The sequence below is a fragment of the Phyllobates terribilis genome, unplaced genomic scaffold (genome assembly GCF_046119375.1).
Source record: "Phyllobates terribilis strain yellow unplaced genomic scaffold, ASM4611937v1 Scaffold_673__1_contigs__length_839561, whole genome shotgun sequence".
NCBI classification, from domain to species: domain Eukaryota; kingdom Metazoa; phylum Chordata; class Amphibia; order Anura; family Dendrobatidae; genus Phyllobates; species Phyllobates terribilis.
Genome location: NW_027363433.1, coordinates 582286 through 654374, shown reverse-complemented (window position 1 = coordinate 654374; position 72089 = coordinate 582286). Strand labels below are relative to the sequence as shown.

Here is a 72089-nt window from a genome sequence, read left to right as displayed (position 1 = left end):
AGGGAAGCCAGAGAGACATTCTGGACAGGAGATCAAGTGCGCCCTCTTGCACAGTGGGAGATGGACCACCATGCAAGGACGCCGCCAGGTATGTTACAGTACCTCCCCCCTTACGCCCCCTCTTCTTCAGGCCTGCCAGAATCTTCCGCAGGGAATTCGAGGGCCAGTCGTTCACTGGGTTGGAGGGGGACAGAGACTTAAGGGTAATCTCTGCTTCGAGGTACATCTTGTCAAGCTCACAGGAAGAAATAGACGGGTTATCAGGTACATAATGAGGAAAAGTCACTGTCTCTTTGTTATCTGGTGGTATCCCGGAGGATTCAGGAAACAACTGGAGGTCCTCCGCCGGGTCAGAAGAGTGCAGAGGCTCAGAGAAAACAACTGCTTCAGAGTACACTAGGTCGGACTCACTGGAGGAAGCAGGCGAGGTATCGGGTACCGAGTATAGGAAAGTCTCTGTCCATTCACCACCAGGTGGCACCCCGAAGGGTTCTGGAGACAGCTGGTGGTCCTCCGCCTGGTCAGAGGGGTGTAGAGACTCACGGGTAACCTCTGCTTCAGAGTACACTAGGTCGGACTCACTGGACGAAGCAAGCGAGGTATCAGATCCAGGATATAGGAAAGTCTCTGTCCATTCACCACCAGGTGGCACCCCGAAGGATTCTGAACACAACTGGAGGTCCTCCGCCTGGTCGGAGGGGTGTAGAGACTCAGGAGTAACCTCTGCTTCGGAGTACACTAGGTTGGACTCACTGGACGAAGCGAGCGAGGTATCAGGTACAGAGTATAGGAGAGTCTCTGTCCTTTCGCTACCAGGTAGCACCCCGAAGGGTTCAGGAGACAACTGGAGATCCTCCGCCTGGTCGGAGGGGTGTAGAGACTCGGAGGTAACTACCACTTTGGGGTACCCATTGTCAGGCTCACAGGACGAAGCGGACAAAGTATTGAGTACCGGGTGTAGAGAAGTCTCTCTCCATTTGTCATCGAGTGGTATCCCGGAGGGTTCAGGAGGCAACAGGGGATCCTCCGCCAGGTAGTAGAGGTGCACAGACTCTGAGGTAACCACAGCTTTGGAGCATCCTTGGACATGCACACCGGTTAAAGAGAAAGAAGCATCTGATGCCGGGTGCAGGAAGTTCTCCTGTGTGGAGTCTGGATGGGCAGAAGTCTCTTCGGCCAGGAGAACTGGTGCACTACCCACGCACATTACCCATTGGGGTTTCTCCGGGATAAAGGGAGATGAAGCTTCAGTAGGGACTTCAAGGTTGGGGTCAGGAGGTCTCAGGGAGGACAGACCCTGGCGTGACGGCTTGCCTCTAAGTCTAGCACGTCTGGACTGCCTCTTGAGGTTGAGAGAAGTATTCCGGAAAGCGTAGTCACCCTGTGAGGATTCTGGGTCGGCAGTAGTCTCATTGGACTGGAGGACTATTGCGCTACCCACACACATTACCCGTCGGGGCTGCTCCGGGATATTGGGAAGTGAAGCTTCAGCAGGGGCTTCAGAGTTAGGGTCCTCGAAGACCATACGAAAGGCCACCAGGAAGGCCTGCAGGTCAAGGATGACAGGATCCCATGCTTCCCATAGGGGGGTGACCCATTTCAAGGCATCACCCGCTAGGTAGTCAATCATAAAGGCCACTTTAGCCCAATCGGAAGGAAAATAGAGAGGGTAGGCCTTAAAGTGTAGCATGCATTGCTCCACAAATGCACGACACTGTCTTGGATCCCCATAGTAACGTGGCGGATCCGCAGGAACGAGGGCTGATAGATCCATCTGGACGGGTGCGTAACTCGCCTGGAACTCAGCTAAAGGGGGAAAAAAATTTATTTATTTTATTTTAATGCATGTATTCGCTGGAAAAACTTCTCAAAGAGCGAAGGCCGTGGGGCTCAACGGGAACCATGGCCTGAGCATGCTGTTATGCACACGCCCGGGCTAAGCGGCATGTGCGTGTGATTGTAGTGATTCCACTGGACCGTGCCGGAGAGTGAATGCCTGGAGGGGCGTGACTAGGTATTCACCCGATCCGACCAGGGTCGCACGACGGCATACGACGCCAGTGCACCAAGGAGGAACCGAGCAGAGGGACCAGGTGCTACTCCAGGACAGACCCCGGACACGGCTGTTGACCCACACAGGGGAATACAGGAACAGGCTGGTAGGCTGGCACACAGACTGGTGGGTATAGGCAGGCACGACTGGTATGCAGGCAGGCGGGTATGCAGGCAGGGGGGTAAAGGCAAGCACAGCTAGAGTGCAGACAGGGAGGCACTAGCAGGTAGGAACACAGGCGGGATAGGACCCAGTACACACCGGGACACAGGAACAATACAGGCAAAGGGGTACAGGCAAGCACGGCTAGAGTGCAGACAAGGCTGAGCAGGGAGGACAGGGCTCTGTTCACACGGAACAGACAGGAAGGGAAAGGCAGAGCCAGACACCCACAGGGTACTTGCAGTGAAGTAGCGAGTGGACCACAAACTCACAAACGGGAGTACAGAGACAACTGGCAGGAGTTAGGTACGAGTTCAGACTCTGCAGAAAAAGGAAGGGAACTGACATAGAGGCAAAAACAGGTAAAGGATAGGAGAGAGTTCAGACTGGAACTGAGTGTACGGAGGAGACCGACACTGCAGCGGGATACAGGAGCGGGTCTGGGAATACTGCCCCCAGAGAGGCGGGACGAACAGGCAAGGAGCGTGTTCAGACAGGACAGACAAGATACAGGAGCGGGTCTAGGTAATCGGCCCCTAGAAGGCGGGAGGAACAGGCTAGGAGAGTGTTCAGACAGGACAGAACAGACACAGGAGCGGGTCTAGGAAATCGGCCACTAAAAGGCGGAACGAACAGACTAGGAGCGTGTTCAGACAGGACAGACAAGAGAACACAGAAAGGACTCAGTTCAGACACGGGAGCTGATACCGCAAAGCAGGAGACATACAGGACTCAGTTCAGACACGGGAACTGATACAAAAAGCAGGAGACAAGAGACGGGACCTGGCACCTTCAGAGTGCAAGCACACACTGAAGGAAACACTATGCTCAGGCAGGGATAGAAGGGAGCTGCTGAGCTATATACCAAGTGACAGACAGCAATAGGCTGAGGACGCACAAGGGGTGTGACCCACAGCAGGTACAAAAGGCAGGAAGTGATCGGGCGCCGCCCTTAAGCAGCAGAAACAGACACAAACAGACAGCATGGAGGGAAGCCAGAGAGACATTCTGGACAGGAGATCAAGTGCGCCCTCTTGCACAGTGGGAGATGGACCACCATGCAAGGACGCCGCCAGGTATGTTACACTCACATTATTAGGAAGTGGTTCTCCCATACTGGTTGCCTATGCAGTGAAGCAAAGGCTGCCAAAAATTTGGCGGAACTCCAATGCCCTTTGCAAGAGACGTAAAGGTCAGAGAGCCTCCTGAAAACAATGTTCCCATTATTAGGAAGTGGGTCTCCCATACCGTTTGCCTATGCAGTGAAGCAACGGCTGCCCAAAATTTGGAGGAACTACAAATTCCCCTTGCAAGAGACATAGAGGTTGGAGGGCCTCCTGCAAAAAATGCTCCCATTATTAGGAAGTGGGTCTCCCATACTGTTTGCCTATGCAGTGAAACAATGGCTGCCAAAAATTTGCAGAAACTCCAATGCCCCTTGTAAGAGACGTAGATATATTGATATGGTACATATGGTGGTGATATGGTGGTGGAGGATGAAGATGCGGACAAGGAGGAGGACAACAGCAAATAGACAAAATCAGGAAGCGTATACCCATGTCTAGTTGTGAAGACAGAGGTGCATGGGAATAGAGTTAGACCTCCCCAAAAAAAGACACTGTATTTCAGTTTATGTTAAGCTGCTATCATTCGGTGGTATTGAGAAGTCTGGCCCAATCCAGCCCTTGTTCATTTTTATAAGAGTCAGCCTGTCAGCATTTTTAGTTGACTGGCGGATTCGCCTATCGGTTATAATTCGATAAATAGCGTCAGGGCAGGCCAGGACCTTCAAGGCGTAGAGAGCCAGTTCATGCCATGTGTCCAGCTTGGATACCCATTAATTATAAGGCACAGAGGAATCACGGAGGATGCTGGCACGGTCGGCAAGGTACTACCTCACCATCTTCCGAAACTTTTCCCTCCAACGAACTGTGACCTCTGCCGCCAGCGGTTTCAGATGGGAACTTTTTAAATAACTCTGCAACAAGGCCCTTTTTGGACTGCCCCATTTTATTAGGCCTGACCTTGCACGGGAATAAGAGACAGAAAGTTCTCCTTGTAGCGTGGGTCTAGAAGTTTCACCAACCAGTAATGACTGTCACTCAAAATTTGGACAACGCGAGGGTCATGGGAAAGGCAGTGTAACATAAACTCAGCTATGTGTGCCAGACTGCAAAGAGGTAAGACTTCCATCTTCTCATCCTGAACCTCCTCCTCCCTGTCATCAGGCCATCCACGCTGAACAGACGGTATGACAGTTGTGCAGGTAATACTGCGCTGGGCAGTATGTAATCACCCTGTATGGTTCCTTGCTCCATCTCATCGTGTTCCGCCTGCAATGCATCCTCTTTACTTGTGAGCAGAGAGCGTTTCAGAAGACAGAGAAGCGGGATGGTGATGCTAATTATGGCGTCATCACCGCTCACCATCTTGGTGGAGTCCTCAAAGTTTTGGAGGATGGTACATATGCCTTACATCCATGTCCACTCCTGAGGTTTTATGTGTGGAGTCTGACCTGAATACCGACGACCTTGTTGATGCTGGTAGTCAACAACTGCCCTCTTCTGTTCACAAATCCTTCCCAACATCTGCAATGTAGAGTTCCAACGCATGGGGACATTGCAGATCAGTCAGTGAGCTGGAAGCTGCAAACGCTGCTGAAGCACGGCAAAGGTGGTGGAAGCTGTAGCTGACTTTATAAAATGGGCACACAGGTGGCGTACATGGACAAGCAGATCCAGCAGATCTGGGTAGGTTTAGAGAAATCGCTGAACCACGAGGCATGGCATGGTACGTGGCATGGTACGTGTGTGAGCTCGCCTCGCATCAGAGCCGCCACCAGGTTCCAGCCATTGTCACACATGACCATGCCTGGCTGTAAGGTCAGCGGTGTCAGCCACAGATCTGCCTGCTCTTTCAGAGCTGTCCACAACTCTTCAGCATTGTGCGGTTTGTCACCTAAGCATATTAGCTGCAGCACAGCTTGTTGCCGCTTGGCCGAGGCAGTGCTGCAGTGCTTCCAGCTTGCGACTGATGTGGTCACTTCGGAGATGGATGCTGAAGAGGAGGAGTGGCAAGAGCTGTAGAATGTGGGGGCAACCCTGATTGACCCAATGCCCGCAATCCTCGGCGACGGGAGGACGTGTTCCCTCCCAAGGTCCGACTGGGTTTCAGCTTCCACTATATTAATCCAGTGTGCCGTCAGCGAGATGTATCGTCCCTGCCTACAAGCTGGACTTTCCCAGCAACTGCGTTGTTGAGGGCACGGCTAATGTTGTGGGACACATGCTCGTGTAATGTGGGGACAGCGCACAAGGAGAAATACTGGTTGCTGAGGACCGAGTTCCGAGGGAAGGCCACCACCATCAGGTTGTGGAAAGCTTCCGTCTCCACGAGCCTAAAAGGAAACATTTTGAGCGCAAGCATTCGCGAAATGTGTGAATTTAGTAGTGTGGCCTATGGGGTGTTAGCTACGTATTTGCGCTTGCATTCCAAGGACTGGAGTAGGGACAACTGAATGCTGCGCTGGGGCAAGGACGTGGATGTGCTTGCTGATGGTGCTACGAGAGTGTTCAACGACAGGTACGGGGCGGGAGGCATCTTCGCATGCGCCATGGACAGGGGACTAGCATGCACGCACAACAGCGGAAGAAGCAGTGGTGTCACCCGCAGACACTGTTTCTGCACCCGGGGGTTCGTCTCACTTAGTCGGGTATTTTGCAGCCATGTGCCTGATCATGCTAGTAGGGGTCAGGCTGCTAGTTTTGCTACCCATGCTGATGCTGGCCTGGCAGGTCGTGCAAATGGCCATTTTTGGGTTATCTGCAGAGTCTTTAAAAAATAACCAGATTCGGGAAGACCTAATAGTTGTACTGGCAACTTCCGTCGTGTTGGCATTACGAGGAATTTTTTCCCGCCTTGTGTCTGCAGCCACCACACTGCTTCTTCCTGCTTGTTGTGGTGCTACACCTCCCTCCCCCTGTGTGCTGCTGTCCTCCCTCTGTATGTCCCCCCTGCCAGGTTGAATCAGTTGCTATATCATCCACCACCTCGTCTTCCACTTACGCACCCTGGTCCTCCTCCTGACTTTCTGGCAATTGTGTCTCATCATCATCCACCTCTTGCGACAGTAATTGCACTTTACCACTCTTGCATTCGTGTGACCATGGCTGCTCCAATATTTGGGCATCGCTACACGCATTCTCCTCTTGACTCGCTTGAAGCTGGCTGGATGAGAGGCCCGAATCTACAAATGGAAAAGTGAACAGGTCTTCTGAGTGTCCAAGTGTGGGATCAGTTGTCTCCGGGCACTCAGCATGGTGGGAGGAAGGGGGATGAGGGTGAGGAACATGTGGTCCAGACTCATGGCTACTGAGGCTTGACTGTGTGGAAGACAGGGTGGAGGTGGTGGTGGCAAAGTGACTGGAAGCATTATCTGCTATCCAACCAACAACCTTTTGACACTGCTCTGTGTTCAATAGTGGTGTTCTGCAGTCCCCTAGAAATTGGGACAGGAAGGTCAAGCGACAAGATGAGGGTGTTTGTTGTGGCACAATTTCACCTTGCCCATGTCCTCGTCCTCTGCATGCACCATCACCATCACGTCCACTTCCCCATCCCTTGCCACGCACCTTGGCCATTTTAAATGGAGAACAATATTTTCCACGTTAACGAGAAATGGCTAATTTTGGAACGCAGTTATATGTGATACGTCTGACAGAGAACCACGATTTTAAATAGCAGGCCTGTTTCTAATCAAAGAACTTCTTATCTAAATATCTCGAATCAATATCAATAGGGCCATCATTTTAATTGGACTATTAGGCTGTGTGCCCACTATGCATTTTTTAAACGTTTTTGCCGTGGAATTTCCGCAGCGAAAATGCTTGAAAAATGCTTGGTAATACGTGCCCCATGGTCCCCAGTGATAATCCGCATGTGCTGTGCACATGCTGCGGAAATTTCCGCTGTGGATTATCATTGCGGAAAAATCCGCAGCATGTCCATTAATTTTGCGGACATGCAGCGTAATTGCCGGGTTACCTTGCATTGAAACGCTTCATATCCGCATGACTCCATGTGCACACGCGGATATGAAGCGATTCAATGTGCAGATGGTACCCAGGTCTGGAGAAGAGGAGACTCTCATCCAGACCCAGGTACCATAGAAAATGTAAAAAAAAAAAAGAATTTAAAATAAAAAATAAAGATTATACTTACCTTCCGATGTCCCCCGGCCTCCTTAGCGATGCGTGCGGTGTGTTGGGCGGCTTGCGGTGGTGTGGGGACCTGACATGACGTCATTGAGTCATGTGACAGATCACGCGACCGCTGACGTCGGTGGTCGTGTGACCTGTCACATGACTCAATGGCGTCATCGCAGGTCCCCACACCACTGCAAGACACTGGGGAGACCGGACGCATCGGAGAAGGAGACCGGGGGCCATCGGAAGGTAAGTATAATCTTTGTTTTTTATTTTTCACCATTCTTATTCTTTCTTTTTTAACTATTACTTGGTCACACTATATAAATCCTTGCCGGTTGCATGGATTTATATAGTGTGAATAAGTTGTCAAGCACTTTCCAGGTGATGCTAAAATCACTTGGAAAAGCGCTTGATAACCCGCATGCAGAAATGCATGAAAAACCGCTTGACAAACGCTTCTACCTGGCAGGAAAAACGCATGTGAAATCCGCATGTACAATCCGCATGCATTTTTCCTGCCAGGGAGAAGCGGAAAAAATATGCAGCATTTCTGCATTGTGGGCACATAGCCTTACTAAACAATAAGTCTTACACATTTTTGGCTCTCTTTTAACTGTAAACTTCTTAATCATATATTTGGAGCAAACAATAGTATTGTCACTACAATCTATAGATTAATGACAACACCAAGATCATTTTTATCCTCAAATGGAAGTAAATATGTAATAAATACCCTTAAAATAGGAGGACATATTAGGATATAATATACATCAGTTCATACAACCACTGGCACAAAGATGAGACTTAAATATAGCTCGTTCGATAACAAAATTTGGGATCGATTTGTTCCGAAATATACAATGAAGCATGTAATAACTCCATGAAACAGGAAGATCTTGCTGAACTTTGTATCATTGATATAATTAATAATACATAATGCTCATAACGATTAGCTTTCTTTGGAACTCGCCAAATAATAAAAAGAAGAGACATTCTACTGACCGATAACTTCCATATACGTAAGAACTTTAGTAAACGTATGGCAGAAAGTTAACTAGAGTATATCTGTCCCGTGAAAACATAGTGATTGGATAAGACAAGCCCCCTCAGCATGAATTCAGTGAAGGGTGTCTCCACTCTATAATCCTGACCCACCGATTCGATAATGAACGGGTTGGGTGTGTTAAGGGCAGGACTCCCCTCCCCTATAAAACTACGCTGTTTTGGCCGCCAGACGCGGCCGGCAACCCTGCCGATAGGTTTATCTGAAATATATCGCGCTATCACATACACTAAAAATACAATAGACTGCGAGCCCCTGATGATCATGGCAGTTTGACAAATTAATAATGAAACGCGTAGGGCTAATAGATAGTTTATTGGACTGAAAACCAAAGTAAGCCGTGCCATAGCAGGGGGATAAAACCCCAAGAGCAGAGTGCAAAATTAATGCATCTGTGTGAGGCGGCAAACAAGCTTCCTATTATCAGAAACAACATTTATAGGACTGACATAAGAACAGAGATCCATAATTCAAAGACCTAAAGATCACTGAACCTAACGCAATTTATAATAAAAAAGAGATATTATTTATGGCCGTGGGCATTGATGATCCCTTATGGCTAAGGCTAAATAAATTCTAATCAGAAATTATCTAAATCGCGCTGTTGGAGAACAACGCAGTGTATAACATAAATAGAAATAATAAGAATAATAAAGAAAAACTTTGGATTGCAGTCCAAAATAGAGATTTTCAGATTTGATATTTTAAAAACATAAGATTTTAAATAATACTAATAAAAGTAAATTTTTAATATTACTCCAATTGGATTAGTCTGTGAAAACCTTGATATTACCTCGGAGTACAATCAAAAACAGAATTAAGCAATGCAGGCCTGTAATTTACTAATATTATTCTGCACAGAGACCTAGTGTGAATAGCTTGACCGACACACTGCAACGTAATGAAAATGGAAGAAATGTCTGATTTTGGAACAGTCTTATAGGTGATACGTCTGACAGAGAACCATGGTTTTAAATAGCAGGGCTGTAATTTACTTATATTATTCTACACAGAGACCTAGTGTGAATATCTTCACTAACACACTGCCACAGAATGGAAAAGGAGGTCAATATTTTCCACGTTCAGTTCAAATTTCTGGATTTTTATCGCTGAAATATGGAACAGATCTGGCTGTATTCTGCAGTGAGAACAAGCAAATGGGGCAGAAAAATGGTGAGCTCAGGATTGCAAATAACAAGGATTTAGATAAAAAAAATTGCCCTGGCTCCTGATATCTGGGGCTATGTCTAGAAATATCTGTAATTATTACAGCAGCAGCAGACAGGACGTTCAATGGACCCTCTTGTACTGTATCATACACTACAGTCTGCCACATACACTGCCTGCCTGCCTAGCACTGATTATATACAGCTGGATTAGTCCTCAGAAGGACTGTTAGTTTCAGATGGATATATACATATAGTAAAATACCTATACTAACAGGAGGTTCAATGAACCCTCTTGTGCTGTATCATGCACTGCAGTTTGTCACATACCCTGCCTGCCTGCCTAACTCCTGCTATCACCACTGAATATATGCAGCTGGATTAGTCCTCAGAAGGACTGTTAGTTCACTTGTATACATAGCGTACAGACCAAAAGTTTGGACACACCTTCTCATTTAAAGATTTTTCTGTATTTTCATGACTATGAAAATTGTACATTCACACTGAAGGCATCACAACTATGAATTAACACATGTGGAATTATATACTTAACAAAAAAGTGTGAAACAACTGAAAATATGTCTTATATTCTAGGTTCTTCAAAGTAGCCACCTTTTGCCTTGATGACTGCTTTGCACACTCTTGGCATTCTCTTGATGAGCTTCAAGAGTTAGTCACCGGAAATGGTCTTCCAACACTCTTGAAGGAGTTCCCAGAGATGCTTAGCACTAGTTGGCCCTTTTGCCTTCACTCTGCGGTCCAGCTCACCCCAAACCATCTCGATTGGGTTCAGGTCTGGTGACTGTCGAGGCCAGGTCATCTGGTGTAGCACCCCATCACTCTCCTTCTTGGTCAAATAACCCTTACACAGCCTGGAGGTGTGCTTGGGGTCATTGTCCTGTTGAAAAATAAATGATGGTCCAACTAAACGCAAGCCGGATGGAATAGCATGCCACTGCAAGATGCTGTGGTAGCCATGCTGGTTCAGTATGGCTTCAATTTTGAATAAATCCCCAACAGTGTCACCAGCAAAGCACCCCCACACCATCACACCTCCTCCTCCATGCTTCACGGTGGGAACCAGGCATGTAGAGTCCATCCGTTCACCTTTTCTGTGTCGCACAAAGACACGGTGGTTGGAACCAAAGATCTCAAATTTGGACTCATCAGACCAAAGCACAGATTTCCACTGGTCTAATGTCCATTCCTTGTGTTCTTTAGCTCAAACAAGTCTCATCTGCTTGTTGCCTGTCCTTAGCAGTGATTTCCTAGCAGCTATTTTACCATGAAGGCCTGCTGCACATTGTCTCCTCTTAACAGTTGTTGAAGAGATGTGTCTGTTGCTAGAACTCTGTGGCATTGAGCTGGTCTCTAATCTGAGCTGCTGTTAACCTGCGATTTCTGAGGCTGGTGACTCGGATAAACTTATCCTCAGAAGCAGAGGTGACTCTTGGTCTTCCTTTCCTGGGGCGGTCCTCATGTGAGCCAGTTTCATTGTAGCGCTTGATGGTTTTTGCAACTGCACTTGGGGACACTTTCAAAGTTTTCCCAATTTTTCACACTGACTGACCTTCATTTCTTAAAGTTATGATGGCCACTCGTTTTTCTTTATTTAGCTGCTTTTTTCTTGCCATAATACAAATTCTAACAGTCTATTCAGTAGGACTATCAGCTGTGTATCCACCGGACTTCTGCACAACACAACTGATGGTCTTAACCCCATTTATAAGGCAAGAAATCCCACTTATTAAACCTGACAGGGCACACCTGTGAAGTGAAAACCATTTCCAGTGACTACCTCTTGAAGCTCATCAAGAGAATGCCAAGAGTGTGCAAAGCAGTCATCAAAGCAAAAGGTGGCTACTTTGAATAACCTACAATATAAGACATATTTTCAGTTGCTTCACACTAGTTTGTTAAGTATATAATTCCACATGTGGTAATTCATAGTTTTGATGCCTTCAGTGTGAATGTACAATTTTCATAGTCATGAAAATACAGAAAAATCTTTAAATGAGAAGGTGTGTCCAAACTTTTGGTCTGTACTGTATATATATGTTGTGGAATACCTATACTAACTATAAACAAGCAAATCTATCCTTGACTTAGCAGCAGCTCCCTACTCTGCCTGATTCCGGGTTAGACAGTGATGAGCATGGCGGCGCAGGTCTTATATAGAACTGATGATGCTTTGCGGCCAGCCAATCACTGTAATGCCCACAACCAACATGGCTCCGGCATTACAGTGCGTAGTAAGCAATCCCTGCATGTTCATTGGCTCTCTAAAGAGCGCCAAACATGCAGGGAGCGGACCCGAGTTCCTGCCCGATCAACCCTGAAATTTTCATTGAGTGCCGAGCTTGTGAATCACAGTGATGCTCGGGCGAGTACTGAGTAGTGGCAAGCACGTTCGCTCCTCACTAATCAATACCTATAAAAAGCTTGAGTTGGATCCTACTATGAGATTTTATAGAGAACTCAAAATTTAAATCGACAAAAGGAAAAAATATGAATATTTTATCTACGCCAGAATAGAAATATATTAATATTCAAAATCCAGCTCTGGCAATGTTTTATCATGTGCCTAAGATCCATAAGGATAGAAATAATCCCCCAGGAAGACCCATAATATAGGGCATTAACTGCATTACAGCTAATTTATCACAATATCTTGATCATATCTTACAAAAATATGTTCCTACATTACCCACTCATTAAAAATACGAAACATATCTTGCAAATGATAAAAACTATCCAGTGGGAACCCCACTATATTATGGGTACATATCCTCATTCTATAGTGTAATAGATAATGAAAATGGATGTGAAGCGGTCAAATTATATTAAAAGAGGGGCATAGGAGATTTAACAATGGCTGAAAATCAAATTAATTTCATTAATTTCCATAAGAAATTAAAACTGATCGTGGAAAAACATTGGCCACTTTTACGAGGCGACAAAATAATAGGTGATTTGATCCCATCCAAACCGAGCTTTATATACAGAAAAGCCCCCAATTTAGTGAGTAAAATAGCTCCTACAGTTGTAAGAAATCAACACAGGACCAATGGTACAAACAGAGAAAAAGTTTTTTTTCCATCAAAAATTGTGTCATGTGCAGAATGATAAAAAACAGGAAAAAATACACACTATCAAAACTGCTAATAATCAATATACAATAAAATCCCACATCACATGTCATACAAAAAGCGTAATATATTGTATCACATGCCCTTGCCAAAAATTCTACATAGGACAAAACGGGGACTAAAAATCAGAGTGAGGGTATGTGCACACGATGCAGAAATGCTCAGGATTTTTCCCTGAGCGTTTCTGCATCTCTCTGGCAGGAAAAAACGCATGCGGATTGTACATGCGGTTTCCTGCCAGGGACATGCGGAAATGAAGCGGTCTTCACTTTCATTTCCGCATGCGGGTTGACAAGCTCTTCCCAAGCAATTTTAGCATCACTTGGAAAGTGCTTGTCAACTTCACACTATATAAATCCATGCAAACGGCATGGATTTATATAGTGTGTGATGTCAAAAAAAAAAAAATAAATCTATACGTTACCCTCTGATGGCCCCCGGTGTCCTGCTTCATCGGTCCCGGCTGCCGGCAGTGAAGACTGTAGGACCTTCCGACGTCAGCGTCACGTGACCCGTCACATGACTCTGACGTCAGCGAAGGTCCTTCATTCAACCGCGAAGTGCCGGGAAGCCGGCAGGACGCAGCGCGGGCCGTCAGAAGGTGAGAATATATATATTTTTTTATTTTATTCTTTTTTTTTTTAATGGTACCTCTCCTCCACACCCGGGTACCATCCGCACATTAGACCGCATGAAAAGCGCATCAACATATACAGTGATGCGGATTCCATGCGGTCTAATGCAAGTCAATGGCGGCAAAAGAGCAGCGTTTCCGCAAAATTAATTGACATGCTGCGGATTTTTGACCGCAGCGTTTACGCTGCGGAAAAATCCGCATCATGGGCACAGCACATGCGGATTTCCATTGGGGAACATTGCTGCCCTTCTACCATGCGTTTTTCATGCGTTTCCGCGGCGTTTACGCAACTGCAAAAACGCCGCGGAAACGCATGAAAAACGCATCGTGTGAACTCAGCCTAAAAGAACATCATTACAATATTAAGAGACAATTCACAGGGCATCCATTATACAGCACTATATAACTGCACACAATCGCAATATATCTGGTAGCTCACTTTGGGGAATAGAGAAAGTTGAAAACACTGGAGAGGAGGGGAAATAATTACACAAATGTCAAAAATAGAAAGTAGATGGATCTTCACTCACACGGAGACCATTTGGTCTCAATAGTGAGATTAAACTATTCGCTTTCTAATAATAATCTGAATCTAAATCCCAGAGTTCAAACGGGCACCTATATAAACACTGCCATAGGTCACATGCACCTATATAAACACCGCCATAGGTCACAGGCACCTATATAAACACTGCCATAGGTCACATGCACCTATATAAACACCGCCATAGGTCACAGGCACCTATATAAACACCGCCATAGGTCACAGGCACCTATATAAACACCGCCATAGGTAACATGCACCTATATAAACACCGCCATAGGTAACTGGCACCTATATAAACACCACATAGGTCACAGGCACCTATATAAACACCGTCATAGGAAACAGGCACCTATATAAACACCGTCATAGGTAACAGACACCTATATAAACACCACAATAGGTCATAGGCACCTATATAAACACCGTCATAGGTCACATGCACCTATAAAAACACTGCCATAGGTCACAGGCACCTATATAAACACCGCTATAGGTAACAGACACCTATATAAACACTGCCATAGGTAACAAGCACCTATATAAACACTGCCATAGGTAACAGGCACCTATATAAACACTGCCATAGGTAACAGGCACCTATATAAACACCGCCATGTGTAATGGGCACCTATATAAACACCGTCATGTGTAATGGGCACCTATATAAACACTGCCATAGGTAACAGGCACCTATATAAACACCGCCAGCGGTCACATGCACCTATATAAACACCGACATAGGTAACATCACCTATATAAACACCGCCACAGGTCACAGGCACCTATATAAACACCGCCAGAGGTCACAGGCACCTATATAAACACCGCCAGAGGTCACAGGCACCTATATAAACACCGCCAGCGGTCACATGCACCTATATAAACACCGACATAGGTAACATCACCTATATAAACACCTCCATAGGTAACAGGCACCTATATAAACACCGCCAGAGGTCACAGGCACCTATATAAACACTGACATAGGTAACATCACCTATATAAACACCGCCAGAGGTAACAGGCACCTATATAAACACCGCCAGAGGTCACAGGCACCTATATAAACACCGCCAGAGGTCACAGGCACCTATATAAACACCGACATAGGTAACATCACGTATATAAACACCGCCAGAGGTCACAGGCACCTATATAAACACTGCCATAGGTATCAGGCACCTATATAAGCACTGCCATAGGTCTAAGGCACCTATATAAACACCGCCATAGGTAACAGGCACCTATATAAACACCGCCATAGGTAACAGGCACCCATATAAACACCACCATAGGTAACAGGCACCTATATAAACATCGCAATAGGTAAAAGACACCTATATAAACACTGCCATAGGTAACAGGCACCTATATAAACACCGCCATAGGTAACAGGCACCTATATAAACACCGCCAGAGGTCACAGGCACCTATATAAACACCGCCATATGTAACAGGCACCCATATAAACACAGCCATATGTAAAAGGCACCCATATAAACACCACCATAGGTAACAGGCACCTATATAAACACCACCATAGGTCACAGGCACCTATATAAACACCGCCATAGGTAAAATACACCTATATAAACACCGCCATAGGTAAAATACACCTATATAAACACTGCCATAGGTAACCGGCACCTATATCAACACCGCCAGAGGTCACAGGCACCTATATAAACACTGATATATGTCACAGGCGTCTATATAAGCATAGTCATTGCTCACAGGCGCCTATATAAACACCGCCATAGCTCACAGGCGCCTATATAAACACCGCCATAGGTAACAGGTGCCTATAAAAACACCACTATAGGTAATAGGCATCTATATAAACACCGCTGTAGCGTCGGCGTCCCTGCCCTCACCTCTCGGCTCCGTGCCCGGCGGCTTCCTCCCGCTCTGCTGGCAGCGCGCGCTGCTTCCCGGTCCCTGTGCTTAGGGCGCGCGCTTCCCCTCTCTTAAAGGGGAAGCGTGCGCTGTCTTAAGTAGTCCCCGGCCAATGGCCGGAGGACCTCACCATATATAAGGCACCTCCTCCAAAATGGAGGTGCCCGAGCAATGTTGTTGCAAAGCCTTTCAACTCTGCTTCAGCCCTCAGGTCCCGTTACCAGATACCTGCCAGTTACCTGCCAGATTCCTGGTTGATACCTGCCTGATACTTGTCTATCTGCTTGCATTCCTGCAGTCCGACAGTCTGCCTACCAGCCCTGCCAGTCTGTCTATGGATTAGTCTGCCCGCTCACCTGGGAGCGCTCACCTGCTACCTGCCTGCTAGCCTACCTGGAGGCTCTGCTGTCACGTGCTGTGACCACCTGCCTGTCCAGAGACTCCTGCCCGCTCACCTGGGAGAGCCCATCTGCTATCTGCCTGCTAGCCTACCTGGAGGCTCTGCTGTCACTTGCCGTGACCACCTGCCTGTCTAGAGACACTTATCCTGCTGTCACTTGCCGTGACCACCCGCCTGTCAAGAGACTGTCCCCGTCACTTGCCGTGACTTCCTGCTCTTCTACCCAGAGACTGTCCCTGTCACTTGCCGTGACTACCTGCCCGCCTTCCCTGGGAGTCACCCGCTTCCTTACAAGGACTGCCCCTTTGTATAGTTGCTCAGAGGTTCCACCTCCCAGACCCGTTACAGTTTGCTCGGGCCATGGAACCCGGTGGCACCCAAGCTCCCTCGCTCTCGGACCTATGCCATGAACTTTCCCGTCAGAGGTCCCAACAGGACTCCATCCTGGATCACCTGCGTAATGTTAACTCTCGCCTGGGCACATTGACTGCCTCATCGGGAGCGGCCTCCACTCGCACACTTACTACCCCGGCACGGCCGCTGCCCATCAATACCATGGCATCTCTTCCCGGTCCCCGCCTCTCCGCCCCGCCTCGCTTTGGCGGAGATCCCAGCCAGGCACGGGGCTTCATTAACCTGTGCACTCTGCATTTCGAACTGTTGGCACACCAGTTTTCCACCGTCTGAGCCAAAGTAGCCTTCATCATGTCCCATCTCACGGGGGAGGCACTGGCTTGGCTAAATCCTCTATGGGAGAGAGGAGACCCCCTGGTGTCCAACCTGCCAGCCTTTCTCACGGCTTTCCAGAAAGTCTTCGACGAACCAGGACGGAAGACCTCATCCGCATCATCTCTGCTACGCCTCCGTCAAGGAAGTCTCACCGTGGGCCAATATGCCATACGTTTCCGTACCCTTGCTTCGGAGCTGGCCTGGGATAACGACGCTCTGGTGTCTGTCTTTTGGGAGGGTCTGTCCGGCCGTATTAAAGATGAACTCGCCGGTCAGGATATTCCTACCACTCTCGACGACTTAATAACACTTGCCACCCGGATTGACATCCGGTTCCAGGAGCGCGCCAAAGAGGTCACCCGTGAGAGGAGGTTTCCACGTCTAGCCCCTACCTTCCAGAAACCCGTCACTTCCCCCGTTACTCCCCAGGCGCACTCACCCGAGCCTATGCAGGTCGACCAGACCAAGATGGTCAAGACCCGTCAAGAGTTACGCCGTGCCGAGGGGAGCTGCTTCTACTGTGGCAGTAAGGAGCACCGGATCCGTTCCTGCCCGGAGAGGTCGGGAAACGCCTGTGTCTAGGATCGCTCAGAGAGGTCGTCCTAGACAAGAGTAAACCCTCTCCATCTCTGTTGCTGTCGGTCTCTATCATCTGCGGGGAGAACCGTTATTTTGAACTGGCTCAACTTGACTCTGGAGCTGCTGGAAATCTCATTTCTCAGTCCCTGGAAGAGAAATACCGCATTCCCACCAAACCTCTGGCTGTACCCTTATCTGTCGCCGCCGTGGATGGGGGCCTCTTACCACATCCCATCCAACTCATCACCGAATCCATAACTCTGCAGGTGGGAATGCAGCACTCTGCGAGCATCTTTTTTCATGTTCTGCCTGGACTCTCTCACGCCCTCTTGCTAGGCCTACCTTGGCTTCAGAAACATGCACCCGTGCTTGATTGGCAGACCGGAGAAGTCCTTCGCTGGGGACAGGACTGTTTAGTTCCCGTTCATCCTGCCCGTCCTTCTCCTACCCCAGCCAATCTACCTGGTCTACCGGTTCCCTATTGGTCTTATGCGGACGTCTTTAATAAAAAGGAGGCAGAGACATTACCCCCTCATAGACCATACGACTGCCCAATCGACCTGATACCCGGCGCTACTCCTCCCCGTGGGCGTATTTACCCTTTGTCCGCTGCTGAGACCCGGTCCATGTCTGAATATATTGAAGAGACTCTGGCCGGGGGATTTATCCGGAAATCTACCTCCCCGGCGGGAGCAGGCTTCTTCTTCGTCAAAAAGAAGGACGGCTCACTCCGTCCCTGTATAGACTATAGAGGTCTTAACCAGATCACGGTGAAAAATAAATACCCCCTTCCACTCATTCCTGAATTATTTGACCATCTGAGGGGGGCTAGAATCTTCACCAAGCTGGACCTCCGTGGGGCGTATAACCTGGTCCGTATCCGTCAGGGGGATGAATGGAAGACGGTATTCAACACCCGGGACGGCCACTATGAATACCTTGTAATGCCCTTTGGTCTCTGTAACGCTCCCGTCGTCTTTCAAGAATTGATCAATGACATCTTCCGGGACCTTCTCTACTCCTGCGTAGTGGTGTACCTGGACGACATCTTGGTCTTCTCTCCGGATCTTCTCACTCACCGGAGGGATGTTCGTCAGGTCCTGCTCAGGCTCAGGCAGAACCACCTCTACGCTAAATATGAGAAGTGCCTCTTTGAGCAGACCTCGCTTCCGTTTCTGGGCTACATAATCTCTCAGACCGGCCTACGAATGAATCCTGGGAAACTGTCTGCCATCCAGAAATGGCCCCGACCAGAGGGATTGAAGGCTATTCAGCGGTTCCTGGGCTTCGCCAACTACTACCGCCTCTTCATTCCGCACTTCTCTTCCCGGACTGCCCCTATCTCGGCGCTCACCCGTAAGGGCGCTAATCCCAGAGAATGGCCGCCCGAAGCAGAGGAGGCCTTCCTTTCCTTAAAACAAGTTTTCTCCTCCGCCCCTGTGCTGCATCATCCAGACGGAAACAAACAATTCTTCCTAGAAGTCGACGGTTCCTCCTCTGGAGCCGGAGCGGTACTTACCCAAAAGTCGTCTTCTGGAAGAATGGTAACCTGCGCTTCTTCTCCAAACTCTTCTCCTCTTCTGAGCGCAATTATTCGATAGGAGACTGAGAATTATTGGCCATTAAGCTGGCACTGGAGGAGTGGCGTTACCTGCTCGAGGGGGCTCTTCACCCGGTAATCATTTACACGGACCACAAGAACTTGGCTTACCTCCAGAGTGCCCAGAGACTTAACCCACGCCAGGCCCGGTGGTCCTTGTTCTTCGCCCGCTTTAATTTCATTCTTCATTTTCGCCCAGCTGACAAAAACATTAAAGCTGATGCCTTGTCCCGATCCTTTTTGGTCTCTGATCTTGAGGAGGAGCCTAAACACATCATCGACCCCGCCAAAGTAATGCAGGTGGCTTCCGTGAATCTAAATAGTCTTCCACCCGGTAAGACGTTCATAACTGTACCTGATCGTGAGAAGGTCCTACACTGGGGACACTCGTCCAAGCTAGCTGGCCACGCTGGTCAGAAAAAGACCCTCCAGCTTATTACCCGGCATTACTGGTGGCCTACCCTGCACAAGGACGTAATAGACTTTGTTTCAGCCTGTGTGTCCTGCGCCCGCAACAAGGTCCCGAGACACCTGCCAGCTGGCCGTCTCCTTCCTCTTCCTGTACCTGCTGCCCCATGGCAGCATATAGCTATGGACTTTATAACAGACCTCCCTGTCTCTGCCGGTTGTACGGTCATTTGGGTAGTCGCTGACCGCTTTTCCAAGATGGCTCACTTTATTCCCCTGCCGGGTCTCCCGTCTGCATCGGAGTTAGCTAAAGACTTTATCCATCATGTCTTCCGTCTTCATGGTCTTCCTCTCCACATCGTATCCGACCGAGGGGTTCAGTTCACCTCTCGCTTTTGGCGAGCCATGTGTAAATTGCTGGGGGTCACCTTGGACTTTTCTTCTGCTTATCACCTACAGTCCAATGGCCAAGTAGAATGGATCAACCAAATTTTAACCAGCTTTCTCCGGCACTTTGTTAATGCTCACCATTCCGACTGGGTGGACCTTTTACCGTGGGCCGAATTTTCCTACAATAATCACGAGAGCGAATCTTCCTCCAAATCCCCGTTTTTTGTAGTCTTCGGTCAGCATCCTCGGATCCCGTTTCCCGTCTCCACGGTGGACAATCCGGCTGCGGAAGCTCTCGTTAACGAATTTTCCTCCATTTGGGAGAGTACCAGATCCACACTTCTTCGGTCATCCGAGCGGATGAAAAAACAGGCTGACAAAAGACATTTAGATCCACCACAATTCCGTCCTGGAGATAAGGTCTGGCTCTCATCCAAATATGTCCAGCTCAAGATTCCTTCCTACAAGTTAGCGCCTCGGTTCATCGGCCCACTGGAGGTTATCAAACAAATCAACCCGGTGGCCTATAAATTGAAACTTCCGGTCAATTTGCGGATTTCTAACTCCTTCCATGTATCTCTACTCAAACCCGTGGTACTTAACTCTTTTTCCAAGTCTACAGGTACACCTCCTGCTCCGGTTTCTGCTGAAAACGAGTTTGAGGAAGAGAACATTCTGGCCACCAAAAGGGTAAGAGGAAAGTCCTTTTTTCTAGTGGATTGGAAGGGGTTTGGTCCTGAGGAGAGAACGTGGGAGCCCCGGGAGAACATCCATGCCCCTCTCATCCTTGATAAATTTCTCTCTGGCCTAAAAAAAGGGGGGCCTAAAGGGGGGGGGGTACTGTAGCATCGGCGTCCCTGCCTCCTGCTAGGCAGGGACGCCGTTCCCCTCACCTCTCCGCTCCGTGCCCGGCGGCTTCCTCCCGCTCTGCTGGCAGCACGCGCTGCTTCCCGGTCCCTGTGCTTAGGGCGCCCTCCTAAGGAATCCCCGGCCAATGGCCGGAGGACCTCACCATATATAAGGCACCTCCTCCAAAATGGAGGTGCCCGAGCAATGTTGTTGCAAAGACTTTCAACTCTGCTTCAGCCCTCAGGTCCCGTTACCAGATACCTGCCAGATTCCTGCCTGATACTTGTCTATCTGCTTGCATTCCTGCGGTCCGACAGTCTGCCTACCAGCCCTGCCAGTCTGTCTATGGATCAGTCTGCCCGTTCATATGGGAGCGCTCACCTGCTACCTGCCTGCTAGCCTACCTGGAGGCTCTGCTGTCACGTGCCGTGACCACCTGCCTGTCCAGAGACTCTTGCCCGTTCACCTGGGAGCGCTCACCTGCTACCTGCCTGCTAGCCTACCTGGAGGCTCTGCCGTAACGTGCCGTGACCACCTGCCTGTCCAGAGATTCTCGCCCGCTCACCTGGGAGCGCTCATCTGCTACCTGCCTGCTAACCTACCTGGAGGCTCTGCCGTCACGTGTCGTGACCACCTGCCTGTCCAGAGACTCCTGCCCGCTCACCTGGGAGCGCCCATCTGCTATCCACCTGCTAGCCTACCTGGAGGCTCTGCTGTCACTTGCCGTGACCACCTGCCTGTCTAGAGACTCTTATCCTGCTGTCACTTGCCGTGACCACCTGACTGTCTAGAGACTCTTACCCTGCCGTCACTTGCCGTGACCACCCGCCTGTCAAGAGACTGTCCCCGTCACTTGCCGTGACCTCCTGCCCTTCTACCCAGAGACTGTCCCTGTCACTTGCCGTGACTACCTGCCCGCCTTCCCTGGGTGTCACCCGCTTCCTTACAAGGACTGCCCCTTTGTATAGTTGCTCAGAGGTTCCACCTCCCAGACCCGTTACAACCGCCATAGATAACAAGGGCCTATATAAACACCGCCATAGGTCACAGGAGCCTATATAAACACCACCAAATGTATCAGGCACCTATATAAACACCACCATAGATCACAGGCACCTATATAAATACCACCATAAGTAACAGGCACCTATATAACCACCACTACAGGTAAAAGGCACCTATATAAACACTGCCATAGGTAACAGGCACCTATATAAACAATGCCATAGGTAACAGGCACCTATATAAACAACGCCATAGGTAACAGGCACCATCTCTGATGAAGGCGGAAAAGTGTAAGAAAGGTATTCACTCTGGAATTCATTTCCTGACGGAGAGTCCACTTTGCCTGAGTGATGTCACTTAGCGGCAAAGGCGGCAGCCTGTTGGAATCACTGCGCGATATACAGTGACCAGCCGGCACCACATCCATATCGCTCAGCTCCTTATCAATCACGTGGATTGTGGACACATACACCCCATGACAGCACCTAAGATTGGGACACACAGACACATAATCCAGTACCCGGCAAAATGGGACAGACTTTTTTTGGCATTCTTCAGGATCTTGATTGAGCATAGTGCAACGCTCTGCAGGATATTTTCCAGGATCTCTATTGGCCAGAATGCAACGCTCTACAGGACAGTTCATTTGGAGCAAACAAAAGGATCATCATACGGATATATCCATAGGAATTTTCATATGGCACAGATCATTAGTGTCAGAAGATAACAGAAGGTAGGAAACACTGTTTTGGGAACCTTTACCTATATATTCTATTGGTTTATATTCACATGAAATACCGCAATTATTTCTAGATTTTTCAGTTTTGGATTCACTTCTTAGCGCATCTCTAACTTTTTACATTGAAATCACAGATGTGTTCCTTTAATCATTTTTATTAATAATAATCTTTGTTTTTATATAGCGCTATCATATTCCGCAGCGCTTTACATACATAATTATCATCGCTGTCCCCCATGTGGCTCACAATCTACACTCCCTATCAGTATGTCTTTGGAGTGTGGGAGGAAACCGACGCAAACACGGGGAGAACATACTCCCACTTAACAGTTTTTAATTAATCCTTTGATCAACCCCTCCCCCCTTTTTTATTTATCCTATTTTTATCTATATTTATGAACCAATTCATCAAGATATTAACATGATTAATAATATCCCAGGATCAACAAATGACAGATTCTCTTTTAATCAATTATCTATTTATTTTAAAATTGTTTTTTCAATGAGCAGTTATATATACATTTTTGAGATATTTAGCGCGTTTCACAAATCAATACAAAAAGCTCATATTCGATTGGCTGCATATACAACACAATTTTTTGGTATGATTGGATATATTTTAAATATAAATTAAAGATTAGCACTTAGCCCTTCACTTAGTATTTATACTCAATATTGAGCAAAGGGTCTGAATACTTATGACCATGTGATATTTCAGGTTTTTTTTTAATAAATTTGCAAAAATTTCTACATTTCTGTTTTTTTTCAGTCTAGATGGGGTGCAGAGTGTACTCTAATGAGAAAAAAATGAACTTTTTAGAATTTACCAAATGGCTGCAATGAAACAAAGAGTGAAAAATTTAAAGGGGTCTGAATACTTTCCGCACCCACTGTAAACCATTGGGATATCATTCCCCTTTTTTCCCCTTTCATAATGAACTAATTTTGCAGCTCTATTCTGATCAAACTCTTAGGTGGCATACAGCACTGTTAAACCACATTCACACGCCAATAAATCAATTGGGCACCAGTTCGCACCCCATTTAGGAATATACTCATATAACAATTTTTTTTTACACTAATGGTATGAAAATTATTTTTTAGTTTTTATTAATATACAATATTATGTTTTAATGCAATTAATATATTCAATATTTTTCTGTCTTTTAACACTTCAACCGACCTCTTTTTAATGGGTTTACATATGAAATTGACACATCATGTTCTCCTGTTTGGCGTTTTTTCAAAAAGACCGCATATAAAACTGATGAAGTTATACATGGAACCTATTAGGTTATGTCCTGAGGAAGATGTTGCATATGACTTCGAAACACGTTGACTTTTAACCTGTACGAATAATTTCATCTGCGTCCTGGAATCTTCATCAGCAGCGCAGGTTATACACATTTTGCCTGGAACCACAATTGTTTCATGTGAGACTGTCCAATGCCCCTATTTGTATACTAATTTGTGAAATGTCTGCTGATTACGGAGTGCAGCAGCCCCCGGCAGTGTACTATTCTGCATCATTTGGAGGATAATTAGGCAGTCTTATTAAACAATTGAACAATGAGAGAACAGCCATGACCATCTCCCCCAATTTTGTGGGATAATGCACTGAAATGGGATCTGAGGGTTAAAAAAGGGGACTTCAGCCTGGGGACCATGGTTACAGATGGTGGATTACAAAACTGCTTCACTGCCCAATACTGAGCCCATGAATTTGTTAGATAACCCAGGTTGGGAGAATTCGGTCACCTAGCCACATACCTCACTGTGCTTGGTCAGTTTCCTAAGCTTGCCGCTGCCTCCTCTCAGTGGGTGTCTGCCAAAAGAGGGGTGCTGCAGGTTGTAGTAGTTGGCCCAAGATGCCCCAAAGACATGGAGGTTCAAATCCACGGCAAGCCAGTCGAAGGGTGAGACTGTCACTTGCACGATTACTCTGTAATATACAGTGCATTGTGAAAGTATTTGGCCCCCTTGAACTTTTCTACCTTTTGCCACATTTCTGGCTTCAAACAAAGATATAAAATTCTATTTTTTGGGGGAAGAATCAACAAGCGGGACACAATCGTGAAGTGGAACGAAATTTATTGGATATTTTAAACTTTTTAAACAAATTAAAAACTGAAAAGTGGGGCGTGCAATATTATTCGGCCCCTTTACTTTCAGTGCAGCAAACACACTCCAGAAGTTCAGTGAGGATCTCTGAATGATCCAATGCTGTCCTAAATGACTGGTAATGATAAATAGAATCCACCTTGTGTAATCAAGTCTCCGTGTAAATGCACCTGCTCTGTGATAGTCTCAGGGTTCTGTTTCAAGTGCAGAGAGCATCATGAAGACCAAGGAACACACCAGGCAGGTCCGAGATACTGTTGTGGCGAAGTTTAAAGCCGGATTTGGATACAAAAAGATTTCCCAAGTTTTAAACATCTCAAGGAGCACTGTGCACTGTGCAAGCGATCATATTGAAATGGAAGGAGTATCAGACCACTGCAAATCAACCAAGACCCGGACGTCCCTCTAAACTTTCATCTCGAACAAGGAGAAGACTGATCAGAGATGCAGCCAAAAGGCCCATGATCACTCTGGATGAACTGCAGAGATCTACAGCAGAGGTGGGAGAGTCTGTCCATAGGACAACAATCAGTCGTACACTGCACAAATCTGGCCTTTATGGAAGAGTGGCAAGAAGAAAGCCATTTCTCAAAGATATCCATAAAAAGTCTCGTTTGAAGTTTGCCACAAGCCACCTGGGAGACATACCAAACATGTGGAATAAGGTGCTCTGGTCAGATGAAACCAAAATCGAACTTTTTGGCCGCAATGCAAAATTATATGTTTGGCGTAAACACAACACAGCTCATCACCCTCAAAACACCATCCCCACTGTCAAACATGGTGGTGGCAGCATAGAATCATAGAATGGTAGAGTTGGAAGGGACCTCCTGGGTCATCTGGTCCAACCCCCCTGCTCAAAGCAGGATTCACTAAATCACCTCAGACAGATGTCTGTCTAGCCTCTGTTTGAAGACATCCATTGAAGGAGAACTCACCACCTCTCGTGGCAGCATGTTCCACTCATTGATCATTCTAACTGTCAAAAAGTTTTTTCTAATATCTAATCTGTGTCTCCTCCCATTCAGTTTCAACCTATTGCTTCTAGTCATTGCATCATGGCTTGGACCTGCTTTTCTTCAGCAGGGACAGGGAAGATGGTTAAAACTGATGCGAAGATGGACGGAGCCAAATACAGGACCATTCTGGAAGAAAACCTGTTGGAGTCTGCAAAAGACCTGAGACTGGGACAGAGATTTATCTTCCAACAAGACAATGATCCCAAACATAAAGCAAAATCTACAATGGGATGGTTCAAAAATAAACATATCCAGGTGTTAGAATGGCCAAGTCAAAGTCCAAACCTTAATCCAATCTAGAATATGTGGAAAGAGCTGAAAACTGCTGTTCACAAACGCCCTCCATCCAACCTCACTGAGCTCGAGCTGTTTTGCAAGGAAGAATGGGCAAGAATTTCAGCCACTCGATGTGCAAAATTGATAGAGACATACCCCAAGCAACTTGCAGCTGTGATCGCAGCAATAGGTGGCGCTACAAAGTATTAAGTCAAAGGGGCCGAATAATATTGCATGCCCCACTTTTCAGTTTTTAATTTGCTAAAAAAGTTTAAAATATACAATAAATTTCGTTCCACTTCACGATTGTGTCCCACTTGTTTTTGATTCTTACCCAAAAAATTAGAATTTTATATCTTTATGTTTGAAGCGAGAAATGTGGCAAAAGGTAGAAATGTTCAAGGGGCCAAATACTTTCTCAATGCACTGTATGTTGTTAAATGTTGGTGACCCAATAAAGTCTTTTCCGAGTGTGATACCCTCACCCTGTGTTGTCTGAGTAGTGTTTTGCCCACGGCAAAGGAGTATGGGCATTGAGTGGGATGAGTTCTGGCCTGTGTAGTCTTTCTAAAGAAATCCACGCCAGCGGATGAGAGCACCCAAAGACTCTCGTGACTCTAATTCACTAGTACAGAATAGCAAAGTAATAAATCTTTTGTTAGTGTGTCTCTGCACCATGTGTTTTATTCACATAGCTTCACAGTACGAATATTTACAGCGAACATATATACCCACACAACACTGCTGAATGGACAGTGCACTCACACTAAGCTCTGCGACATATGCACATTTACATACACACTGCTCTGCTACATATGTACATTTACATACAAAATCTCTGCTACATATGTATATTTACATATACAAACACAACTCTGCTACACACAGTAGCAGGTAAAAGTTTGGGCACCCATGGTCAAAATTACTGTTATTGAGAACAGTTAATCAAGTTGAAGATAAAATTATCTCTAAAAAGGTTCAAATTAAAGGTGACACATTTCCTTTGTATTTTAGGAGAAAAAATATACATATTGTCATTTTTTACATTTTAAAAATTACAAAAGTGAAAATGCTCCGATGCAAAATTTTGGGCACCCGGCATGGTCAGTACCTAGTTGCACCCCCTTTTTCAAGTATCAAAGTATCATTTTCAGAGTGCTAGGCAGCTGTTTAGAAAAATCCATGGCTGCTGGTTTTTTGACACAAGGTTAGAGGAGGTTGGGTTTTTATAAAGTAGGGAGCATCACCCGAACTTTCCAAACAATGATAGTGAAAAAGCCATAACTCTAAAAGGCTAATTAAGGTCTGAAACCTTGGTCAAAGGTATCTAAGCACACAAATCTGAAAGAATGCCTAAACTTTTGCATCGGCCCATTTACCTTTTTGCAATTTTTAAAATATATTTTTTTCTTTTGTCTAAAATACAACAAGGAAATGTGTCATCTTTAACTTTAGGTCTTTCAGAGATTATTTCATCTTCAACTTGCTTAACTGTTCTCAATACCAGTAATACTGACCACGGGTGCCCAAACTTTTACATGCCACTGTATGCACACTTACATATATACAGCTCTACTAAATATACACATTTGCATACACATACACTATATATACACAAACATGACCCCATGTTGTAGTTCCTTCAAGATCATGTGATTGATTACATGATCTGAAAGGTCCTTGAGCTAGTCGGGTGGAAGGTTCTTCAGCTGCTCACTCAGGACGTGCAGCTTCTGTGCAGGTCCTGGTACCTTCCTCTCATGCTCTGCACCAATCAGTTAGATAAGTGTGGAGCTGGAGGAGAGAGAGCGGTGCTTTCAGTGATCAGGAAGGACACTGTCTCATTGTTCTCCTCTGTCACAGAAATCTGCCTCCAGTCTGCAAGACGCTCTCAATTAGTAGCAAGATTTTTTTTTTTGATAAAAGTATGTCTTATAGTCCAAAAAATACAGTCAGTTTTAAAGCAATAGCTCTATCTCATTTAATTATACAAATGTCAGTTATCTGTTTTTTTACAGTTTGCCAATAACATATATAGTTTCTCTCCCTGTCTGAATTGTTTTCGATGGTCAACAAGATATAATTTTCTAGAAAATCATTTTTCACACTCTAGATATGATAATGACTAGTCTCTATGTGGGATTTTTGATGTTTAAAGGGGTTGTCGACTACTTTGACAACCCCTTCTCATTCCCCATGCTTGATTCTGTTAAAATAAAAACAATTACACAAACTTCCCAATCCAGAGGTGTCATCATTTGCATTCCCAAGGCTCATGTGAGGTAATTGTGAGCCTTGCGCCCAATCAGTGCTGGCGTTACTGTCCCCACCTTCAAACAAATCAAACAATAAGAGGAAGTCGGAGAGAAGCTGGAGCCCTGGCTTCCTGTTGATGTTCAACAAGTCCAAAGGCGGCGACAGTGAAGCCGACTGAAGCCAATTGGGGGCAGGACTTGTGTGATGTAGCAACCTCACATGAGCCCCTGGAATGCAAGTCTCAACACCACTAGAACGGCGCTGACACGGAATGTGATTATGAGTTTTTTCATTTTAACGAGGTCAAACATGAGGAATGACAAGGAATTTTCAGTTAAAACAATTTCCAATATACTGAACATGAAAAGGGCTTCTTCCCTGTGTGACTTCTCTGATGTTTATTAAGAGTTGATTTCCGTGTAAAACATTTCCCACATTAAGAACATGAAAAAGGCTTCTCCCTTGTGTGAATTCTTTGGTGACTAAAAAGAGATGATTTCATCACAAAACATTTCCCACATTATAAACATGAAAAAGGCTTCACCCCTGTGTGAGTTTGCTGGTGCTTAACAAAATTTGATTTGTGTTTAAAACATTTTCCACATTCTGAACATGAAAAAGGCTTAATCTCTGTGTGAGTTCGCTGGTGCTCAGAAACACGTGATTTATGGTTAAAACATTTACCACATTCTGAACAGGAAAAAGGTTTCTTCCCTGTGTGAATTTTCTGATGTGAAACAAGATCTGATTTCTGCTTAAAACATTTCCCACATTCTGAACAGGAACAAGGCTTCTCCCCTGTGTGAGTTCTCTGATGGGTACCAAGATCTGATTTCTTGTTAAAACATTTCCCACATTCTGAGCAGGAAAAAGGTTTCTCCCCTGCGTGAGTGCTCTGGTGACTAAGAAGATTTGAATTCTTGATAAAACATTTCCCACATTCTGAACATGAAAAAGGCTTCTCCCCTGTGTGAGTTCTCTGATGCTTAAAAACATCTGATTTCTGGTTAAAACATTTCCCACATTCTGAACATGAAAAAGGCTTCTCCCCTGTGTGAGTTCTTTGGTGTATAACAAGATTCCATTTCCGGTTAAAACATTTTCCACATTCTGAGCATGAAAAAGGCTTCTCCCCTGTGTGAGTTTGCTGGTGATTTACAAAATTTGATTTCACTGTAAAACATTTCCGACATTCTGAACAGGAAAAAGGCTTCTCCCCAGTGTGAGTTCTCTGGTGCTTAACAAGATTTGATTTGTGGTTAAAACATTTCCCACATTCTGAACAGGAAAAAGGCTTCTCCCCCGTGTGGGTTCTCCAGTGGCTATCAAGATGCCCTTTCTGGTTAAAACACTTCCCACATTCTGAACATGAATAAGGCTTCTCACCTGTGTGAGTTCTCTGGTGCTTATCAAAATATGATTTATCGTTAAAACACTTCCCACATTCTGAACATGAATAATGCTTCTCACCTCTGTGAGTTTTCTGGTGTATTACAAGATTACTTTTCCGGTTAAAACATTTCTCACATTCTGCACAGGAAAAAGGCTTCTCCCCTGTGTTGGTTCTCTCATGCCTAACTAGATTTGATTTCTGGCTAAAACATTTCCCACACTTGAAGCAAGAAAATCTATTTTCTGCTTTGTGAATTTTTTGACATTTAGGAAAACACTTTTCGAGGGGAAAACTATTTGCTTTAGGAGCAATTTGTTTTTTAATGTTTATTTTGTGACTTTGATTTTCCTTAGTAGTTGGTAATGAATCCGAAGACAGGACCTGTTTCAAAGGCTCAGATGACAGATCTTTGCTGTGAAGGAATGATGGTACATCTGGAGTAATGGCATTCACTTCAGTTGTATCCTGTGGGATCTCTAGAACATCTGATTTAAAAATTGAAGATACCAGCTGTCCCTCTGATCTCCTGCTACAGTCATCTGCCAAGAATAAAACCAATTGTTATATTTGAACAAAAAATATCCTTGAATTTTATATTTTTGGACATTTCTACTTAAACTCTCCGTAAAAATAGCAAGTTAGGTAAAAATATAGAATTATTCACCAAGACAATGACAGTTCATAGTCTAATAAGAAACTGTGAAGACCCAGGGTCTTCCATGAGCATAATACTACTCAGACAAAACAGGGTGAGGGTAAAACAGTGCGGCAATACTTTATTGAACCACCAAAAGGACAATAAACACATAAAACAGTCCCAGCAAATACCCAAGATGGTGCAAAATTACACAGTCTCACTCTTCCGCTAGCCCGCCTAGGAGTAGAACAGCTGCGACTTCCAGGCCTAACTTCCTCAACTGGTGGCCTCCCACTTTTGGCGGGCCCCCACACAGAGGAGGTAGCTTCGGAAGCTGATAGTCCATCGAGCAAAAAAGGCCAGGGAACCCAAGGGTCCCACCTTGGTCTACGAGAGTTTCTATGGAGCCAATTTTAATGTGGATACCCTCAAATGAAAGCTGAAAGTCTGAACTTCAACTGCATCTGAATTGTTTTGTTTAAAATTCATTATGGTACTGTCTAAAATCAAAATTAGAAAAATGTTGTCTCTGTCCAAATATATATGGACCTAACTGATATATATATATATATATATACATACACACACACAGGGTGGTCCAAAAGTAGGTGGACAGAAAATAAAAACATTTGAGTTAGGCTGTTGCTGTCACTGGGGAACAACTTGATTCATTATAATTTTGAGATACTTATCTCCTGTGACTGTTCCATCAAAAAATATTGGTCCTAAAACACCAAAACTTGAAATCCCACCCCAAACATTGACACCAGGCTCATTTAGTTGTTGCTCTAATGTTAAATGCATGTTCTCATTATACCAGTAAATACAATTATGTCTGTTAATATGGCCGGAGAATTTGAAAGAAGCTTCATCACTCCACATAATGTTATCTAAAATTACTGGATTTTCTTCAATTTATTTAAGCATAATCTCACTAAATTGTAGCCACCTGTCTGGATCATCCTCCAATAAACCATGAATTAGACGTGGACGATAAGCTTTCCACCCAACAGATTTCAGGATTCGCATGATAGAAGCTCGTGAAATTCACAATTCCAAAGAGGCTCTTCTGGTGGACTTTTTTGGACTCTGAACAAATGTTTCAGCAACAAGTTGTTTATTATCTGTACAGTTTTTGGAGCATTAAGGATTGAGCCAGTGGCATTGAATTTGTCACGAATGCGGTAAATGGTTTGTCTCTTTGGGGCTTGAGTATCAAATGTTTCAACCCAACTTGCTCTAACGGTCTCAGCATTTTGAGATTTCCAATACTCTGTTAAAATCCATTTTCTTTGATCTGTATTTAAATTATTTGCCATTATGTGTTATCTGAATCATCTGAAAAGAAAACAGATTTGGGGGAGATCTATCTGTGAAAACTAGATCTGTGAAACTGGCTCAGTTGCCCTTAGCAACCAATCAGATTCCACCTTTCATTTTCCAAAGAGTCTGTGAGGAATGCCTTTATTTGTGAAAAAAATGGAAATTTGGCAAAAATTTGACAATTTTGCAATTTTCAAAATTAGATTTTTTATGAATTTTTATTCAGAGAGATATGTCACACAAAATAGTTAATAAATAACATTTCCCACATGTCTACTTTACATCAGCACAATTTCGAAACCAAAATTTTTTTTTATTAGGGAGCTATAAGGGTTCAAAGTTGACCAGCGATTTCTTATTTTTTCAACAAAATTTACAAAACCATTTTTTTAGGGACCACATCACATTTGAAGTCACTTTGAGGGGTCTTTATGACAGAAAATACCCAAAAGTGACACCATTCTAAAAACTGCAACCCTCAAAGTGCTCAAAACCACATCCAAGAATTGTATTAACCCTTCAGGTGCTTCATAGGATTTTTTGGAATGTGGAAGAAAAAAATTAACATTTAACTTTTTTCCCAAAAATGTTACTTTAGACCCATTTTTTTTTAAATTTTCGCAGGGGTAACAGGAAAAAATGGACCACAAAATTTGTTGTGCAATTTCCCCAGAGCACGCAGATACCCAATATGTGGGGAAAAAACACTGTTTGGGGGCACAGCAGGGTTCAGAAGGGAAGGAGCTACATTTGACTTTTTGAATGTAAAATTTGCTTGAATAATTAGCAGACGCCATGTTGCGTTTGGGGAGCCCCTGATGTGCCTAAACAGTGGAAACCCCCCACAAGTGACACCATTTTGGAAACTAGACCCCTTAGGGAACTTATCTAGATGTGTGGTGAGCACCTTGAACCCCCATGTGCTTCAAAGAAGTTTATAACATGGAGCTGTGAAAATAAAATTTTCACATTTTTCCCACAAAAATGTTTTTCAGCCCCCAGTTTTGCATTTTCATAAGGGTAACAGGAGAAATTGCACCATGCATCTTGTTGTGTAATCTTTCCTAAGTAAGCCGATACCCCATATGTGGGGGAAAACCAATGCTTGGGCATACGGCAGAGTTCGGAAGGGGAAGAGCACCATTTGACTTTTTGAATGTAAAATTTGGTTGAATAATTAGCGGATGTGCCCCTGATGGCCGCGAAGCATATGGGGCGGACACTCGAGCATGTCACTTGAGCACTCGCGATACTCGAGCACCCGATGCAAACTCAAGTAGCGAGCACTTGCGCTCAACACTAGTTGCCATATTGTTACCTTTTTCTTTTTTACTTTTGAAAAAAATCCCAACCCTAACCCTAGCCCAACCCTAACCCTACCCTAACCTGAACCCTTACCCTACCCAACCCTAGCTGAACCCTAACTCTATCCCAACCCCAACACTAACCCTAGCCCAACCCTAACCACAACCTCAACCCTAACCCTAGCCCAACCCTAACCCTAGCCCAACCCTAACCCTAGCCCAACCCTAACCCAACCCTAACCCTAAACCCAACCCTAACCCTAACCCTAGCGTTTATTTTTTATGCCGTTCCTCATGCAGTATAAGTGATTAGACGACTTTATTCTTCGGGTCAGTGCGATTACAGTGATGCCAGGATCATATTGAGTTTTTAGGATTGACAGCTGTCACACACTAAAAGACGCTTTTTTTGTAAAATCTAGTTTTTGCATCGCCATATTTTGAGAGCTATAATTTTTCCATATTTTGGCCGATAGAGTCATGTGACGCTTGTTTTTTGCGGGATGAGTTGACGTTTTTATTGCTGCCATTTTCAGGCACGTGACATTTTTTGATCGCTTTCTATTCCGATTTTTGGGAGGCAGAATAAATAAAAACCAACAATTCAGGAATTGTTTTTTTAATTTTTTTTTATTCTGTTCCGCGTGTGGTAAAATTGATAAGGCAGATTTATTCTTCGGGTCAGTACGTTTACAGCGGTACCACATTTATATAGTTTTTATAAGTTTTGGCGCTTTTACACAATAAAAGCTATTTTTTAGAAAAAAAAAGTTTTGGAAACGCTTTATGATGAGAGCTATAACTTTTTTATATTTTGGCTGATGGAGCTGTATGGCAGCTTGTTTGTTTGCGGGACAAGATGACGCTTTCAGGGGTACCATTTTTATTTACATTCGTCTTTTTGATCGCGTGTTATTCCATTTTCTGTTTGGCGGTATGATGATAAAGCATTGTTTTTTGCTTCGTTTTTTTTTTTTTTTTTACCGTGTTCACTAAAGGGGTTAACTAGTAGGACAGTTTTACGGGGCAGGTCGTTCTGGACGCAGCGATACCAAATATGTGTTTTTTTTTCATAATATTTATTGATGGGTACATTATAGTTTTATTTTTGGTGGATTATTATTTATTATTTTTATAATTTTTTACAAATTTGTTTTTATTTATTTTTTTCATTTTTTAACACTTTTTTTTATTTTTATTCTTTGTCCCACTATGAGACTTTCACTTTTTTTTATCCTGATCGCCTGTATGGCATAGGGGTGGAGCACCATCCCTGTGCTATACAGGCTGTCAACGCTGCAGATGCAGAAGATACTTTGGTCATGCACTGCGCATGACCAAAGTATCTTCCTGCTGTCTGGGGACCCGATGTTGTCATGACGACATTGGGTCGTCATGGCAACATCCAGGAAGCAGCGGCAGACAGCGTTAGACACCGGCAGGAGAGGTGAGTATCGCGATCACCTCCCCTTGCCACCGTAATGCTGCGATAGGTACGGGACCGCTCTCAGCACATAGCACCGGGTGTCAGCTGTGACAATCAGCTGACACCCGGTGGCGATCGCACCTGCACAGCCTGTGTGCGGGCAGGATCGCCATGACGTACCAATACGTATCTGGCTCTTAAGTCCCAGGGCGCAGATACGCATTAGTACGTCTTGGGCTTTAAAGAGGTTAATCCCATAGAAACGTTATGGGGGAGTTGAAGCTCTGAGTTGCCAAGCGACAGCCTCAAAATTGTAATTATTTAGAGATGATCTGCAAAGAGGAGTGAATCAAAATTCCTCCTGACATGTGCGCAAACCTCATCATCAACTACAAAAAACGTCTGACTGCTGTGCTTGCCAACAAGGGTTTTGCCACCAAGTATTACATGTTGTTTGTCAGAGGGATCAAATACTTATTTCTCACTGCAAAATGCAAATAAATTTATCGAATTTATACAATGCGATTTTCTTGATTTTTGGGGGGATATTCTATCTCTCAATGTTAAACTTAACCTACCCTTAAAATTATAGACTGTTCATATCTTTGCCAGTGGGCAAACTTACAAAAACAGCAAGGGATCAAATAAATATTTCCTTCACTGTATGTCCCTTAGATAGTTACAACTGTCCTTTCAAGTACACATTCACAGGTCAAAAATAAGGGAAGATATTATTCCACTGGGCTCACGTCTCATTGTTTGTGCATTTAATCAATTTACATAGTTGGTATAGCAGGAGGACTCTTGTAAATCAATAATTAGGTGGCTTTAATACAATATGTAATTAGCATATTAACAAACATCTTTGTTTCCAGACCAAGAGAAGTCAACATTTAGGTTTATACACATAATAGTATGTCCTGCTTGACCAGCCAAAGAAAAATACATGCATTCACAAGTCAATACAAACACAATAGTGTATTTCTCTTGGCTTAACAAACATAGACGTCTGGCTGATTAAGATTAGAAGCTGTTTCGTCACAGAAACCTCACAGGATGAACCAGTTGAGCGTGGTGTTCAACTGTTTGTTTATTCTGCCTCTCAAATATGGAATAAAAAGCCACCAATGTTATGTTGGCAAAAATAATAAAAACTTCAACTCATCTCACAAAAAACAAGTCCCCACTCATCTATCAGTGGAAAAACTGAGGTTTCCACATTTGCAGCACAATGGCTCTTGAAAAGCAACATGGCTTCTATAAACCTATGCACCAATATTGTTATGATCTGCAACATAAACTAAGGAAAGAATGGGAAAAGCTGTTCCTACAGTAAGGCTAAGCTGAATCCCTACGATGCAGCGGGCAGCCTGTTCCTTGTGAATAGACCCGCCTTAGTCCTCGGCTAGTCTGAACGGAGACCTATAGAATAAAGGCAGGGGTCCCTAAAAGAACTAAGGACTGGGACAAAAATGGGACACCTCCTAACAGAAGTTGTTGCAGAGCAAAAAGATAAACTGAGAAAAAGTACTAGAGGTCCCAGAGGACCAAGCAAACTAGACAGAGATAGGTACCGAAGCACCTGGCTAGAGAGACAGGCAAAAAACACTGAAGTCCAGCAAAGCCAGAAGGGCGGAGCTGGAATATATAGGCAGCTGGTCACGTGACCGCAAAACACAAGATAGCACAAACTAACAGGAGGGTCCTAATAGTACCCCCTGTTCTATAAGGATCCTCCAGATCCTCCAGGCCCAGGCCTATCAGGAAACCTCCTGTGGAAAGCTTTAACAAGCCTAGGAGCAGAGACATCATCCGTCCTTACCCAGGAGTGGTCTCCAGGACCGAAACCCTTCCAGGAGACAAGATACTGTAATATCCCTCTATGCCATCTTGAATTCAAAATACGAGAAATTTCATATTCACCGTCTTCCACCACAGGAGGAACTGTGACAGTGGCGTCCCTATTAGAAACGTCAGCCTTTTTCAACAAGGAAACATGAAACACAGAATTAATCTTCCAGAAAGTAGGAACATCCAACCTGACAGCAGATGGGTTAACAACCTGAAGCACTTTAAATGGACCCACAAACTTAGGACCCAGTTTTTTAGAGGGAATCCTCAACCGCAAGTTCTTCGAGGACAACCAAACCATGTCACCCACAGTAAACAAAACCTCTTTACGTTTCCTGTCAAAATACTTCTTGGACTTCTTGTTAGCCTCTTTCAGGTTACAACGTACATTAGTCCAAACTCTCTCCAAATCACCGGAAAAATTCTCATCCTCCGCCACCGCCGACCCCAATTTGGAGAACGAACCAAAAGACGGATGTCTCCCAGTGCAACAAAAAAAAAGGAGAACACTCAGCAGAGGAGGATGCATGATTGTTAAGAGCAAATTCTGCGAGAGGCAGAAACTCAGACCACACCTCGATTGTCCGCCACAAAACAACGCAAAAACTGTTCAACATCCTGGTTCTTTCTTTCTGTCTGTCCATTAGACTCAAGATGATACCCAGACGAAAATGACAAATGGACTCCCAACCTGTCAAAAAAAGCACGCCAAAAGCGAGCCACAAACTGAGGTCCTCTATCAGAAACAATATCCGTGGGAACGCCATGGAGCTTGACAATCTCCTTAACAAACGCCTTAGCGAGTGCCTTGGTGCAGGGCAACTTAATGAATGGAACCAAATGACACATCTTACTAAAAGGGTCTACGACCACCCAGATGACAGTAAAACCCTCGGACACAGGAAGATCAGTAATAAAATCCATAGAGAGATGCGTCCAAGGCGCACTAGGAACCTCCAGAGGGCAAAGCAACCCCGCAGCAGGAGTATGTGAAGCCTTTGACCTAGCACACACAGTACATTGACGCACCCACTTGATGACTTCCTTCTGCCATCCAGGCCACCAAAAACTGCGACTGATAAGTCTCTTAGTCTCCGAAACTCCTGGATGACCTGCCAACCGAGACTCATGGCACTCCACAAACAAATCTCTCCTAAAGGCTCTAGGCACGAACAACCTCCCATGGGGAGTGTTAGATGGAGCATCATCTTGAGCATTCAGAATCCCATTCTCCAAATCGGAGTCCAATGCCGCCACAACTCCTTTCTGCAAAATGCTCTCCTCCTCCTCGGTACCGACCGTAGGAGAGAAGCTGCGAGATAAAGCATCGGCTTTAACATTCTTAGTACCAGGGATATAGGTAACAGAAAAATGAAACCGAGAAAAAAAAAGTTCCCACCTAGCTTGACGGGCATTGAAGCACTTGGCAGCATCCAGATAGATCAAATTCTTATGATCTGTAAAAACCTGAATAGGAAATCTAGCGCCTTCCAAAAAATGACGCCAGTGTTCAAATGCAAGTTTAATAGCCAGCAACTCCCGATTTCCAACATCATAATTGAGTTCGGTTTCCGAAAATTTTTTCGAAATGAAGGCACAAGGATGTACTCCACCCTTGTTCTCCTGAGACAAAACTGCTCCGACCCCCAACGATGAAGCATCGACCTCGACCAAAAAAGGTTTGGTCTCATCAGGCTGTATAAGGATAGGGGCAGAACTGAACCTCTCTTTGAGATACTCAAACGCTTCAATGGCTTCAGTAGTCCACTAGGTAGTATTCGCACCTTTCTTGGTGAGATCGGTTAGAGGTTTAACAATTACAGAAAAATTCTTAATGAATTTCCTGTAATAATTGGCAAAACCCAAAAACCTCTGTATAGATTTCAAACCAACAGGCCTAGGCCATTCCTGCACAGCCTGAACCTTCACAGGGTCCATCTCAAAGCCCTCGCTGGAGACAATGTAGCCCAAAAAACTAATTTTCTGCACAGCGAACTCACATTTCTCCAGCTTAGCAAAGAGTGAATTATCACTCAATAATTGCAAAACTTCACGTACACTCTGCCAATGGGACTCTAAATCTGGTGAATAAATCAAAATGTCATCCAAATACACAACCACATTCTTACCAATCAAAGGTCTCAGGATGTCATTAATAAGGTTCTGCAAAAATGCAGGTGCATTGGTAAGACCGAAGGGCATCACCAGATTCTCAAAATGACCTACCGGAGTGTTAAAAGCAGTTTTCCATTCATCACCCTCCTTCACACGTAACAAATTGTATGCCCCTCGGAGATCAATTTTTGAGAACCACTTGGCTCCCACTAACTGGTTAAACAAGTCAGGAATTAACGGCAATGGGTAGGAATTGCATACGGTAATTGTATTAATTTCACAAAAATCCAGACATGGACGTAAACCGCCGTCCTTTTTTTTTAACAAAGAAGAATCCGACTGCCACAGGCAACTTAGAAGGTCTAATGTGACCAGCAGCCAGGCTAGTCTCTATGTACTCCTCCAAGGCCTTTCTTTCAGGGATAGTAAGATTAAACAAGCGACTTTTGGGAAGAGTAGCACCGGGAACAAACTCAATGGCACAATCATAATCCCTATGAGGAGGTAAAACTTGAGACTCCTCCTCCGAAAAAACCCTCCAAAATCTTGAATAGGTACTGGTAATTCCTCTTTTTCCACAGCAGCAATGCGATCATTACAACATTTATCATAGCACTTCGGACTCCAAGACTTAATCACATTAGTAGACCAGTCCAACAAAGGATTGTGCAGTTTTAACCAAGGCAATCCTAGAACAACTGGAGAGGGCAAATTATCCAAAACAACCAAGTCCAAAATTTCTTGGTGAACACCATTGATAGTGAGGGGAAATGCAGCAGTCTTGTGAGTAATACATTTCAAAGGAGTGTTATCAATTGCAATCACAGAAATAGGAGATGACAAAGGTTTGGATTTCAATTTAAGTTTTTCCAAAAACCCTTTATAAATCACATTAAGTGTTGAACCACAATCCACAAATACCTGAAATTCAATCAAATCTACCTGCAGAGTAGTACACCCAGAAAGGAACACTTCTACAGAGCGTAAACAAGCTATACGGGCATAACTGACCTTTTTATTTCTTTACTTCAACGACGCTCACAATACTTAATCAAATGATCAGCTTTACCACAATAAAGACACAAACCTTCGGTGAATCTCTGATCTCTTTCTTGAGAGCGGAGTGACATCGCCCCAGCCTCCATTGGTTCTCCGCTGTCAAAGCAGTTTTTCAGGAAACTAGGACCTGAAGTTACAGGAGTCTTTACATCATTGACCCTGGACCTTATTCTCCTGTCCACACGAACAGCTAACTGCATAGCTTCTTGCAGAGTCTCAGGTGCAGGGAATGCAATTAGCAAATCCTTAACCCTTTCACTCAGACCAGCAAGAAATAAACTCTTCAGCGCCGAATCATTCCACTTAACTTCTGAAGCCCATCTCCTGAAGTGTGTGCAATAAATTTCAACATCATCTGACCCCTGATTCAAACGTCTAAGTTCTGATTCAGCAGATGAGATTCGATCAGGATCGTCATATAATAGCCCCATAGCAGAAAAAAATTCCTCAACAGAACATAAACACGGATCATTAGGTTGGAGAGAAAAGGCCCAACCCTGTGGTTCTTTGCGCAAAAGTGACATAATAAACCCAATGCGCTGTGATTCATTCCCAGAGGACCTCGGTCTCAAACGAAAATATAACAAACAAGCATTTTTAAAGGAAAAAAAATGTTGCTGTTTACCATAAAAAATATCAGGCAGTCCTACCTTCGGTTCCACAAAATGCGCTCCAGGACAGCTACTCACTGTTATGATCTGCTACAAAGACTAAGGAAAGGCAGGAGATCTGTCCCTACAATAGAACTAAACTAGATCCCTACGATGTAACGGGGAACCTGATCCTGCGATCAGACCCGCAAAAGTCCTCGGCTAGTCTGAACGCAGACCCATAGATGTGGGGGAGGGATCCCTACAAGATCTAAGGACGGGGATTTAGTTGGACACCTCCTAGCAGAAATAGTAGCAGTCAAAGACAAACACACAACAAAAAAGCAGAGAGGTCATAAGACCTAGCAAAACTAACAGAGTACGGCAATAGAGCAACAAGCTAGCTCAACAGTAGTAAATACAAATGAAGTCCAGCAAAGCCAGGAGGGCGGAGCCGGATTAAATAGGCAAAATGGTCATGTGACCAGCAAACTAAAAAAAAACCTATGAATTTTCTGTAATAATTGGCGAAACCCAAAAACCTCTGTATCGATTTCAAACCAATAGGCCTAGGCCATTCCTGCACAGCTTGAACTTTAACCGGGTCCATCTCAAAACCTTCACTGGAGATAATGTAGCCCAAAAAACTAATTCTCTGTACAGCGAACTCACATTTCTCCAGCTTAGCAAAAAGTGAATTGTCCATTAATAACTGTAATACCTCACGTACGCTCCGCCAATGAGACTCCAGATCCGGCGAATAAATCAAAATGTCATCCAAATACACAACCACATTTTTGCCGATTAAAGGTCTAAGGATATCATTAATAAGATTCTGAAAAAATGCTGGAGCATTGGTAAGACCAAAAGGCATAACCAAATTCTCAAAATGACCCACAGGAGTGTTAAAAGCAGTCTTCCATTCATCACCCTCCTTCATGCGCAACAAATTGTATGCCCCCCGGAGATCAATTTTAGAGAACCACTTGGCCCCCACTAACTGGTTAAATAAATCGGGAATCAATGGCAGTGGGTAAGGATTGCGTACAGTAATTTTATTAATCTCACGAAAGTCCAGACAAGGACGTAAACCGCCATCTTTTTTTTTTACAAAAAAAAAAAAACAACAGCCACAGGAGACTTGGAAGGCCTAATGTGACCGGCAGCCAAGCTTGTCTGTATGTATTCCTCCAAAGCCTTTCTCTCAGGAATAGTAAGATTAAATAAACGACTCTTAGGAAGAGTCGCTCCAGGGACAAATTCAATGGTACAATCATAGTCTCTATGGGGAGGCAAAACCTGCGACTCCTCCTCAGAAAAAACTCTCCAAAAATCCTGAATAGGTACAGGCAATTCCCCTCTATCCACAGCAGCAATGCGCCCATTACAACACTTGTCATAACACTTAGGGCTCCAGGACTTAATTTCATTGGTAGACCAATCCAGCACAGGATTGTGCAATTTCAACCAGGGTAACCCCAATATTACTGGAGAAGGCAAATTATCCAATACCACCAAATCCAAATTCTCTTGATGAATACCATTAATAGTGAGGGGAAATTCACAGACCTTGTGAGTAACACTCTTCAAGGGAGAGCCATAGACAGAAACCACAGCAATAGGGGATGACAAAGTTTTAGGTTCTAATTTAAGTTTTTCTAAGAATCCCCCATCAATTACATTCAGAGTAGATCCACAATCCACAAATACCCGAAATTCAATTAATTCATCCTGAGCAGCAGTAGTGGCAGATAGGAATACTCCCTAAGAATTTAAACAGGCAATACGGGCATGACTGACCATTTTTTTTTCTTTCTTCATACGAAGCACACAGCTTTTAATAAAATGACCAGAATTTCCGCAATAGAAGCACAAGCCTTCAGAAAGTCGGCGGTCTTTTTCCCGAGAGCGAGGTGCCATCGCCCCAATTTCCATCGGCTCTCCATTGTCAGCACCGAACCTCTCAGAACTCGAAGCTGACATAGCAGAGGATTTGCTCACATTAACCCTTTCACGCAGTCTCCTGTCCACCCGTATAGCTAATTGCATTGCCTCCTGCAAGTTTCCAGGTGTGGGATAAGCAATCAGTAAATCCTTTACCCTTTCACATAGCCCTGCAAGAAACAAGCTTTTCAAAGCAGAATCGTTCCACCCCACCTGGGCAGACCACCGACGGAAGTGAGAACAATATTTTTCCACATTACCTGATCCCTGCCTCAAACGTCTTAATTCAGACTCAGCAGATGAGACACGATCAGGATCATCGTACAACAAACCAAAAGCAGAAAAAAAACTATCCACTGATCTAAAGCACGGATCACTAGGATGGAGAGAGCAGGCCCATCCCTGAGGATCTTTGCGCAAAAGTGACATTATGAACCCTATGCGCTTTGATTCATCACCAGAGGATCCGGGTCTCAAACGAAAATATAATAGACAAGCATTTTTAAAAGAAAAAAAATCTTGTTGTTCGCCAAAAAATAGATCAGGCAGACGTACCTTAGGTTCAACAAAATGCGCTCCAGAACAGCTACTCACGTGTTGTTGGAGCTTGGTCACCTCCAGAGAGAGTCCCTGCAAGCGTTGAGACAAATCTTGCACCGAGACCATGATGGAAAACTGGAGGTCTTTCCTTAGAGAAATTTTTTTTTTTTTTACTGGCTGGACTTACTGTTATGATCTGCTACAGAGACTAAGGAAAGGCAGGAGATCTGTCCCTACAATAGAACTAAACTAGATCCCTACGATGTAACGGGGAACCTGATCCTGCGATCAGACCCGCAAAAGTCCTCGGCTAGTCTGAACGCAGACCTATAGATGTGGGGGAGGGATCCCTACAAGATCTAAGGACTGGGATTTAGTTGGACACCTCCTAGCAGAAATAGTAGCAGTCAAAGACAAACACACAACAAAAAAGCAGAGAGGTCATAAGACCTAGCAAAACTAACAGAGTACGGCAATAGAGCAACAAGCTAGCTCAACAGTAGTAAATACAAATGAAGTCCAGCAAAGCCAGGAGGGCGGAGCCGGATTAAATAGGCAAAATGGTCATGTGACCAGCAAACTAAAAAAAAACCTAACAGGAGAGTTGTAACACTCACGTGTTGCTGAAGCTCAGCCACCTCCAGAGACAATCCCTGCAGGCGTTGAGCCAACTCCTGGACGGAAACCATATCGATCCCCGAATATCTTTCCTATTAGTTTTTTTTTGGGGGGGGGGGGGGCTGGACTACTGTTATGATCTGCAACATAAACTAAGGAAAGAATGGGAAAAGCTGTCCCTACAGTAAGGCTAAGCTGAATCCCTACGATGTAGCGGGCAGCCTGTTCCTTGTGAACAGACCCGCCTTAGTCCTCGGCTAGTCTGAACGGAGACCTATAGAATAAAGGGAGGGGTCCCTAAAAGAACTAAGGACTGGGACAAAAATAGGACACCTCCTAACAGAAGTTGTTGCAGAGCAAAAAGATAAACTGACAAAAAGTACTAGAGGTCCCAGAGGACCAAGCAAACTAGACAGAGATAGGTACCGAAGCACCTGGCTAGAGAGACAGGCAAAAAACACTGAAGTCCAGCAAAGCCAGAAGGGCGGAGCTGGAATATATAGGCAGCTGGTCACGTGACCGCAAAACACAAGATAGCACAAACTAACAGGAGGGTCCTAACAAATATCCACTCTCAGAAAGTCAAATCTCCCCCTCGCTTCTGAGCCTTGCAGTGTACCCAAATCACATTTAGCATCCATGTATTCGGCATTACTATAGTGAGAAGAACCCACTTAATTTATGGTGTGTGTCTCCTGGAGCACAATCTGGGCACTATGTGTTGGGGAATAAAATGGCATATTTGCAATTTTCACTCGCAACATCCACTGCGTGCTAATTTCTGGAAAGTGGCTGAGGAGTCAAAAATAGTCACTATTCCTATAGATTAATTCACTGAGGTTCATAATGTCCAAAAGGTAATCACTTTATGGGGATTTTTACTGCTCTGGTTTTCTGCCATTTTGTTATATTAGAGCTTCTGAAAATGGTGGGTCCTATCTCCTCTGGGATCTGCTCCTGCGACGTCTGCTTCTGTCACCAGGAGCTGCCTTATTCATCCTGCAGGTGGAGCAGGTAATGGAGGAGACATAGGAGCCAGAAGCTCTGGATGGCGCAGGTTCTCTCCAGCCACTAAGATTAGGGTTGCTGGGACCAATAGTACCATCCAGTCTGGCAGTATGAGTGTGTGTGCTGTCCAGCTGCAGTAAAGGGCATGGTGCCAACTGGAAATCATGACGCCCTACTAAAGCTGGAAGCATATTGCTGGAAGCTGCCAGATACAGCCTTGTTCTCCTCTGGTGCAGTCCTCTGTGCTCAGCTCCCGGCTTGTGTATTTGTGACCCGGGCCCATTTACTGAGTACTTTTGTGTCTCCTGACTTTTCTCTGCCCAGCTACCTGACTATTCTTCTTCCCATCTCACACCACAAAACAGCAGGTAACACCGTGGCCCAAGCCTAGGGGTCTCTGTGTAAGTCCAGATCCATAGAGAGGGGTTTAAAGGGTGATGAGCAAAGCAATCCGTGGGATCTAGAAAATGGAGTAGAGAGTGCCAAACTTGTTCAGGGAAGCCATCTTTTGAGCTGCCAGGTGATCATGAACAGCGCCCTCAATACATTGTGTCTGCAAACTGTTCCAGCAAGATCTGCAATCAAATAGCTAAATGGCGCTCCTTCCCTTCTTAACCTGCCATGTGCCCAGACAGTAGTGTACAACCGTATGTAGGGTATTGTCGGATTCAAGAGAAGGTGGAAAATAATCTGTAACGTCCATTTGTTTCCTATTATCCTTTGTGAATAAATCCAAAGTTATCACCATATAAAGTGACACACGTCAGATTTGAAAAATGGAGCCTGATTAGGAACAGAAAACTGGCTGCAGGAAGGGGTTAAATCAGAGTATTTTGGGCACTAACTACTGTAGTCAAAAACTGTGACTATAACACATGTATGAAATGATCAAACTCAACAGTCTTCATCAGTAAAAAAATTAGTAACTAGTGATGAAACCTCTCTGGGGTAATTAGATTATGGGGCTTGGTGGCTCTTGGCAATCTAAACTATCGTAAGGAACAATATTTTCTATTAAATGAGTTTCAAGAAGAAATATTAGACATTCAAAGAGAACTTTTTATAATAGTGCAGAGCTGAGGGGTCTTAAATTTAGCTTAGAGATATATCATGGCACAGGTGTAATGTTTTTATGTAGCTTATCTCAATCTTTTTTGAAGTTAGTTGGTTTTAAAAGAAATTGAAAAGTCATGATAAAGGGAAACTCTTTTGTTATTGTACAGAAATTCACACTTGGCCCTCACTGCACATTTAATGTTGTCGATTATAAAAGCAGAGTTTGGCCAGAAAGACTGGACTTGGTCTTGTAGGAACCATATGAGCACATTCAGCAGCAAAGAAGGGAGAGAAGGTAGATTCATCTAATAAGATATCAGGGTTCTAGGAAGCCAACAGCATCATTACCCTTCGCTTTCTCTAAGAGGCCCATCATAATTTTTCTTCAAGTGATTTTCTAACTTGTCAGCACATTCTACGTACACTGTTATTTGACTTTGCAAATTACAGATCTGGGCAGGTAACGGTCAGCGTCTTCTAATCCCAGAGTGCAGGTGGATTTTCCAGGTTGTAAGTTCTATAGAAAAGGGCTTTCAATACCCAAAGTCATTTGAAAAGTTTTGGGTGGAGGAGAATGTTGTGGTCTAGAGGCAAAATGGTGATCACACGATTGTGATACAGCAGACCCTACGCCAATGATAAAGCAACCACAGTCGGTGACTGAGAATAATCGGTAACTTCTCTACATTTAGTGGTCAGTACTCACCTGGGTAGTCATATGTAGGAATCTCCTCTTTACACCGCTCATCACCCCTCACATATGTCTCTGTAGTTTTAATATGGGTCAGATCTTCACCCTGAAACAAATATTGTAAAAGTCAAAGACAGATGGAGAAGTCACATCTATGATCAGCTCTAATCCTGCCATCTCCACCATTCTCATTACACAAGTATAAAACATATAATACTGGGGGATAAAACAAGACTGAGCACAAGACCATCACAGCGGTCTACACATCATAGGGGAGATCTCATGACACCTTCTCTCCATCTACCTGATGATCCTGAGGAACACTGGGATCTTCTTGTTTACAGTCCTGTAGAAGAAGAGGACGGGGACATCTCTCTGGTGTTGTCCTCTTACTGGATAGATCTGGAGGAAACACATACAGGGACTGAATTCATTCTTTACATACAGATAATTATAGGCTGTGTGTATTTAGTCCTGTCTATTACCTGATGTGAGGGGCTGGGGAACCTCCATCATGACGTTCTTGTACAGATCTTTGTGTCCTTCTAAATATTCCCACTCCTCCATGGAGAAATAGACAGTGAAGTCCTGACACCTTATAGGAACCTGACAAATACAATGACACCATCATCCCCCAATCCCTTCATAGCCTTACTGTGCAATGTCCCAGCATTCCCAGCAGTGTCACCTTTCCAGTCAGCAGCTCAATCATCTTGTAGGTGAGTTCTAGGATCTTCTGGTCATTGATGTCCTCATGTATCAGGGTGTGTGGTGGAGGACCCGTGATTAGGCTTAAGGGTATTCTCCATTCCTCAGACACAGGGTCCTGACAGCGCTTATTAGAGGTCTTCTTCATTACTGTGTAATCCTGGTTATGGAGAGACACATTAATAAATCTCCCTCCAGACATTTACAGAGTCCTCACCTCTTCAGTTCTGTCCATCTGTTATTCCCATAGATAAGAATGATGTAATGTGACGTCATTAGAATCTCTCACCTCTCCAGTAAGCCGGAAGAGGATCTCTAGGGTGAGGTGTAATATCCTCTCCGCCATCTTGTCTCTGTCCATATGCATCTTTGATGGGTAAATCAGGAAAATTCTCTTCTATAGAAGATCTTCACTGAGAGGATCTGATATTGTAGGGACCTGAATGAGAAGAAGATGAGCCGATGTACCATCATAAAAATCCTGTGCAATAATACAATTACTGGAGATAATAAGAGGAAACATATGAGGAGATTTATAGTTTAATTTTACAGTATTTAGTTTTCTTCTTCATAACTACTAATAAAACCTATATCTTTTAGGCCACAGACCACAAGCAGTTTCTTCCTCGGAGTCTGCAGCTGAATACGTGTCACATAGACTCATCTTACATAACGCTAATTCTCGTCTCATTTACCGACACTGGAATCGGCATTAGTAATACTGCAGGAGATATTCATTACACGCGACATTAGAAATAACTACTTCATGATGAGGATTCTACTACGGCTCCAGAAACATAATTGGCCAGAGTCCGTCACCGACTACATCACCACCGGCCGTCTATATGAATGTTTTCCGTCTTCCCCGGACTGTAATCTTCTATCACGTTAGAGCTGATGTCTGATTCACACACAGAAATTTGAGGCTTTTATAAAAACTTTTTTATTTGCACAAACACCGCAGACAGAAATTATTTGAAGCCAAAGTCTCCATGTACAGTGTATTATATTAACATGTTTCAAAAGAAAATTGGCACCAACAGTTTGTGAAAAAAGAAAAAAAACATGCAAAAAGCATAAGATACATTTTGTTATTTTTCAATACATTAAACGTTTGTTTTAAAAAAAATAACTCTTTTGAGCACCAGAACATAGATGTTCACCGCAGGGATGGCACAGGTGCGGCTGCAACAAAGACCCTGGCAGTTTAACCACTTGCTGCTGTCAAAAGCAAACATGACATCTAAGAAGGTTTGACAGAGTTCACCACCAACCTCAAAAGGAAATTATACAATGCTCAAAAAAATAAAGGGAACACTTAAACAACAGAATATAACTCCAAGTGAATCAAACTTCTGTGAAATCAAACTGTCCACTTAGGAAGCAACTCTGATTGACAATCAATTTCACATGCTGATGTGCAAATGGAATAGACAATAGATGGAAATTATTGGCAATTATCAAGACACCCTCAATAAAGGAGTGGTTCTGCAGGTGGGGACCACAGACCACATCTCAGTACCAATGCTTTCTGGCTGATGTTTTGGTCACTTTTGAATGTTGGTTGTACTTTCACACTCGTGGTAGCATGAGACGGTCTCTACAACCCACAGATGTTGCTCAGGTAGTGCAGCTCATCCAGGATGGCACATCAATGCGGGCTGTGGCAAGAAGGTTTGCTGTGTCTGTCAGCGTAGTGTCCAGAGGCTGGAGGCGCTACCAGGAGACAGGCCAGTACACCAGGAGACGTGGAGGGGGCCGTAGAAGGGCAACAACCCAGCAGCAGGATAGCTACCTCAGCCTTTGTGCAAGGAGGAACAGGAGGAGCACTGCCAGAGCCCTGCAAAATGACCTCCAGCAGGCCACAAATGTGCATATGTCTGCACAAACGGTTAGAAACCGATTCTATGAGGGTGGAATGAGGGCCCGACGTCCACAGAGGGGGGTTGTGTTCACAGCCCAACACCATGCAGGACGCTTGGCATTTACCACAGAACACAAGGATTGGCAAAGTCGCCACTGGCACCCTGTGCTCTTCACAGATGAAAGCAGGTTCACACTGAGCACATGTGACAGACGTGACAGAGTCTGGAGACGCCGTGGAGAGCAATCTGCTACCTGCAACATCCTTCAGCATGACCGGTTTGGCAGTGGGTCAGTAATGGTGTGGGGCAGCATTTCTTTGGAGGGCCGCACAGCCCTCCATGTGCTCGCCAGAGGTAGCCTGACTGCCATTAGGTACCGAGATGAGATGCTCAGACCCCTTGTGAGACCATATGATGGTGCGGTTGGCCCTGGGTTCCTTCTAATGCAGGACAATGCCAGACCTCATGTGGCTGGAGTGTGTCAGCAGTTCCTGCAAGATGAAGGCATTGAAGCTATGGACTGGCCCGCCCGTTCCCCAGACCTGAATCCGATTGAGCACATCTGGTACATCATGTCTCGCTCCATCCACCAACGTCACGTTGCACCACAGATTGTCCAGGAGTTGGTGGATGCTTTAGTCCAGGTCTGGGAGGAGATCCCACAAGAGACCATCCGCAACCTCATCAGGAGCATGCCCAGGCGTTGTAGGGAGGTCATACAGGCACGTGGAGGCCACACACAATACTGAGCCTCATTTTGACTTGTTTTAAGGACATTACATCAAAGTTGGATCAGCCTGTAGTGTGTTTTTCCACTTTAATTTTGGGGGTGACTCCAAATCCAGGCCTCCATTGGTTAATAAATTTGATTTAAATTGATGATTTTTGTGTGATTTTGTTGTCAGCACATTCAACTTTGTACAGAACAAAGTATTCAATGAGAATATTTCATTCATTCAGATCTAGGATGTGTTATTTGAGTGTTCCCTTTATTTTTTTGAGCAGTGTATATATGTATTTGGCAGTGTCATATCTCCTGACTCTGCAGATCGCATGCTGTCGTTGTACTTGGCAGGCCCGGACCAGACGGTATGGAGATGAATAGGGGATGCCAAAGTCCTAAAATAAACTTTTCTTTACTTAACAAGAAGAATTTTTTTTTTGTCTTGCAGCGCTAGTGCACAGTGCTCTGCATCTGCACTGTTCACCGCTGTCTGCAAGGTCTGTGTGTGTGAGTGCAGCTCACGCTGTAGTGTGTGCTTCAGCCACGTCTGGTTGTAGTGCGCTCAGCGTGCGTCACTGCCTCACACATTGTCCTTTTTTGCAAATTGCTAATTTTTCCTGATTTCTCCTATTAGTGTGGTGGTTCCATCCATATTCAGCTAGATTGGTTCCAAACACAATATATAGGAGTAGATAGAGGAGCCTTTCTGCAGCCTTGTGCCCTGTAGCCCCAACCAGATTAGCTAATACTAATACCTACTTTTTGTAGCCTCATCTATTGCATTGTAGGTTACCTTCCTGCATTGTAATAGCTACAAAAAGTTTGTGATACTATCGGTATTACATCTTTGGGCACATCCAGTGTCTTTTTGTGACAAAAAAAAACTAAATAAAGTTCACCAAACACTCCACTTTACAGTTGTGTAGGCCACATTAGCTCATATTAAAGTCTAGTCCACACTTTATAAAATTAGTGTTTCTTATACCTGTTAGCAGCTGTTCAGGAATAAGCACACTAAGCCCTTACTACTTTTCTGCCTATATTTATCAGTCTACCAAGATGAAGAAGGCAGGGAGTAAGGCATGTGGTCGTGGAGTTTCTGCAGGGAGAGGACGTGAAGATTCTGTGCCTGCAGGGAGAGGACGTGGGGATTCTGTGCCTTCTGCGGGCACCAGTGACTCAGCATCCCCCAGTTTTACCAGGGAACAGTCCTTTATGCGCAGCTTTGTAGGAGCTTGCCATATCCCACTGTTGCGGGAGGACCAAATTGAAGCCGTTGGCGGATGGATGGCAGCTAAAGCATCGACTTCAATTAGTTCCACATCCTCTCACGTCCTGAGCACTGAAGAGCACCCATCTGTCTCTTCACCACCTGCCAAATTGCCCAGGTAGTCAGAGAGCCCTGGACAGGAGCCATCTCTACTTCTGTTCTCTGAATCTCTTGGCTTGGAAAGAGGGGGCCAGCCAAACAGAATTCTAGAATTTGAAGAAGAGGTAGTATGCAGTGATGCGCAACAATTTTGTCTCTCTGAATCTGAAGAGGTGGGTGGGCCAGTGCCTATGGTCAGCAGCACACCTCAGTACGCATCTGATGATGAGACTCAGGTGCCACTTTCTGGTGCGTACTGTGCTGTCGAGACTAACCAGGAGAAGCAGTTGTTTGAAGAGGGTGGTGTAGATGATGAGGTCCTTGACCCATCATGGCGTGAGGGACAGGAAGGTGGTAGGAGCAGCTCTGAGGAAGAGATTCCCCGAACGGCCCAAAAAGGAGGGAGAGGAAGGGTTGCCTGTAGCCTCCACTTCTGCACCCATTAGGAGCATGCCTCTGCCAAAACTCAAAACAGGCGCTCCCAAGACTTGCAGTGCCTGGTTCTTTTTTGACACAGCTGCAGATGACATTGGCTTTGTCAAATGAAAGCTGTGTAATCAGAAGGTGAAAAGAGGGAAAAGTGTCAGCAACCTCAATACCACAAATATGTGGAAACATGTGTGGACCAAGCACGTGGTGGAGTTACAAAGACACACTGAAGACCTAGGCCAACCTACAGCGCCACCTACCACCTCTTCAGCTCATGTTGTAGCATCTTCATCCAGCTCACACACAGCTGGTTCGACTTCCTCAAAGGATCGCCATGGAAGAACCTCTGGCACTGTTGTACAGAGAAACAGTGAAATTCTACCCACAGCACCATGTTCCCTGTCATCCTCACACTCCCAGGCCAGTCTACAGCCATCCTTAGCACAGACATGGGAGAAAAGGAGCCCATACTCGCCAAACCACCCCCGAGCACAGGCTCTGAATGCTGGCATTGCAAAACTACTGGCCCTTGAAATACTATCATTCAGGCTGGTGGAGACTGACACCTTCTGTAACTTGATGGCATTGGCAGTCCCACAATACAACGTGCCCAGCCGCTTTTATTTCAGCAGGCAAGCCGTCCCTGCCCTGCAACAGCATGCGGAGGGAAAAATTAAACATGCGCTACAAAACGCCGTCAGTAGCAAGGTCCACCTGACCACCGATGCGTGGACCAGTAAGCATGGACAGGGTCGATACCTTTCCCTCACTGCCCATTGGGTAAATGTTGTGGAGCCGCATACAGATCTTGAGAGTGGCGCTGTACGTGTTCTGCCAACTCCAAGGATTGCAGGAATCCAGTATGTACACATTGACTCCTCCTCATACTCCAGGTCCTCTGAATCAGCGCTGCAGGAGCCATCACAGTCTACCTTCACATCGACCCGTGAACGTTACCTGTTACGACCGATATGAGCACAGCCGTGGCCAAACGTCAACAGGCCGTATTGAAATTAATTTCTTTGGGGAATCGAAGCCACACAGAGCAGGAGCTCTGGAATGCCATCAAGCAGCAGAGCGACGTGTGGTTTGTGCCAGCGAATCTCCAGCCAGGCATGGTAGTGTGTGACAATGACCGAAATCTGGTGGCAGCTCTGGGCCTAGGCAACCTCACTCACATCCCATGTCTGCCACAACTTGGTCGTGCAGAGTTTTTTGAGGGACTATCCGGATCTTGATGCACTTCTGCACAAGATCCGCATAGAGTGCGTTCACTTGCGGCGTTCCAGCAACGCGAGATCGCGCATTGCAGCTCTGCAGCGCCGATTACGCCTTCTGGAACATCGCATCATATGTGACCTACCCACAAAGTGGAATTCAACGTTACATATGTTGGAGAGGTTGTGTGAGCAGGAGGCAGCAGTAATGGAGTACCGGTTGCAGCAGGCGCAAACAAGTCGCAGTGCGCGCCGTTCACACTTCACCACCACTGAGTAGGCCTCTATGAAGGACATTTGCCACGTTTTGCGTGCCTTCGATTATCCCACGCGGATGGCGATTGCAGATGATGCATTAGTCAGCATGACTATCCCCCTTATCTGCCTGCTTGAAAAAACACTGCAAGCACTAAGGGAGGAGGTTTTGGAAGAGGTGGAGGATGAGGAGTCACAAATGCCATCTGCTTCTGTACAGTCTGCGCAACGTAGTTCCTCACAAAGGCCTATGCAGGGGACACTTTGTGAGGAGGATGAGGAGGAGTCAATGGAGGAGGAAGACATCTGTCCAGAGGAGGGAGGTACACAATGCTCTAGTAGTCAGTATCTAGAGCGAGAGTGGGGTGATGCAGAGCAGGCAGAGATCACGCCTTAAGCAGGGGACAGCGTTTCTTGGCCAGTTGGCAGTCTGCAGCACATGGTTGATTTCATGCTGCAGTGCCTGAGAAACGACCGCCGCATCGCCCACATTCTCAACACGGCTGATTATTGGGTGTCCACCCTCCTAGATCCTCGCTACGGGGACAACTTACAAAGCCTCATAACACCGTTGAACCGGGAGCGTAAAATGCGGGAGTACCAAGACGCACTGGTGAATTCCATCATGTTCTCCATTCCACCCGAGAACAGTGCTGCTAGTGCTTTACAAAGCAGCTCATTGCGTCGAGGCAGTGGAGGAAGCTCTGCACAAAGAGGGAGCAGAAGCAGCGCCTCAGCACGAGGCAAGACCAGTATGGCCCAAATGTGGCAAAGTTTTGTGTCCCCGCCACAAATGTCTACACCATCACAGACGGCTCCAGTCAGCAGGAGGCAACGTTTCCGTCAGATGGTGACAGACTACATGTCTTGCCCTCTCAGTGTACTCCCAGACGGCTCTTCCCCCTTCAAGTTTTAGGTCTCTAAGCTGGATACATGGCCAGAGCTTAGCCAGTATGCATTGGAGGTGCTGGCTTGCCCTGCTGCTAGTGTATTATCGGAACGCGTCTTTAGTGCCGCAGGTGGTGTACTAACAGACCGTCGCATGCGCCTATCCTCCGATAATGTTGACCGGCTTACTTTTCTGAAAATGAACAAGGCCTGGATCTCGCATGAATTTGCTAGTCCTCTTCCAGAATAAATAATTGGTTGGCAACAGTATCCAGGTCTCCTGTTGTGTTCATGCTTCTAAGACCTGAACTGTAATCCCTGAGCTCCAACACCGCCAGTTGCTGTTCAGAAGTGCCGTCTGCACAGTCAACGCTTGGTCCAGTGTTATTGGGGTTCAGTAACGTCAGCTGATCCCCTGCTGTGTGCCCGGCAATCTCCTGCTCTGTCCACATCCATTCTACTACAGATTTTAAACTTGCTCCAATTAGGCCTCTGGCTCCTCTGTTTTCAGAATTATCCCTGAGCTCCAACACCGCCAGTTGCTGCTCAGAAGTGCCGTCAGCACAGTCAACACTTGCTTCAGTGTTATTGGGGTTCAGTAACGTCAGCTGATCCCCTGCTGTGTGTCCGGCAAATTCTCCTGCTCTGTCCACATCCACTCTACTACTAATTTAAAACTTGCTACAATTAGGCCTCTGGCTCCTCTTTATTTTTAGTATTTACCCTGGGTTCCAGCACGCCAGCTGTTTCCGGGTAGTGTCAATGTCACTTTGCCTCCAATATGTTGTCCTGTCGTGTTGAGGTCGGGTTAGCTGACTCTATGGTGCCTGCAGTTTAGGTGACTCCTATGTGGGCTGCAGGATCTGGTAATGAAGGCTGGTTCCATAGTGCCAATAAGACAAGCACCCACTGTAGGACTGTGGGTTTCGGTAACTCCGGCCGGCTCGCAGCCTTGCTACTTTTTTTTTTCATGTGTACCTTCTGCTACCCATCCAGGTTCCAGTACCGTCCGCTCGTTCTCGGCAGTGCCTTTGGCTTAGGTGCCTCCTTCTCGGTATCTGAGTTCCACCAACTTCTGCTGGTTCTTGGTAGTGCTTTCTGGCACAGGTACCTCCTGCTTAGTAACCGGGTTCCAATACCGTCAGCTGGTCCTCGGTAGTTCCTCAGCCTTCTTGTACCTTCTGCTACATTTCCAAGTTCAAGCTTTTTGAAATGGTTTTTGGTAATCACTCTGGATCTCCCTGACGATGACCCTGAAGACCACCCAGAAGAAGACGAGGACCCTGAAGGCCACCCTGAAGAAGACGGAGGACCCCGAAGACGACGAGCCTGAAGACCACCCCAAAGAAGACCAAGAAAATGACCAAGAGGACAAAGAACAAGAAGACAACGACCAAGATACAGAAGAACAAGAAAACCAAGAAGCAGAAGTACAAGAAGCTGCAGAACAAAAAGCAGAAGAACATTAAGCATAAGACTAAAAATCAGAAAAAAAGCAGAAGAAGACTAAGCAGTGTATGGGGGTGAGTCCGTTCCTCCTCGTGGTGCCCCTGGAAAAGACCTGCTGCTGCAGGCCAAACTGAACGCGGACAAATCCTGCTGTAAATCTTTTGTGACAGGCAGAACGGAAGGTGTAATCTTCAAACTTTTAGGGATAACAACTACAGGAATGACTGTCACAAATAAGAATATGATGAAGATGAAGAAGTAGAATATGAAGAAGAATAATAGTTGAATAAGAAGAATATGAAGAATGTAAAAAAAAAGAATAATAGGAAGAAGGTGAAGAAGAAGAAGATGAATAAGGTGAAGAAGAAGTTGATGAAAAAGATGCTGCTGCTGAGGATGATGAAGGAGAAAGTGTGGGAGAAGTAAAAAAGAAGGTGAAGAGCACTGAAGTAGTGAAACATAAATATCTGACAAAATATAAAAAAGCTTAACATAGTCAATGTCTTTGTAACTCCGAACGTCTTAAAAAAAAAATTAATTCCTGCTATTCCATTTGATTGGGCTAAACCTCTATGCCTTTAATGTCTCCCCCACCTCCCCCAATACATTCTACATTATTCTTAGTTGCTTTCCTTCATGTAGAATTAACCTACAAGGAAAGAAAGGGTTTATTTTCATTCCGATATTTGTGTCCCATTGACTTGCATTGGTTTCCGGTATCGGAATCGGCGATATCCGATATTTTTTGTGTATCGGTCCGATCCAATCGGATCCGATATTTCACAATATCGGAAGGTATCGCTCAACACTAGTCACCACCCATCTGGAAAAGTTTTCCTCCTCCCATATACTAATGTGCCATAAACAGGAAGTTGATATCACCAACCATTCCCATTTAATTTAGGTGTATCCATATAAATGGCCCACCCTGTATTCTCCAAGTTGGATTTAAGGGAAGCCTACAATCTGATTAGAATCAGAGAAGGGGACGAATGGAAAACAGAGTTCAATTCCCCTGAAGGGCATTTCGAGAGTCTGGTTATGTTATGCCTTTCAGTTTGACCAATGCACCTGCGGTGTTCCAGCATTTCATAAATTATATTTTCCATCATTTGGTGGAGAAGTTTGTGGGGGTCTATCTGGACAATATTTTGGTTCACTCACCTGATTTTGAGACACATTGGGGGCATGTTAAACAAGTGCTCCAGATATTAATGGATAACAAACTATATGCCAAACAGGAAAAATGTGTTTTCGCCGTTCAGGAGGTGAAGTTTTTGGGGTACTTGTTGTCATCTTGAGGCTTTCGGATGGATCCGGAGAAGATCAATGCAGTCCTTGATTGGGACCATCCAGAGAATCTGAAGGCTCTGTTTTCTGGGCTTTACTAATTTTTACCGGAATTTCATCCAAAATTACTCAGTAATTGTGAAACCCTTTACTGACATAACTAGGAAAGGGTCTGATTTTTCCAAATGGTCGGATGCCTCCCTCCAGGCTTTTTCTTCTTCAAAGAATTATTTTGCCACTGCACCTATACTTAGTCAACCCGATGTTTCCAAACCCTTTATTGTGGGAGTTGATTCGTTGGATGTAGGGGTTGGGGCTGTGTTGTCTCAGGGTCAGTCTCCTGGTAAATGGCGTCCATGCGTTTTCTTTTCTAAAAAATTGTCTTCGGCTGAGAGAAATTATGACGTGAGTAATAAGGAACTTTTGGCCATCAAATTGGTGTTCGAAGAATGGCGACATTGGTTTCAGGGGAATGTCCATCCCAATTACTGTTATTACTGACCATAAGAACCTGTCATATCTCCAGTCAGCTAAAGGTCTCAACCATAGGCAAGCCAGATGGTCCCTGTTTTTTACTAGGTTCAATTTTGTTGTCACTTTTTGTCCAGGGGTCAAAAGTGTCAAGGCCGATGCTTTGTCCGCAGCTTCCCTGGGGGAGGTGAAAACGAGAACCCTGCCCCGATATTACAGAAGGGGGTAGTCATTTCGGCATTATATCCTGAACTGAAGGGTGAGGAGTTGGAGGCTCAGAGGGACGTCCATGCCTCCTGCCCTTCCGAAAAGTTATTTGTACCATCTAATCTACCGCAAAGTATTTAAGGAACATCATAACTCTGTGCTTGCTGGACATCCAGGTGGTAAGGCAACCGTGGACCTCCTCTCTCGTCGTTTTTTGTGGCCGGGGTTGCATCAAGATGTGATTGAACACGTATCTGCTTGTAGTATTTGCGCGTGTTCTAAGGTTTCGCATACCCATCCGTCTGGTACTCTTCTTCCGCTACCTATCCCTAGCAGGCCATGGATACACTTGTCCATGGATTTTATTACTGACGTACTGGTTTCTGCAGGCAACATGGTGGTTTTGGTGGTTGTTGATAGGTTCAGTAAAATGGTTCACTTTGTCGCATTACCTGCACTTCTGCACTTCCCAATGCCAAGACACTTGCTCAGGTGTTTATAAATTAAATTGTGAAGCTTCACGGGGTTCCCTTCGATGTGGCGTCAGATCGGGGGACCCAGTTTGTTTCCAAGTTCTGGAAAGCATTCTTTTCTCGACTGGGGGTGCAGCTGTCCTTTTCCTCTGCCTTCCACCCTCAGTCAAATGGACAGACCGAGTGCGTCAATCAGAATTTGGAGACCTACCTCAGTTGTTTCGTATCCGAAAATCAGGAGGATTGGGCATCCTACTTACCGCTGGCAGAATCTGCCATTAATGATCATCGCCAAGAATCCACTAGCAGGTCACCGTTCTTTGGTGCATAAGGCTACCATCCACAGTTTGGTACCTTTAGTGGAGGAGGAGCTTTGGGAGTTCCTGAGGAGGAAAGTGTTGCTTTGTCGCTCTCCTCGGTGTGGCAGGAGGTTCTGAGTAATTTAAAGATCATGGGAGACAGGTATAAACGCATGGCTGACAGAGAACGCTTGCCAAGTCCAGACCTGAATGTGAATGACTGTGTGGTTGTCTAACAGGAATATTAGGTTGAAAGTCCCTTCTTGGAAGCTGGGATCTAGGTTTACTGGTCACTATAAAATAACCGCCGTCATTAACCCAGCATCGTTTCGTCTTGAGCTTCTTCAGGTCCACAATATTTTCCACAGGTCCTTACTCAAGAAATATGTGGAACCTCTTGAGCCCTCACCCATACCGCCGCCCCCAATAATGGTTGATGGTAATCTGGAGTTTCAGAATTCAAGGATTTTAGATTCTCGTCTCCGTCGTTCCCTACAATACTTGGTGCACTGGAAGGGTTATAGTCCAGAAGAGAGGATGTGGGTTTCAGCATCAGAGGTGAACGCTCCCAGGTTGGTTCGTTCATTTCACATCTCTAATCCTGAGAAAAGAGGACACTCGTAGAGGAGGGTGTATTGTCACAGGTGATATCAGATCAGCCTAGGAGGTCTCCACTCCCCCTTTCCCTAGTGTCTGGGCTTCCTTCCCCTCATCCCTTGTGTTGCCCTCAGTCTTTCCTACACTTGGTGTGAAGGATATTCTAGTCACATGTTCCCTGGTTGTCAGGTCTCCAGTCACAGAGTAATCTGACTCACAGCTGTAAGAGATAAGGGAGGGGGGCTTCAGTGTGAGTGTACCTCTGCAGTATGAGCTGACAGGCAGGCCCCCTGCTGAGATCCTCTCTTTTTTCTCAACATGTGCTATGTTGGGGAAGGTACTATACTTCAATACCGAGCTGTGGAAGAACTGCATGTCTCAGCTCTTCACAAAATGGAATTTCTAGCTCAGGAAAAGATAGCGAACACCAGACTGCATCCTAGCCCACTCTAGGCATCCCAGGCTTTTGGAACCTCCTACAACTGCTGGGCTTGGTACCCACACATAGCAGGGGCCAGGCCAGGTCCGTTAACACCAGAAGCGGTTCCCTAGGACCATCCAGTAAGGAGGTATAGGCAGCGTTAGTTCTGGGAGTCTCTTAGCCAGAAAGGAACAGGGGATGGAGACTTGGGCTGAACAGGGGGTAGGCAGTGGGCGTTTCCAGAGAGTTGGAAGGTCTGTGTAGCAAAAGCCTATGGTCTTTTTCCTGGGTAAGCTTGTGACATGCAGATGTGAGAAACAATTCCAGCAACCAAGCAGGGCACACATACTTCCCCATGTGGTCACCCAACCCCCGAGCTATGCTTTCCATCTAACTTGTAATTGACGGTAATTGAGATCTGTTATGCTTGATGTGCCATGCTTTTGTGTTTGTAACTCTGACCACTGTATATGTATAACCTTGTGTATATAGTAGATTGTATAGTGAGCCCTTATGGCGATTAAATATATAATTTAATATTGGGCTGGTCTTTTATCTCGAACCATGAACTTCACGCCTGTTGTACGGTCTGACGATGCACTACCGGGCTAGTTTCTAGCCCGATATAAGTCTGTTATATCAAATAGAAACTGGTGGCAGCTCTATCCAGGCCGACAAGGCTCTGCTTCACTGGAGTAGTGAAAGAGCCTCTCAGACTGTCCAGAGTGTGGGACAGTGTGGGGCCACATCAGCATCTGAGTGGACCACCTTGTTCCACTCCCTGGTGCCTCTCTGTACCCGCATGGACAGGAGGTGACGGTGTAGAACTGTGCCGATCTGACCTTACGCGTCCTTGACGGAGGTGCGGAACATCACATTGGCGCAAGGGGTAGATCCATATCACGTACTCCGTCTGGCATAGTGTGACGTCCGGAGGGTGGCGAGGTGTGGATCCACCGGAAGAAGCGACGACAGCGGGATTTTGCGGGGTCCCTCTAGTGCCGTTCCTTCACATTGATGGCAGCGGAGGAATTCTGCGTGGTCCCTCTGGTGCAGTTTCTTCACACCTTGTGTGACACCACTTCAATAGTTTATTAGCGCTTGTAGGTTTATGATAGACGAGTGTACTTTGGGTCACATCCCGTTCTTTCTTGATTAGTACATCCAGGAAAGGCAACTGGTAATAATTAAACTCCGATGTAAAACTAAGGTCCACTCTATTGACGCCGAGTTCCCTGAAATTCAGGAAACTGTTCACTCATCCCTGACCAGATGATAAAAATGTCTTCAATATATCTATATAATACTCCAATATATGTATACCACCACTTATAATCATCCCTGAATATTGTGGTTTCCTCCCACCAGCCCAGAAATAGGTTAGTATATGAGGGGGCACAGGGGCTCCCCATTGCAGTACCCCTGAGTTGGTGGAAGTACTTCCTATCAAAAAGAAAGAAATTATGAGTAAGAGTGAGTTTTAGAAGATCCTCCATGAAGGCATTATGTCTGCTACACTCTACTGATGTCGATTTCAAGAAATGTCTTACCCCTGATACATCCTCAGGTGTTATATTACTGTACAAAGCCTCAAAATGTAGTAAGGCCTACTCCCCAAGAGTATACATGTAGGGGAGCAGAAAAAGGTAAAACCATTTTCCAGAGGAATTATTCCAACTGTAAAAAGTCAAGACTTATTCCAACTGCAGGACCTCAGGCGGTACTGTGGGAACATTATGACCTCCTGACGAAGCAATACGCGAAACACGCATTGAGGTACTAGGCAGTGTGGTTTCTGCTACTATGGCACACGGTGTGTATTGAAACATGTTAAGGTTATGACTGCCTCTTATATGTGCAACTGATTTCTGTGTACACAGCTGTGTGGTTCGGATACCATAATTTATATTTCGGCCAAAATAGTGCTGCTAGGGTGTATTATTATAACATGATGCTGGTCTAACTGTACAGGCATTGCTGCACTACCTGCTTTGACATATGTGTGCACTAATGGAATTATATTTGATTGTGCTAATTTGTTTTTTGATCAGGCATGTAATTAAGTAACCACTTAAAAGTTATATATTTGTGATATTTATCAATAAACCCTTGTATAATATCTGTGCCTCTATATTATAAACCACACTGCTCTTGTGGTTTTTAGATGTTTTTTTAGGGGCTTTTTTATGGTTTTCAGTTATTGTGTGATAATAAAGAATAACATATGAGGTTTATTTCTCTATGAATTGAATTTTGACGGAGTTACTTAATATAGACTGGTGGTAATAACTTAAGAGGTTCTCCACTACTATCGAGCATGCCCCCATCGATGTAAATGGTGGATTTAAGATGTTTTGTAAATACTTTGCACAGTCATTCTTGCCTGCGAGCGACGCTATTGCTGATCGCTCACCAGGCATCACGTGACCCCGGCTGCAGCTGGCTGACATATGCTAATGTGACGTCATCGTGTCCCTCTCCTCATTCATTGGGAAAGCGCGCGGTGGATGCTGGGCTGTGACGTGCGGTGAAAGCCCACCCACAGTCCATAAATCAGGGGGGGGGAGAGCATCACTGGGTCACGCCTGGCTGCAGTCGGAACTTGACGTGACATCAGCGGATGCCAGAACCGGATGCCGTCGGGGTCACGTGATGCCTGGTGAGCAGTCAGCAATAGCGCCCCTCACAGGCAAGATTGACAGTGCAAGTTATTTACAAAAAGTCTTTCCTTCCATCGTTTAAATCCATGGGGGCATTCTCTATAGTAGTGAACAACCTTTTTAGATATGACACTATTGGGTACCCCCATTATCTATAATTAAATATTGAAAACTACAATGGGTCTATATATCCAAATCTATATACTAACTGTGGAAACATTATGCTGTGTGTGGGGGGCATCATACATACTGCATAAGGGGCATTACACTGTGTGGGGGGCATCATACATAGTGCATAAGGGGCATAATGGGGGCATTACACTGTGGGGGGCATCATACATACTGCATAAGGGGCATAATGGAGGCATTGCACTGTGTGAGGGCATCATACATACTGCATAAGGGGCATAATGGGGGCATCATACATCCTGCATAAGGGGCATAATGGGGGCATTACACTGTGTGGGGGCATCATACATACAGCACAAGGAGCATAATGGGGGCATTACACTGTGTGAGGGCATCATACATCCTGCATAAGGGGCATAATGGGGGCATTACACTGTGTGGGGGGCATCATACATACTGCATAAGGGGCATAATGGGGGCATTACACTGCTTGGGGGCATCAGTCATACTACATAACGGGCATAATGGGGGCATTACACTGTGTGGGGGCATCATACATATGGCATAAGGGGCATAATGGGGCATTACACTGTGTGGGGGCATCATACATACTGCATTATGGGCATAATGGGGGGCATTACACTGTTTGGGGGCATCATACTGCATAAAGGGCATAATGGGGGCATTACACATACTGCATAAGGGGCATAATGGGGGCATTACACTGTGTGGGGGCATCATACATCCTGCATAAGGGGCATAATGGGGGCATTACACTGTGGGGGGCATCATACATACTGCATAAGGGTCATAATGGGGGCATTACACTGTGTGGGGGCATCATACATACTGCATAATGGGCATAATGGGGGCATTACACTGTGTGGGCATCATACATCCTGCATAAGGGGCATAATGAGGGCATTACACTGTGTGGGGGCATCATACATACTGCATAAGGGGCATAATGGGGGCATTACACTGTGTGGGGGCATCATACATCCTGCATAAGGGGCATAATGGGGGCATTACACTGTGTGGGCATCATACATCCTGCATAAGGGGCATAATGGGGGCATTACACTGTGTGGGGGCATCATACATCCTGCATAAGGAGCATAATGGGGGCATTACACTGTGTGGGGGCATCATACATACTGCATAAGGGGCATAATGGGGGCATTACACTGTGTGGGGGCATCACACATCCTGCATAAGGAGCATAATGGGGGCATTACACTGTGTGGGGGCATCATACATCCGACATAAGGGGCATAATGGGGGCATTACACTGTGTGGGGGCATCATACATCCTACATAAGGAGCATAATGGGGGCATTACACATCCTGCATAAGGGGCATAATTGGGGCATTACACTGTGTGGGGGCATCATACATCTGGTATAAGGGGCATAATGGGGGCATTACACTGTGTGGGGGCATCATACATCCTGCATAAGGGGCATAATGGGGGCATTACACTGTGTGGGGGCATCATACATCCTGCATAAGGGGCATAATGGGGGCATTACACTGTGTGGGGGCATCATACATCCTGCATAAGGGGCATAATGGGGGCATTACACTGTGTGGGTGCATCATACATCCTGTATAAGGGGCATAATGGGGGCATTACACTGTGGGGCAGTAAAGGGGTCCTGTACTATGAGAACAATACGTTTCCTCCCTTCCTGTCTCCATAGTTGGGTCGAATGTATCTATTACAGGAAACAGAACAAAAACCTTATGATTGTTATAAAGGGGCAACACAAGACCCCAAAAGAGTCTCGGTGCTGAAGGGGTTAATGCCCCCTGCGCCCAGTAATGGGGTCTCCACATACCTCCACCTGCAGAGCCGCCACCACATATATGGCTGCTCTGTGCGCACAGGAGCTGTGATGAGGTCACAGGAGGGGAGGAGTCAGGGGTCACATGATCAGGGGCCTCAGTGGATGCAGGACTCTGCTGTGCTGGTTGTCATGGTGCTGGATGAGCTGAAGTTTATGTGTGGGGTCAGGAGGGGTTTACAGTGTGGATGTAGCAGAGCCGTGTGTGTACGAGGTGTACGGAGCAGAGCCGCGTGTGTACGAGGTGTACGGAGCGGAGCCGCGTGTGTACGAGGTGTACGAAGCAGAGCCGTGTGTGTACGAGGTGTACGGAGCAGAGCCGTGTGTGTACGAGGTGTACGGAGCAGAGCCGCACGTGTACGAGGTGTACGGAGCGGAGCCGTGTGTACGAGGTGTACGGAGCGGAGCCGTGTGTGTACGAGGTGTACGGAGCAGAGCCGCGTGTGTACGAGGTGTACGGAGCGGAGCCGCGTGTGTACGAGGTGTACGGAGCAGAGCCGCGTGTGTACGAGGTGTACGGAGCAGAGCCGCGCGTGTACGAGGTGTACGGAGCAGAGCCGTGTGTGTACGAGGTGTATGGAGCGGAGCCGCGTGTGTGCGAGGTGTACGGAGCGGAGCCGCGTGTGTACGAGGTGTATGGAGCGGAGCCGCGTGTGTACGAGGTGTACGGAGCAGAGCCATGTGTGTACGAGGTGTATGGAGCGGTGCCGCGTGTGTGCGAGGTGTACGGAGCAGAGCCGTGTGTGTACGAGGTGTACGGAGCAGAGCCGTGTGTGTACGAGGTGTACGGAGCAGAGCCGTGTGTGTAGGAGGTGTATGGAGCGGTGCCGCGTGTGTAGGAGGTGTATGGAGCGGTGCCGCGTGTGTACGAGGTGTATGGAGCGGTGCCGCGTGTGTACGAGGTGTATGGAGCGGTGCCGCGTGTGTACGAGGTGTATGGAGCGGTGCCGCGTGTGTACGAGGTGTATGGAGCGGTGCCGCGTGTGTACGAGGTGTATGGAGCGGTGCCGCGTGTGTACGAGGTGTACGGAGCAGAGCCGCGTGTGTACGAGGTGTACGGAGCAGAGCCGTGTGTGTGCGAGGTGTACGGAGCGGAGCCGTGTGTGTGCGAGGTGTACGGAGCAGAGCCGTGTGTGTACGAGGTGTACGGAGCGGAGCCGTGTGTGTACGAGGTGTACGGAGCGGAGCCGCGTGTGTACGAGGTGTACGGAGCGGAGCCGCGTGTGTACGAGGTGTACGGAGCGGAGCCGTGTGTACGAGGTGTACGGAGCGGAGCCGTGTGTACGAGGTGTACGGAGCGGAGCCGTGTGTGTACGAGGTGTACGGAGCGGAGCCGTGTATGTACGAGGTGTACGGAGCGGAGCCGTGTGTGTACGAGGTGTACGGAGCAGAGCCGTGTGTACGAGGTGTACGGAGCGGAGCCGCGTGTGTACGAGGTGTACGGAGCGGAGCCGCGTGTGTACGGAGCGGAGCCGCGTGTGTACGAGGTGTACGGAGCAGAGCCGTGTGTACGAGGTGTACGGATCGGAGCCGCGTGTGTACGAGGTGTACGGAGTGGAGCCGCGTGTGTACGAGGTGTACGGAGCGGAGCCGCGTGTGTACGAGGTGTACGGAGCGGAGCCGCGTGTGTACGAGGTGTACGGAGCAGAGCCGTGTGTGTACGAGGTGTACGGTCAGTATATCACTTATCTCTATAAATGTACATACAGTACAGAATATACACATACTGACCCTATATACATACAGTACAGAATATATACATACTGACCCTATACACATACAGTACAGAATATATACATACTGACCCTACACACATACAGTACAGAATATATACACACTGACCCTATATACATACAGTACAGAATATATACACACTGACCCTATACACATACAGTACAGAATATATACACACTGACCCTATACACATACCGTACAGAATACATACACACTGACCCTATACACATACCGTACAGAATACATACACACTGACCCTATACACATACAGTACAGAATATATACACACTGACCCTATACACATACAGTACAGAATATATACATACTGACCCTATATACATACAGTACAGAATATATACACACTGACCCTAGACACATACAGTGCAGAATATATACATACTGACCCTATATACATACAGTACAGAATATATACATACTAACCCTATACACATACAGTACAGAATATATACATACTGACCCTATATACATACAGTACAGAATATATACATACTGACCCTATACACGTACACTACAGAATATATACATACTGACCCTATACACATACAGTACAGAATATATACATACTGACCCTATACACATACAGTACAGAATATATACACACTGACCCTATACACATACAGTACAGAATATATACACACTGACCCTATACACATACCGTACAGAATACATACACACTGACCCTATACACATACAGTACAGAATATATACACACTGACCCTATACACATACAGTACAGAATATATACATACTGACCCTATATACATACAGTACAGAATATATACACACTGACCCTATACACATACAGTGCAGAATATATACATACTGACCCTATATACATACAGTACAGAATATATACATACTAACCCTATACACATACAGTACAGAATATATACATACTGACCCTATATACATACAGTACAGAATATATACATACTGATCCTATACACGTACACTACAGAATATATACATACTGACCCTATACACGTACAGTACGGAATATATACATACTGACCCTATACACGTACAGTACAGAATATATACATACTGACCCCATACACATAGGCTGCGTGCCCACGTAGCGTTTTTCAAGCATTTATGATGCGGAATTTCCGCAGCGTAAACGCTTGTGAAACGCTAGGTAATCCGCACCCCATGGTCCCCAAGGGGATTCCGCAAGTTCTATGCCCACGCTGCGTTTATGCTGCGTTCAAAAATCCGCAGCATGTTCATTAATTTTGCGTTTCCGCAAGCGGAATTGCCTTTTGCAATGCATTAAAAAACGCAAGGCAATTCCGCATGTGGAAAACGCGCGATAAACGCGTGCGGAATTCCGCATGCGTTTTTACTTGCAGAAATGAAGCAGACATTTTCTGCTTCATTTCTGCATCGTGGGCACATAGCCATACAGTACAGAATATATACATACTGACCCTATACACATACAGTACAGAATATATACATACTGACCATATACAGTACAGTATACATACAGACCCTATATACATACAGTACAGAATATATACATACTGACCCTATATACATTCTTTACCCTATTACCTTTTGTACATTGCTGATAAATCCGGACATAATGACGACACATGGACTGAAGAACAATAGGGATGAGAATCGTCCGTGGTTTCTAGATGGAGTCGGCTCGTCTCTGCTGTGAAGGGTTTGTCCGGTCAGTTGGTGACGCTGTCAGGATTTCCCAGTGTTGATTAGCGCTGGGCTACAATGAAATGACAAGTTCATAAGTCTAGGACATAAAATATCACAAAGAAAAGCTCTAGGATTACAATGAAATTCTAATTTTATTAAATTACAATACAGGAAAAAATAAATATCTACTATATAATCGGCTTATCCCGTCTGTCTGTCCGTCCAGGAAATCCCGCGTCGCTGATTGGTCCGGCAGCGGCCAATCAGTGACGCGGGATTTCAGAACAAGATAGCGGCAGTTAGCGGCTCATCTGCCTTGCTCCCCGGTCCTCCCTTCACACTTGCCGTTGGGAAATCAGCAGTCCTAGCCGCTGATCTCCCGACGGTACCCGCATGGAGGTCAGCGGCGATGCAGCCGGGAGATGACCAGCGCTTAGCCGGTCATCTCCCGGCTGCTCGCAGCAGAAGTACCCGCACAGGCAGCGCAGCTCCCCGGTCCTCACTAACACAGTTCGCTGATTGGTCGCGGCCGGCTTATGTCACGACTATTTGCGGCTGCAGCTAAGGGGTCTCCTGTTTCGCGTTCCATGGTGAGTGATGGAGTGTGGGCGGGGTTATCCCCCATCCCGTCACACCCGGCATCCACCGCACGCGCATTCATTGACAGAGCGCGCGGTGGATGCTGGGTGTGACACGATGGGGGATAACCCCGCCCACAGCCCGTCATTCACCGTGGTACGTGGAACAGGAGACCCCTGGCTGCAGCCGCAAATAGTCATAGAATCATAGAATGGTAGAGTTGGAAGGGACCTCCTGGGTCATCTGGTCCAACCCCCTGCTCAAAGCAGGATTCACTAAATCATCTCAGACAGATGTCTGTCCAGCCTCTGTTTGAAGACGTCCATTGAAGGGGAACTCACCACCTCTCGTGGCAGCCTGTTCCACTCATTAATCACCCTAACTGTCAAAAAGTTTTTTCTAATATCTAATCTGTGTCTCCTCCCATTTAGTTTCATCCCATTGCTTCTAGTCTTTCCTTGTGCAAATGAGAATAAAGATGATCCTTCTACAATGTGACAGCCCGTGACATATTTGTAGACAGCTATTAAGTCTCCTCTCAGTCTTCTTTTTTGCAAGCTAAACATTCCCAAATCCTGCAACCGTTCCTCATAGGACATGGTTTGCAGACCAGTCACCATTCTGGTCGCTCTTCTCTGAACTTGCTCCAGTTTGTCTATGTCTTTTTTAAAATGTGGTGCCCAAAACTGTACACAGTATTCCAGATGAGGTCTGACCAAAGAGGAGTAAAGACCGATAATGACTTCACGTGATCTAGACTGTATGCTTCTGTTAATACATCCCAGAATTGTATTTGCCTTTTTTGCTGCTGCATCACACTGTTGACTCATGTTCAGTCTATGATCTATTAGTATACCTAAGTCTTTTTCGCATGTACTGTTGCTTAGCTCTATTCCTCCCATTCTGTATATGCTTTTTTCATTTTTATTGCCCTGATGTAGTACTTTGCATTTTTCCCTGTTAAAAACCATTCTGTTGGTTGCTGCCCACTGCTCCAGTTTATTTAGGTCTTTTTGAATCCTCTCTCTCTCTTCTCTAGTATTAGCTATCCCTCCTAGCTTTGTGTCATCAGCAAATTTAATCAGTTTACCCTCAATTCTTTCATCTAAATCATTGATAAAGATGTTGAACAATACAGGTCCCAGGACGGAGCCCTGTGGTACCCCACTTGAGACATTCATCCAGCTGGATGTGAAGCCATTTACAACCACCCTTTGAGTCCGATCACTAAGCCAGTTATGAATCCACCTAACAGTTGCCTGGTCCATTGCATACTTGGTCATTTTTTCAATAAGGATGGTGTGAGATACTTTGTCAAATGCTTTGCTGAAGTCAAGATATACTATATCTACACCATTTCCCTGATCCACCCAGTCAGTGATTCTGTCATAGAAGGAAATTAAGTTAGTCTGACATGACTTGTTAGTTACAAACCCATGCTGACTCTGGTTAATCACTTCATTCTTATCCATGTACTTACATACATGTTGTTGAATAATTTGTTCAAAGATCTTTCCTGGTATAGAAGTCAGACTCACCGGCCTATAGTTCCCTGGGTCCACCTTCTTCCCCTTTTTGAAGATAGGAACAACATTTGCTCTTCTCCAGTCTTCTGGGACTTCTCCTGTTCTCCAAGAATTTTCAAAGATTATGGAGAGTGGTTCTAAAATTTCTTCTACGATCTCCTTCAGTACTCTGGGGTGTAATTCATCTGGACCTGGAGACTTGAACTCATTTATGTTAGCTAAATATTCCCTCACAATCTTTCTGTTTACAGATAACTTGGATTCCTTTAAAAGGACAGTGAAGATCAGTTGATGTTACATTTTCTTTCTGAGAGAAAACAGATGCAAAATAGGAGTTAAAAAGTTCGGCCTTCTCAACATCCTCTCTTACCATTTCTCCATTTTCATCCTGTAAAAATCCTATAGCATCTTTGACTTTTCTTTTACTTTTGACATACCCCCAAAATCCTTTTTTATTGCTTTTGACATCTCTTGCAAGCCTTAATTCATTGTCAGCTTTAGCTAACCTGATACGTGCCCTGCAGGATCTGCAGACTGCATTATAATCTTCTTTAGATATGCCTCCCTCTTTCCATTTAATAAACATTGCTTTCTTTCTTTTTAGCATGTGTTTAAGTTCTGTGTTCATCCATCCTGGTTTCCTTAAATGCTTCCCATTCTTCCTACTTTTCGGGATTGTTAACGATTGTGCTTTGAGAATCTCATTTTTAAAAATTTCCCATCCTTCCTGGACATTTTTGTCCTTAAGGACATCCAGCCATTGGATCCCTCCTATTCTCTTTCTGAGTCTCTTAAAATCTGCCTTTCTAAAATCTAACCTTGAAGTTTGAGTCTTCACATGTCTTCCTCCTCTAGTTATCCAAAATTCTATAATAGCATGATCGCTACCTCCTAGGGTCCCAGCCACCTTTACCTCCTCAACCATTTCCTCCCTGTTTATAAGGATTAGATCCAAAGTAGCAGATCCCCTTGTTTTCTCCCCTACCTTTTGGAAGATAAAGTTGTCAGCAAGAGAGGATAAGAATTTGCTTGACCTGTTAGTTTTACTTGAGAGAGATTCCCAACAAATGTCTGGATAGTTGAAATCTCCCATGACCACTACGTCATATTTTTTTGAGAACTTGGTCATTTGATACATAAAGAGTTCATCCATATCTTCAGCTTGCCCAGGTGGCCTGTAGTAAATGCCTACAATGGTGTCCTTTCCGTTGTTCTCTCCTTGTATTCTTACCCAAACAGTTTCCACAGAACTCCCAGTCTCTGAAGCTTCAATCTCTGTGCAGATATACGCTTTTCTAACATACAATGCGACACCTCCTCCTCGTTTATCAAGTCTGTTTCTTGCAAATAAGTTGTATCCTTTTAGCCTTTTATGCCAATCATGTGTATCGTCCCACCAAGTTTCAGTGATTCCAATGACATCATATTTCTTTTCCTGCATTAGTAGTTCCAATTCTCCTTGTTTGTTGCCCATGCTTTGTGCATTTGTATAAAAACATTTTAGTTTGTGATTGGTTTCTCTTCCTCCCATATTTTTATTATTTAAATTGTTTTGTCTTTGTTCTTCCTTTCCACTTCCAGTAGCAGAGATCTCAATAGTATTTGTCAGCTGTATGGCTTTTTCTGGCCTTTTGCTTCCCTTCCCACATTGTTCTAGTTTAAAGCTCTCCTGATGAGTGTAGCAAGGCGACTTCCAAATACATGTTTTCCAGTCTTCGTAAGGTGCACCCCATCTCTAGCAAGTAGTCCGTCGTATAGGTAATTCATTCCGTGATCCAGAAATCCAAATCCTTGTTGACGGCACCATCGACGTAGCCAGTTGTTCACCTGTAGAATCTTATTCCACCTCATTGTTCCATGGCCATCCACTGGGAGGATGGATGAGAAGACCACCTGCACTCCCAATTCTTTCACTTTCTTGCCTAAGTCTTCAAAGTCACTGCAGATGGTTTCCAGGTCCTTTCTTGCGGTGTCATTTGTCCCCACATGTATTAGCAGGAATGGGTAGTGATCTGTAGTGATGTAAGCGGAAGCAAGAGCCGGCTGCAGCCGGGGGAATTGCGTCCTGGCTGTGCGTAGTCAGCGATGTTGTCACAAGCAGTATTGACAACATGACGTAATTACAAAATTCATTAGGGGCCCCGAGGGGATACATTGTGAGGTTAATTTAAAGTAGTGCACAACCCATTTAAATACTGCTTCGCTGATTAGTCGCGCCCGGTCGGCCGCATACATATTCTAGAATACCCGATGCGTTAGAATTCGGCCACCATCTAGTATATATATATTATATACTGTGTATATATATATATATATATATATATATATATATATATATATATATACAGTGCCTACAAGTAGTATTCAACCCCCTGCAGATTTAGCTGGTTGACACATGCGGAATTAACTTGGCATTGTGACATTTGTACTGTAGATCAGCCTGGAAGTGGGAAATGCACTGCAGCAAATATTGTTTTTGTTTTTTTTTGTTGTTTTTTTTTTAAAACGTTAAAAGTTAATTCAGAGTGTCATTTATTATTCAACCCCTCAAACCACAAGAATTATGTTTGGTCCCCCTAAAGTATTAAGAAGTAGTTCAGGCACCAAGAATAATGAGCTTCACATGTGTGGATTAAAGATCTCTTTTGCCAGCCTTTTCTGACTATTTAAGACCCTCCCCAAACTTGTGAACAGCACTCAGACATGGTCAACATGGGAAAGACAAAAGAGCATTCCAAGGCCATCAGAGACAAGATCGTGGAGGGTCACAAGGCTGGCAAGGGGTACAAAACCCTTTCCAAGGAGTTGGGCCTACCTGTCTCCACTGTTGGGAGCATCATCCGTAAGTGGAAGGCTTATGGAACTACTGTTAGCCTTCCACGGCCTGGACAGCCTTTGAAAGTGTCCTCCCGTGCCGAGGCCAGGCTTGTCCGAAGAGTCAAGGCTAACCCAAGGACAACAAGGAAGGAACTCCGGGAAGATCTCATGGCAGTGGGGACATTGGTTTCAGTCAATACCATAAGTAACGTACTCCACCGCAATGGTCTCCGTTCCAGACGAGGCCGTAAGGTACCTTTACTTTCAAAGCGTCATGTCAAGGCTCGTCTACAGTTTGCTCATGATCACTTGGAGGACTCTGAGACAGACTGGTTCAAGCTTCTATGGTCTGATGAGACCAAGATCGAGATCTTTGGTGCCAACCACACACGTGACGTTTGGAGACTGGATGGCACTGCATACGACCCCAAGAATACCATCCCTACAGTCAAGCATGGTGGTGGCAGCATCATGCTGTGGGGCTGTTTCTCTGCCAAGGGGCCTGGCCATCTGGTCCGCATCCATGGGAAGATGGATAGCACGGCCTACCTGGAGATTTTGGCCAAGAACCTCCGCTCCTCCATCAAGGATCTTAAGATGGGTCGTAATTTCATCTTCCAACAAGACAACGACCCAAAGCACACAGCCA

The 72089-nt window shown here is 45.3% G+C and overlaps 1 protein-coding gene across 1 annotated transcript; it reads right to left on the bottom strand.

The window, feature by feature from the left end:
* Positions 1 to 26315: 26315 nt before the first annotated feature.
* LOC141235452 (uncharacterized) lies at positions 26316 to 63180 on the bottom strand. The gene is made up of 7 exons (XM_073668132.1): positions 63099 to 63180; positions 46804 to 46953; positions 46495 to 46674; positions 46292 to 46412; positions 46111 to 46208; positions 45822 to 45912; positions 26316 to 30183 (listed from the first exon to the last, which is right to left on the bottom strand). Exons 2-7 carry the CDS (start codon positions 46879 to 46881, stop codon positions 28772 to 28774), a joined length of 1980 nt encoding a protein of 659 aa, XP_073524233.1. The 5' UTR covers positions 46882 to 46953; positions 63099 to 63180; the 3' UTR covers positions 26316 to 28771.
* Positions 63181 to 72089: the final 8909 nt, after the last annotated feature.

What these genes read in the sequence shown, in the direction of transcription:
- LOC141235452 (XM_073668132.1), bottom strand. Translation starts at nt 46,881, where the DNA reads ATGCATATGGACAGAGACAAGATGGCGGAGAGGATATTACACCTCACC. An exon ending in GTGTTCCTCAGGATCATCAG is followed by an intron (nt 45,913 to 46,110) that starts GTAGATGGAGAG and finishes TATTTGTTTCAG; the next exon opens with GGTGAAGATCTGACCCATAT. An exon ending in TCCTACATATGACTACCCAG is followed by an intron (nt 30,184 to 45,821) that starts GTGAGTACTGAC and finishes TATTCTTGGCAG; the next exon opens with ATGACTGTAGCAGGAGATCA.